Source organism: Salvia miltiorrhiza, chromosome 1 (assembly GCF_028751815.1).
Source record: "Salvia miltiorrhiza cultivar Shanhuang (shh) chromosome 1, IMPLAD_Smil_shh, whole genome shotgun sequence".
Taxonomy (NCBI): domain Eukaryota; kingdom Viridiplantae; phylum Streptophyta; class Magnoliopsida; order Lamiales; family Lamiaceae; genus Salvia; species Salvia miltiorrhiza.
The window spans coordinates 18,377,497-18,449,100 of NC_080387.1; the positions used below are offsets into that span (position 1 = coordinate 18,377,497).

The 71,604-nt window shown below is 38.5% G+C and overlaps 5 protein-coding genes and 2 long non-coding RNA genes across 9 annotated transcripts; 4 read left to right on the forward strand and 3 right to left on the reverse strand.

The window, feature by feature from the left end:
• Positions 1 to 406: 406 nt before the first annotated feature.
• Positions 407 to 1,964, forward strand: LOC131006836 (uncharacterized). Its single transcript, XM_057933999.1, has 2 exons — positions 407 to 1,275; positions 1,589 to 1,964. The coding sequence occupies exons 1-2, from the start codon at positions 1,099 to 1,101 to the stop codon at positions 1,766 to 1,768; spliced, it is 357 nt and encodes a 118-aa protein (XP_057789982.1). The 5' UTR covers positions 407 to 1,098; the 3' UTR covers positions 1,769 to 1,964.
• A 3,279-nt stretch (positions 1,965 to 5,243) lies between these two features.
• Positions 5,244 to 8,867, reverse strand: LOC131006835 (E3 ubiquitin-protein ligase DIS1-like). Of its 2 annotated transcripts, none has more exons than XM_057933998.1 (4): positions 8,505 to 8,867; positions 6,947 to 7,177; positions 5,992 to 6,378; positions 5,244 to 5,831 (listed from the first exon to the last, which is right to left on the reverse strand). In XM_057933998.1, exons 2-4 carry the CDS (start codon positions 7,163 to 7,165, stop codon positions 5,511 to 5,513), a joined length of 927 nt encoding a protein of 308 aa, XP_057789981.1. In that variant the 5' UTR covers positions 7,166 to 7,177; positions 8,505 to 8,867; the 3' UTR covers positions 5,244 to 5,510. The 2 variants fall into 2 exon arrangements, with proteins under 2 accessions (XP_057789981.1, XP_057789980.1); XM_057933997.1 differs by lacking the exon at positions 8,505 to 8,867 and adding an exon at positions 7,647 to 8,433.
• Positions 8,868 to 31,308: 22,441 nt separating this feature from the next.
• Positions 31,309 to 34,650, forward strand: LOC131006838 (F-box protein SKIP5-like). The gene is made up of 5 exons (XM_057934001.1): positions 31,309 to 31,611; positions 32,329 to 32,473; positions 32,561 to 32,639; positions 33,545 to 33,603; positions 34,001 to 34,650. The coding sequence occupies exons 1-5, from the start codon at positions 31,485 to 31,487 to the stop codon at positions 34,350 to 34,352; spliced, it is 762 nt and encodes a 253-aa protein (XP_057789984.1). The 5' UTR covers positions 31,309 to 31,484; the 3' UTR covers positions 34,353 to 34,650.
• Positions 34,651 to 35,060: 410 nt separating this feature from the next.
• Positions 35,061 to 36,631, reverse strand: LOC131006837 (aspartyl protease AED3-like). Its single transcript, XM_057934000.1, has one exon. It carries the CDS (start codon positions 36,478 to 36,480, stop codon positions 35,161 to 35,163), a length of 1,320 nt encoding a protein of 439 aa, XP_057789983.1. The 5' UTR covers positions 36,481 to 36,631; the 3' UTR covers positions 35,061 to 35,160.
• Positions 36,632 to 38,419: 1,788 nt separating this feature from the next.
• LOC131006839 (uncharacterized) lies at positions 38,420 to 41,568 on the forward strand. Of its 2 annotated transcripts, none has more exons than XR_009095781.1 (3): positions 38,420 to 39,091; positions 40,896 to 40,964; positions 41,398 to 41,568. It is a non-coding gene; the product is annotated as an uncharacterized LOC131006839 (long non-coding RNA). The 2 variants fall into 2 exon arrangements; XR_009095780.1 differs by lacking the exon at positions 38,420 to 39,091 and adding an exon at positions 39,948 to 40,518.
• An 8,814-nt stretch (positions 41,569 to 50,382) lies between these two features.
• On the forward strand, positions 50,383 to 51,618 carry LOC131006840 (uncharacterized). The gene is made up of 2 exons (XM_057934002.1): positions 50,383 to 51,301; positions 51,437 to 51,618. The coding sequence occupies exons 1-2, from the start codon at positions 50,711 to 50,713 to the stop codon at positions 51,614 to 51,616; spliced, it is 771 nt and encodes a 256-aa protein (XP_057789985.1). The 5' UTR covers positions 50,383 to 50,710; the 3' UTR covers positions 51,617 to 51,618.
• Positions 51,619 to 69,394: 17,776 nt separating this feature from the next.
• Positions 69,395 to 70,289, reverse strand: LOC131006841 (uncharacterized). The gene is made up of 2 exons (XR_009095782.1): positions 70,174 to 70,289; positions 69,395 to 69,607 (listed from the first exon to the last, which is right to left on the reverse strand). It is a non-coding gene; the product is annotated as an uncharacterized LOC131006841 (long non-coding RNA).
• Positions 70,290 to 71,604: the final 1,315 nt, after the last annotated feature.

Here is a 71,604-nt window from a genome sequence, read left to right on the forward strand (position 1 = left end):
TAATCTATTTGCAGACTTGTGCATTAAGTGATGCGAATGGGTGGTTGTTTGAAATGCTTCTACATTTTCTTCACTTATTGTGATTTTCATAATCTTTTAAGATAATCACTAACAAATAATGATGGTGAATTAATCAGATTTCAGAATTTTGGCTTTTGAATTCTAAAAAGAACTAGCTGCCACAATGTGCAAAGACATTGGTTGGAAATTCTATTTTAATTGACTAATAAAAGCAATATCATCGATTCATCAAGAAAAGAAAAGATTATTGAGAATGAGATAAAAAGATTGTACTTAGAAACAATGTTTGCTGATCATCAGAATAGCTTGTGACAAATCATTTTTTGGGTCACCTATACAATTTCTCAAACAAAGAAAGGTAATTGGAGGGCAGAAGAAAGGAAAAATGTAAGCAAACTAGATCTTTTTTCAGAAGAAGAGCAGCACGAGTTCATTATAATGAACTGCTAAATGTGTAAACGAAACATAAAAATCATTAGAAGGAAAACTGAGAAGTCAATTATTACATATTTACAGCATAATGTCATCTGTGATTAACAGCAACATATCAAAGGACCAGCCAACAAACGTGCACTACACATTAATACTAGGAACTATAGAAATACACTCATAAAGCAATGCACCGCGCCAAACCGCTGCCTCAAGAATGTAGAATTCTCTTACAGAACTTTTGTCGAGCAGTTGGCGTTGATTAAAGAAACGAAATAGATGCAGCAGCGAACAGAGCAATAAATTTGATACAGAATGGAGTGGTGGCTGTGGGAAGAACGAAGGGGATAGAGGGAGGATATCCATCGGAAAGTTTCCTTCTTAAGAGATCTTCTTCAAGAAAAAAGATTTGATTTTTGGATTGAAGCCAAGCCGAGAAGCCGTGAATTGATTAACTCTAATTTATGTATTAAGTTAGAATACTATCAAAACTACGTAGTTTTAACAGTGGGACACCATTTGTGGGACAGAGGATCCGAACCGTTAAATAAAATGAATAATATTTGCCTTTTTACATGAAAAGCCTTTTTACGGACAACCCATTTTTATCCATTTATATTCTCTCTCTTATCTTTTTGACTAAAATCAATGGCAATGGCAGCATCTCAGACAAGATATCGCTCATCATTGCTGCCAAACAATGCCTTAGTGCCCAGAATTGGAGCTCACCTTCACCTTAAAACGGCGTCGTTGAGGGTATTACCGCTAGTCTTTGCGTCTTCCAAGCGCCAGAGCGCCGACGACAAGCCACCGGTTGTTTCGCAGGTATGCTATCAGAACAAAGCATGTAGAAATATAAAACACATTCTCTGGGGGAATTACTTTTAAAATTAGCTCAAATAGATAATATAAATTGAAATAACACATAAGAGAGCATAATATATGCTAATTTTTTGCTTATTACGATAAATTGAAATTTTAGTGATAAAAAAAATTATTTGAGCTAATTTGACTTGAAGATTGGAGAAATGTTAGTAATCGTGTATTTTATTTTACTAATCATGAAAAGTAACACAAATGGAGTAATATTTATGTTAATGTAGAATAGATTTCTAAGTAGCAAAGAGTATTTGAATAGGAAGACGTGAAGTATTTGGTGCAATTAGGAGGCGCGTCGGTGGCAGGTGCAGCGGCCATAAAATATGGAAGCATTATATTTCCGGAAATGACTCAACCCAATCTTGCACAGGCCTTGTTCATGATCTTCGCTCCTCTTGCTGTTGTTGTCTTCCTACTTTTCAAACAAAGCCGTGTTTAGCTTTGGGATGTTACCTCAACATTGTAATCTCAGATGAATTGAGTCAGTTTTTGATATTTCTTTTTTGACTCTCGGAGAGGAAGACCCACACCAAACATGCAAGAGCCAAAAAATTCATGTTTATGTGTGATGTATGCCGATCTATGTATGCAACTGATGAAACTAGTTTTATGGGAAGATTGAGAAAAATTGACCACAACACTTGAAACAAAACCAATAGAATCAAGGGTTAAATGCAAGTAATATCACGAATTTTACCTGAAATTCACTTTGCCCACAATCTTTAAAAAATTCATGTTTTATTACAAACTTTGACATTTATTCAATTTTTCCACCGTTTTGATTTCTGGCCATCGTAAATTGACAAATACTCCCTCAGTCCCATTACTTTCGGGCACATAAATTAAGAAATGCGTAATTAATAGATAAATTGGATTGGTGGAAACTATTTAAATATTAGATATAGAAAGAGAATATGTTACTAAAAAGAAATAAAACATTTATAATGGGAGAGGGGGAGTATTTAATATGACGTGAAAAAGTCATAATAAATTGAATATTAAATATGATTAAATATTGAATCATAAAATCATTAAGTTTGTTTCATGAAATAATATTCAATATGATTGATAGTTAAATCAAAAATTACGAAAAGGTCTTTAATTCGATGTAAAAATTATAAAAAATAAAATTAAAACGAATAAATTATGATCATTTAAAGTGCAAAATAATTTGTGTCTTTCATTTATCTTTAATGTTGAACATTACTATTTTTTAATTTTATTTTCATTTGTTGGTGAAAAAATAAGTAGATGTCATTTTTTTTATCATTTCAAAGAAATTTACATGATTGTTTAATTATAATTATTTTAAATTTAAATATTTTAAATTATGCTAGCTATTAATGCAATTAGGGAAAATAAAATTTGTATTCAATTTGTAATAAAAAAAATAATTATATCTTTAAAAAATAGAATTTAAAATATTATACTCCCTCCGTCCCACCGAGCTTAAGTCGTATTCATTTTCGAGCTGTCCCACCGAAATTGAGTCATTTTCTTTTTTGGCAAAAATTAGGCAACTAATTGCACCCCTTATTTTTCCTTAATCACTTCATTATTACCTTCTCTCTCATACTTTATCACTTTATTACATCATCTCTCCTACTTTATCACTTTATTAACTTCTCTCTCCTATTTTATCACTTTTATACTAAACACTTAAAATATTAATCTACAACTTCTCAATTCTCGTGCCCAACCTCAAGCTCGGCGGGACGGAGGGAGTAGTATATATTTATTTAATAAATTGTAAGAATTATTTGTTTATTTATATAAACATACTCGTTGTAATATTTTCTTTTTTATATTATTCGTATTTTTTTCTTGATTTTTAATTTTGAGCTGCTTAAATATGAACTTTTAATAATAATAATAATAATAATAATAATAATAATAATAATAATAATAATAATAATAATTTGGACTTTTAAGAGCCAACTTGTTATATTAAATGACGGCTATTAATTTTCTTATATTAATGGTTTAGCGTTATTTGCTCAAATGGCATTAACTTAAATTATTTGCTTTACAATTTATAAATTTAATTATTATATACATGTTTAATTATCATTAGACAATACTCATTAAATTTAATATTATGTTTATTAAGTTAATACTCTATTCGTCTCATTAGTAATGTCTTGGGAACAGTGTGGTTGCTCTGGGAAAGCAGGAATGGTAGTCGTTTTCAGGACAAGGCTTGGGATATTGATAGACTTGTCTTACAGATTAAGGGGAGACTTTGGAGTTGGAACGAGACTTACAAAATTGTGGAGTTAGGAATTCCTTTTACTTCTTGGTGTTCCAAAGACTTCAAACTTGTTTTGTTGTTTTGAGTGGCATTCCTGATGCCTTGATCCCTTTTCTTTCAATAAAAGTTTACTTTACTGATAAAAAAAAAAAGTAATGTCTACGTCCCACTAATAATATTTCATATATTTTTAGTAAAAATTAACCATTTAAAATATTGTTAGAGTATTGTATACTTTATTCTATATTTGTCATTTATATAGATTTGTTCGTTGATACCAAACGAGCTACTAGAAGTGATACCAAGTCTGTTGACGAATTTTCTTTGGATAAGCTCATATCTTGAGATTTTATTTCCTATTTTTGGGTGATTTTCGGAGGAAATCTTTGTGTATCTTTTGGATTGGCTTGCAAGTCTTTATAGAAGAGTTCTTATCATAGAAGGAAACTTTGGATTTCTCTCATATATAAATCGAAAGTTTCCTGGAGCTAGGGCTGGGGAATTTTCATGCATTCTTTCAAGCTATTATTGAGCGCTGCACTTTCAGTGAAAGAACGTTGTTGATCTCCTTCATAATTCAAGGTTCAGTTGTTTTGGCATTCATTCAAGTAGTTGGAGTGTGCTGCGTGGTTTTTGTGAATAAGAACATTATAGGTTGTTTTATGTTCTTGTTCCTTTTTACCTTACTTTTACGATTATTGCTAGCAAGGTATTTTCGATAATCTCCTTTGTGAGTTGGTGTTTGAGTTGTAAGGGAGTAAGTGCGTTCGTCGGGGTTCACACTTAGGAAGTTAGTGTTATCGAGCTTTCAACGTTTTACTAGTGTTGAGGTTTTGGGAAATTATAGAGGCATAGAAGGTTGAGTCGTTGTAAGTCCTGTTGTAATTTAATCTCTCATAGTGAATCGTTTTCCCTGGGCGAGGCCCCCCAGACGTAGGTGTTCTATCACCGAACTGGGTTTACCAATTTCGCGTGTCCATGATTATTACAGTTTCTGTTACTTGTTGAGTTACGGTATCACGCTTGGTTTTAACGTTGGTATCTGCAAGATATTATATGTGTATTTAGATAGGTGGTTGGTATTTTCAAATATTATTATCAATGGGTTGAGCTCACTTTATACACCAACTGACTAAAATAATTGTTAAATATCTTCCATCAACTCACTTTATATACTAACTACACTATTATTAATCTTTGTGCCTAAAAGTAGTGAGATATTACTAATGAGACTTAAAATAATTGTTAAATATCTTTCACTCATTAGACTAATGGAGTAATATTGTTATGATATAGTACTATTCTAAATCAAACACTAATATTTAAATTAATATATTTTTTTATTACCAATTAATTTAACTAATAAATATGATACTTTGATATTTTTATATAATTTAAAATCTTAAAAATAATATTCCCTCCGTCCCACTAAAATAACTTGTATTCCATTTTGATTTGTTCCAGTAAGTGGCCTATTTTCATAAATGAAATTTTTAACATTTAAATAAGAGTTGAGTCAATTTACATTTTCCTTAATGTTCGTGCTAAAAAATTAAGTCACTTCTAATGAAACGAATGTAGTAAAATATATCATGACCCATACATCGCACGACAAATAGTACTAGTTTGAAAAAATAGATAAGTTGTAGGGAACAATGTAAGATAGCAAAAAGGCGGGATAGTAAATTACTTAAAAGCCCATGTTTCCTTGCAGCAATGTTTTCCAAGCACAAAGATACAACATGAACAGCAGCAGCAGATTCATACAATCACTAATCAAGATCCTAACACATAACAGTGGATAACTAACCAGGATTCTTCAGCATGTAATTGATGCAAGGAGAGTTTGCCACCCAAAACACATGAACTGAAGATTCCGTTGTGCTAAACCTAATTCTACAACTACAAGCAGCGGTGAGCAAGGATCGCGTTACTGCTCCTTCCAGATCCTACCAGTGACCCGCAGCTTCAGTTCTTTCCTGTCTCCACCGGAGAAAAAGAGTGCCATGTTGCGTTGGATGATGAGCCCATCAAAACTATCACGAACCTTTCGGTGGCTGTCCCTGATGCTCCTAGGCACTCCCTGCCATATCATCTTCCTTCCATTGCCTCCAACTTCTAGACTATAGCTATAGTTTTTTGCCTCGTTGTCATCCCCCATGAACCGCAAAAATGCTATATAAACCGGCGCCATTCCAAGCTGAAACGCTTCAAAATGCAGACAGAAATACTGCCCAAAGCAACTGAAAACCTGAAAAATCAATAAAAGCAAACACATGAATTGCAGTAGTAAATTTTTCTTCCAAACAAGGCAAAGAAAGGAAGCATGTTCTGTGCTTTTTGCAGTTGGCTGACAAAGAACCATCACAAGTTGAGATATCAAAAGTACAGAGAGAGAAAATAGACTCTACCGTAAGCATCCATGTTGCATTCTCAACTTCATGTGGATTTGATTTGACATAGCGATGGTTGAAAGTACTACCGCTATGCATGTCTACTTTGTGATCATCTTTCAAATGGCTCACAAGAAATGGAATATCACCAATGACCGAGCACTCTGATCCGGCATAAGGACAATTGTAAGGTCTATAAGTGCACTGAGATTCGTGTTTAAGCTTGCTGTAGTAAGGATAGATGCCTATGCACCCAAAACTTTGATATTTACACGGAAGCTCGAGGGATGCAGCTACCTTCTCCAATGCCAAACAGCGGATATTACCAAGTTCATGCCTGCAAGTTGGACATCGGTTGTGCACCCTGGGTTTACAACCAGAACATAACGTGTGACCGTTGGAGCACTGTAGTGATAAAGACAAATGAATCAGATTTTAGTAGGAAAGAACCAAAGAAAGCAGAAAAGGGGCAAAGTAACAATTAAAAGTAAAAAGAAGCAGTGAAAAAATTCTTATAGTAGGCCACAACAGTACCATACAAAAACTCATTTCACACTAAAATATGGGACTGATATTATTCATAAAATATAAACCTCATGCATCAAAGCATAATACTTTCAGTAAATTCCTGTGTAGATAAGTTATTTTTTGAGAAGTAGTTCTCCGATTCCTCAAAGCCGTGTATTCCCATAAAACTTTTGTTACAGCCAATAATGAAATCTCAAATATTATGTGAAACAAAAATAAAATTCAGCCCCAATTAACTAAAACTAAACTTTACAGTCAAGCTCCCAAGATCTGGAGGAGAAAATCAATCCTTCAAAAAAATAATAAGCATGTAGCTCATGCTTCTGCATTGAAAACAGAAATAACCGACCCATTCGGACTAAACGAAAAGAAATTCCTATATGATATAAGAATAACCAGTTGAAGACTGCCCAACCTTGTAGTTTGCAAAACAAAATATTTGTACCTGACTAATTGGAGGGTACATAGCATTCAAGCAAACAGGACACTCCAGCAGGTCACGGACATTTGTCGAAATAGCCACATTAGGCTTTGAAGCACTTTCTGAGGTGTCATTGACATGCTCACCAATGTCCAATGTGTCTTCATTTTCAGGTGGATCAATGACCTCAGGTTTCATTCGCAAGTCATCATAGTAGGAATTTCCACTTGACATCGGAAGCATGTATGGTGGGCCCTGTTGCACATGAGACTTAAAGTTAACTAAACCAAAACATATAAATGGTTTGTAACAGACTACATAAGTGATAAGACGATGATATGAAGCAAACAAGAAAACAGAATGCAGTTCAACCTCAGAGCAACAACAAGCCTATTTTGCAACAAGAATCGGACACAACTGGATCAGAAATTTCTTCGATTAATTTCACTCACTATAAACAGGCTAAGCACAAACATAACATTACCATAAATTGCACTTTATTGCCATCTTAATAGATCACAGAGTTGGTCACAGATACAGCATAAAAACAAGAATAAAACATACATATTCCATCCAGCAAATAAAATGATGCATCGCATTAGTTTTAGGGTATGAACATAAAATTGCAGCAAAAAAATTCAGCAACTGCACAATATCATCTCTAAAAGGGTGGTAATCGCTGATTCAGAAAAGATGTCAAAACTTTTAAGGTTGACGCACTCACATCACATGCGTGAAGCATATGTACTAGATATTGTAATGCTCACAGAAACAATGTACACCACCCAGAAAACTCCATTATACAACTTTATAACACAGCTCAATTTATAGATGTCAGCAGCATTAACAAGATTAGAAATCTAGTAGACCTTCACGTTCCTTCAACACAAACCTGAAACTTAAAATAGAATCATGTTATAACCTTTGTGTTTGAATTAAGATGCTTATCCAATAATGGAAAATAATATATACACCAATTCACAACTCTTGTGATGTTGCTATAAATGACTATTTGGACTGACAGCAGAAAACTGGCAACAAAATCTTCTATTTGGAATCATAAAGTTTAGCACAATCCATGTCATTAGCTATTAATCTTACATTAAAAATAATTAATTGTTTTCCAATACTTTAACTTGAAATTCATCTTCCCCACAGGTAACCCAAGTACAGCAAAAAAATCATAACAATACTAGTTAACAGTAATAATAGATAACCAGTTATTTTTTTTTTCAACAATTTAAAGAGTTCGAATCAGACTAAATTTTGTACATTCAACAAAAACATAATCTTGAAATCTTTCTTTATAAAATTTAACATGGACGACATTAATATCTCAGAAATTTTACTCAGTAGCATGCAAAGATGAATCATCCAACACCAAATCACGCAGACTACAAAAGCAAAAGTAAATTGCAGATACAGAATATTCCACCACACTCGCCCTTTGCCAAAAAGGGGCGAATAAGGAAAAAGAAAAGGAAAATAAGACACTTAAAGACCCAGAATAAAAAGATCGAAACCCGTATGAAAGAAAGCTTGAGACTAAGATGTAAATACAAAAATTAAGACTATAAGTTACCTGGAGAAAACAATGGCGAGAACCTTGCAAATCAGAAAACCGTATGAAGAAAAGGGAGAGAAGAAGAAGAAAAAACCCTAGCAAGGGTACTGATTTATTCGGATTAGTAACTTATAATCCGGCAAAGTCAACCAACGATAATTTTTTGTGAGAATTCGACGAAATTGGTGAATATATCGAGAGAGGGAGAGGGAGAGAGAGGTGTGTAAGAGAAGTCTCTTGTCTTGGTCTAGTGCACGGAATGGATAGTGAAGCAATCAAGCAACAAATAAATTTGTAACCATAAAAAAAATGGAAACGAAAAGGAGAAGTAGAGAGAGAAACTGCAATTCAAATTAAAGCCGCGGAGAGAGAAAGAGGGGAGCGTGTGAGCAGACGGAAGCTGTCATAGAAAATGTTGGAAAGGGCTTTTTTTGTGCAAATTCTAAATGTGCAATAAGTCCTACTTGTCTTATTGGTGAAATTCAATACTTCAAAAGTTGAAAGTAAACATATCCTTCAATTTTCAGTGTTTTTCTCTTTCAGAAAAAATCGAATTTCGCTAGATTTTTTTACAATAAAAGGATTTCCCTTTTGACACAATTAATAAAAGAGTTGGTTATTCATCCGTCACGCGAAATTTGAGCAATATTCATCTTCCAATTCACAAATTATTACATGCGATCCATTGCATGATATGCGATGGGTTTAATCCGATTTGACCCGAATTCACGTTAGTATGTTATATAAAACAATTTTTAACAAATAAATACAAAAATAAAATTTGGTGTAATGGCAACAGTTAGCCACTATCCTTATTCCATGAGGTGGTACCTACATTTTTTTGCGATTTTGTTCTTTTTTATCTTTTTATTCTTTTTTTTTTCTTTTTTGCATTTTTTCGATTTTATTCTTTTTTTTGTTTTTACGTTTTTTTTCTTTTTATGTTTTTTAGTTTTTTTTTGTTTTTTTGCATATATATATATATATATATGTATATATATATATAGGGGTGGTCTAGAATAAAAACATTCTTAAGTGTATAAAATATAAACGATTCTTAACGTACGAATTTTATGTAGAACACGTATAAATTTATCCAACAGAGTTACGAATTGCGAAAAATAAATTTTTGTTACCTTTGGGATTCGAACTTAGGACCACGAATTCATTCAACATGGTTACGAATCAACTGTAGATCTTGATGATCTAAGGGGTGAAAATCATTTATATTTTATACACTTAAAAGTGTTTTTTTTTTAGCCCTCCCCTATATATATACTTAAAAGTGTTTTTACTGTAGTCCTCCCCTATATATATATATATATATATATATATATATATATATATATATATATATATATATATATATATATTTCTTTTCATTATTATTTTTTTTATCATTTCTTTTTACTGCTTTTCTGTTGCATTTTTTTTTATTCTACTATTTTTCTTTAGCATTTTTTTATATATTTCTCAATTTTTTTACTATTTTTTTGTATTTATCTTTTAATTTTTATTTTTTTAATATCTATTCTTTTTTTACTTTTTTATATTTATCTATTTATTTATGAGTTATTTCAAAGTAAATATTGTTATGATGAAAAGTAATTATCTTAATGAAGAAATTGATTTGGTGATTTGCTCGATGAAAATTAAATTGTGGAATTTTTATCAATTCTTTATTCAGTTTTACTGCTTCTTCTTTAATTTATTTGGTCAAGTCTTTTTTTTTAGGAAATATTTGGTCAAGTAATTATTATCATAATAAAAAGTATTATTGATTTGAACAAATGTAATGTTTTACACTTATCACATTTGTTATGATAATTGTTACTTTTATTTATGAGAACTTATACTTTTATTTATTTGGTCAAATAATTATTATTGTAATAAAAAGTAATTATTGTTGTCGTAAAAAGTAACCATTGATATGATGAAAGGTAATGTTTAGAAAATATTACATTTCTTCACTATAATGTTTATTTTTATTCATAAGAACATTTACTTTTAGTTATTTGTTCAAGTAATTATTTTTATAAGCAAAAGTAATTATTGATATAAAGAAAAGTAAAGTTATTTTTATGGGCTGGAACTTTTCTTAGCTATCTGGTTAAGTAATTATTGTCGTTGTAAAAAGTAGTTATTGTTATAAAGAAATGTAATGTTTTGAAACATTACATTTGTGGGAACAAATATATACCTTATCCTAATCAAAAGTAAATATTCTAATTAGGATTCATGATTTAGTATTCAGGGTCTAGTGTTCAGGTTTTTAGGGTTTAGTGTTCATGGTTTAGGGTTTAGTTTTTAGGGTTTAGAGTTTAGAAAATATAATACTTTATATTGAATGAAAGCTAAATATTATATTAACATAAGTATACATTTGTGCTAACACAAATGTATATTTTATACTTATTAAAAGTAAATATTCCTATTAAAATTTAGGATTTAGTGTTTAGGGTTTAGGGTTTAGGGTTTATAAATATTTTATATTGAATGAACGTAAATACTTATATTAACATAAGTCTACATTTGTGCTAACAAATGTATATTTTATACTTATATTAACATAAGTATACATTTGTGCGAACAAATGTATATCTTTTGCTTATTAAAAGTAAATATTCCTATTACGGTTCAAGAATTAATGTTCGGGGTTTAGGGTTTAATTTTCAAGTTTTAGGATTTAGTTTATATAATACTACTTTATATTGAATGAAGGTAAATACATAAGTATATATTTGTGCTAACAAATGTACATTTTATACTTATTAAATGTAACTATAATCTTAATAAAGAAAATAATTATTCATATGAAGAAATGTAATAGTTCAAAATTATTATTTTTTTCACGAAAATTGTTATTTTTACTCACGAAAACTTATAATTTTAATTATTTGGTTAAGTAATTATAGTTGTAAGAAAAAATAACCTTTGACATGGAAAAAAGGTAATATTAAGAAAGAATAAAAAAAGTAGAAAAAAGTTTTTTTAAAAAAAGTGTTGAAAATAATAATTAAACAAAAAAGAGAAGAAAATAAAGGAGCTAACAAAAAGAAAAAAAAAGTAAAAAAAAAAAACAAAAAAATTGAAACAAAAAAAACTAAAAACAAGCAACAAAAAGAAAAAACAAAAAAGCAAAGAAAAAAAGGAACAAAAAATAAGCATAACAAAACGTAAAAGGAAAAAAAAAAGTGGGCAAAGGAAGTTTTGAACTTTGACCTTTGAGATAAAGAAGGCACACCTCAAACCATTGCACCACACAATATTTTTGATTTTATTTGGCAAAATTTGTAATATAAATGTTTTATGCGGATCGGGTTGGATCCGACCCGTCGCATACTATGTGTTGGTCGCACACAAGACCAACTGTTTCGAATTATCACGCAAAGCTTGAGCACTTTCCTTATATGGCAAAAAAAAATCCCTTTTTTTTTCAGCTTTCTACTTTTTCACCTACTATACTTAATTTATAAAATATTGCTCATTGAGCACTACTGTTGATCTTGCACCATGTCAATGCTCACAAACTCACATTGGTTTCTGGTTTGGTTTCCCATGCCGATTTTCAAATTAATAATACCACCAATATTTTTTTTAGAAACCACCTTTTTACAGTATTCCTGTTTTTATGAAAGGCACCTAGTACCTAGAATACCTACTCCCTAGAAAAGTTATTGCTGTGTTTTTATCTTCTTCGGCACTCTTTGTCTTGAATTTGAAATTCTGTAATATCTTCACCATCGCTAGTAGCCGGTTTATAAATTCTAGCACTTTTTGTGTTGATTTTCATATTGCGTCATTTGTTGACCATCGACATTTCCCAGTTCATATGCGGCATTTTGGTTGTTGAGATTACTTGAAGAGACCAAGGTAAGTTTAAACTAGCGGAATGATTTTTTGTGATTTTGAAAAGCCATTTTGGATATCATTATTATGTAAGTTCATCCCATTTTGTGGTTTTTTTTTCTTTTAAATATGTTCTAGATTACTTTCTGTACAATGTAAGATGATGCACTGGCAAAATTTGTATAGTGGTTCATAGTAAAATTTGTAATGAAATTTTTTTGTTGTTGTACTTATTTTAATGAAAAAGGTTACGCATTCATGCATTCATATAATCAGAATACGAGAACATACTAACACAAATAGCATATTAGTTATTTAATAATTAACGATAGCTAGAAAATGAAGAGCTATTTTTGATAGATTAGTCGATTTATAGAGGAAGAAGTTTAATTTTTATGTGGAACATGTATATTTAAGTGGGCGTCAGAATAAATATTAAACTGAGTTTATGATTGAGGTACCATATTTTTTTGACAATTACAATTTTTCCGTTGTTTACATGCCCAAAAGTGTTGTGATTATTTTTTTGTAATGTAACTTTATTTTTTGATTTGATTGCAGAAAATTTGTTCGGTGAATGTTGGGGAGATGGAATTTGACTTGAATTTATCCCATGAAAGTGATGATTGTGCCGATACATTTAGTGGCAATGAAAATGTTGGTGATTTTGGTCATATGTATTCTAGAGCTGATGTTAGGTCCAGAGGGTCTCGAATAGGTGTATGGGGGGGGGGGGAAATACACCTATGGGCTATTTTCTTCTCCTCTAAAAATAGAGGGATCTCAAAATAGAGATCAAAACGAAACTTTACACGCAAACTATGACACCTGTTGACTGAAAACAGTTTTGACCGAACAGGATTGACGACTGATACTGAAAACTCTTCAGTAAGGAGTTATCAGTTAAGTTGCTAGAACTTAACTGATGCACGTAAGGGCTTCAGTCGAGTTTGCTAAAACAGAGATGATATAAATCTTCCTGACTATCAGATGATAGATCAGTCAGACTGATATCACACGCAGCGGAAATAACTTTGTTTCGTAATAGCCTCGGTTGAGCACGTTGTTAGTCTTAGGTTTCTCTTTGCAGTTATTCAGTATTCAGTTTATCAAAGATAAGAACACAAGTAAGTATGTAAAGACTGAAAACTGTAAATAACACAAAGACTTTTACATGGTTCGGAAAACACTTTCCTACATTCACGGTCGGTTGATCAGACCAACAATCCACTCCGCAAGTGCTTAACTGGTGCACTGCAAATCGAACCGTGTGCTTGCCGGGTGCATACAACCGTTTCACTGAAGAGTCCACTCTTCAGTACCCACACTTCACTCGTGTCGGATTTCTCACTCCTAGCACGACCTTGCACTAGGATCTCACAGAGTCAGAGTACCTTCCTGAACTCCTTTTTCACTCAAACACTCGATTTCTTTCTCTCGAAAGGAGGTTTGATAAACTTTCCAACTAGACTTCAAAGAACAAGTTCTTTGGAGCAAGTTTTGACCTGGGCTTCTGGGTAAACAGATATATGCCTAAGGTCTAAGAGAATGTGTGTAATCAGCAGTGACTGATTTTGGCTTTGGAATTCTCTTCTTCGATTCAAGCTTTGGGTAGTTTAAGCTTTGGGCTGAGTAGCAATTTTGGCAGAGCTTCAGCTTATGTTGTTGAATCGGTGAAGATTGAAGTTGATCCTCGAGCGCTACTTATAGCAGAGATCCTGAATAGATCCGTTGGCGAAGAACGTCTTCAAGATTTCTTTCGTTGGAGAGCTTTTTAAATTTGGGCTTAGGCTTCAATCTTCGAGGTTCCTTGTTTGGTGGGAACGGCTATCTTGATGAACGGGAGATGCGACATCTCTGATAAAGTAGCCACCAAATAGGAATGACCTCTGCAGAGAGGGATGATCCTGAGATCTCTGCATTTTTAATGCGGCTGTACTATGTGAGCACGTGGCTTCCTTTGAACGTTGGAAGTTCAGTCCGAGGAAGAATGTTTAACTGATACTTGACTTTAGTATCAGTCCGCTGAGTCCACGGAGCACGCATTAGGTAATCAATTCCAAACTGATTCTTCAACTGATACTTCAGTTGGTAACTTCAGTCTTCAGTCCTTCGCTCTTCAGTCTTCAGAACCGCAACCTAAACTAGAAACGAACTCTAACACTTGAGTTCAAAACAGTTCTAGTCTATTACAAATAAAACCTAAGGATTTTGGTATCATCAAAACAAGACATGATATTCCATGGGGTTCCGAACAATTTTCCTTTTTTTGATGATGCCAAAACCTTACAACAGTTCTAAGCAAAACCAAGACTGAACTCATAGCACAAGTTCTAAAACAGGGTGAATACAGTTCCCCCTTAACAATATAACCTAATAACTTGTACTTAAAGTTAAGAACGAAACAGTCCTAAAACAGAACAAGGAGAAAACATGAAAACATTAATCAGATCCTGGACAAAAAGTTATTGTCATCAGGTTGAGATCAATAGAAGTTCTTTTTATTTAAAAACGTAAGACTGATAAGCCGTCAGTCGAATTTACAGAGCAAAAAGAAACCTTCTTAAGAAAACAAATGACTATGGTCTCTGTCCGTACAGGTTGAAAACAGCATTCTTGATCTTTTTGAGAGCCTCTGAATGAACATGAGTAGGTACCTTCCAGATTTTGCAGATGCTTTCGACTTCTCTTTTGATGCAATCTCTGTTCACGCCGTTTCTGGTTCTTGGAGGGCAGACAGTCCTCAACAACGTATTTGCAGTTGAAATCTTAGCAATTCTCTGAGCATTCTGCATTCTCTCAACCATTGCTCTTTCAAGCAGATTAACAAGGAAGTATTTCCAGGCTTCTATTTGAAATTCTCTGCTCCTGTCGAGGTTTGCGAAGACAACCCATTTGGTGTAGCGTTCCTTCAGCTTTTCCCACTATTCATTCATCTGGATGGGTATCCAACTGTCTTGTCGTTCACATCTATCCAGGTGAGATGTCAAGAGGCCTTCACTGATGTATTGTGTAATCCTTTGTTGATCTTGCAGCCTATCTTAAAAGGGTTGTTTGATTTCTTCGCCCATGGAGAGAGCTTTCTTGGCCTTCGGCTCTGAGGATGAGCTTTCTTCTCTTGATCGCTTCCTGTTGACGTCTCGTTTGGCAGAGAGGGCCTGTGAAGCACCGGAGAAAATGGCTTGAGCTCTGGCAAAGTCTTGTGCCAGTTCTTTAGGTAAGAAAGATTCCAAATACTCTTCCCCCTTTTTGGCATCATTAGGAGGGAGTCGGTTTTTGAGCTCTTGAAGATCGTCAAACATCTTCTGAAGGAGGGCAGAGTCAGGGGACTCTCGGGGACGTTGAAGTTGTTGTTCAACTGCGGCAAGGCGACCCAGAACAGGACGCATCTCTTCTGCCACAAGCATCTTGGCGTCAGTTGAAAGCACGAAATCCTTCAGAAATTTAAGCCGCAGTTTGTCGAATTGAGTTTGGAACGACTGAAGTTGCAGCTTTGTCTTGATCTCTGTTTCAAGTAAATAAGTATGCAGGTCATTATGATCCTTCCTGATTTTGGGAAGGCCTTTGGTCGGATCAATCATCTCCTTCTTAAAATTGATAAGATCTATTTCATCATTCTTTAAAGCAATCTTAAGATCATTGATCAATTTGGCATGATGAATCATGTCATCAGTCACCTGTTTTTCAACATCTTGGAGCTTCTTCACAAACTTGGCTCCGTAGATATTCTGACGATCGAGTTCATGCTGGAGCGACTCGATTTCATACTGTTGGTTGGAGATATGCTCGAGCAGGATAGGAACTGGATCTGTTGTACCTTTAGGAATCAGAAACTGAGTCTTAAGCAGTCTTTTGCTGTTCCAGACTGTGAGGAGCTCATCAGTTTCTTCGTCAAAATCAAATAGAACAGGTCCAGTTGGTCGTGGAAGTTCAACATGTTCTATCGGAGTTTCTGAATCGGCAGGAGCTTGCTGATCGGTAAAGGGAGTTTCTGAGGTGGAGGCCTCGGCAATGTTCAGAGGAGCAGAACACTTAGCTTGTTCTTCAGTAGGCAGTTGAGTGCTTTCCCGTTCTTGACTGACATTGAGGCTCTCTAAAGGAGTGGGCTCATCAGTGTTGAAGAGGGGTGGTGAAGATGGTTGAGGAGTCTCTGTAATGTCCTCGACCTGACCTTCAGGGGAAGATAGATCAGCGTTGCTAGCTGATTTCATCTCTACTGTAGGCGATGAGCAGAAAGGTGCATCTACGTCAATGACACCAATTTGGTTATCTTCAACTGTGGTTCGCAGAATAGTTGAGGTCTCAAAATCCACCTGACCGATTGGATCAGTCATCAGTTGTTCAGAAGAAGCAAAGTCAGCTGCAAATTTCGCTTGAGGAGCAGTCTTCTATGCAGGTGCTTCTTGGGGAAGGATCTCAGGAGAGGGATCCTGACGATGTGGCGATGTTATGAGTAAATCAGCTACAGTTTCAGTGATTGTAGGCTCTTCAGAACCTTTGGATGTGCCAGCATCGTTGTTGAATGAAGTTGGATGCCTGGAATGATCGAAGGAGTCCAGATAATCCATGGCAAATCTATCAAATCCATAGATTACATCCCATACTCTCGTGATTTGAAAGAGGCTGACCAATGATGCCTCTTCAATTTCAAACGAGTTCTCAGCCTCTGAGTTTTGAAGGCTGTTGACCTGAGGGCAGGGTGCCGTTTTCAGGAAAGTATAAGTGAGAAGTCTATGAAGATTTTGATAGACTTCTAGAGATGCATCAAAATCACCAAAGAGATGTTGGAGGTGATTTGTTGCGTCTTGTTGAGCTTCGGACTGCAGTTCAGTGAGTGCTTGAGTTTTCTCAGACAAACCAGTAGGAGCTGGTTCAGGGAGAACTTCTAAGACCGCTTTGCCTTTGGATTTCGGAGAAATAGGCTTTCTGGAGGCAATTTTTGGCTTTGATTTGGAGATTTTCTTGGATGTCTTTTGGGGGCGGGTGGAACGGGAACGACGGGGCACATTTGTGTGTATAGAGGGATTTGAAGTGGGAGATTCAGGGACATCTGATGCAGAAGACTGAGGGGAGGAGATAAGGATTACCTTTGATTTAGGAGTAGGTTTGGGTCCTCCTTTTGCAACTTTGAAAAGTCGCAGACTGTCCGTGAATGTAATCATCTCCGGCCAGTACAATTTGTTGTGATGTTGTGTTCAATGAATGATGATCTGGGACACCTTGTTCCCTTGTCGAACCATCGTTGCTGGCCTTGTGTTGTGTGCCTCGTTGTAGAGAAGGTTCAGATAAGCTTCTTCCCAGTTGATGGCTTCATCCTTCAGAAGGGCTGCCATCACATTCTTTTGTGGTTGCGATGCTTTGTCAGGGGTTCCTGTTGCCCCTATCCAACATTTCTGGATGATTTTGCCCAGCATCGCGAATTCGGGCTTGAGGTGAGAGAGAGTGAGAGTTCCCTCTGATGTTTCAGTCTGTGTCTTTAATGCACACTTAAGAACTTCATTTGTTGCTCCATCTGACAGGCTTGAAAAGGAAATTCCACTGTTCGGTAGCACGAACAGTTTTCTGACAATTTCAGAGACGTTAAGAGCCTCTTTCTGTCCCGTGGTGAAGTCTGGTGTGTTGAACACGCTGATTTTGGAGATGAGTTCTCCGGCACTGTTGAATTTGAGATTTTGATAGAATTCTCTGACTGCATCTGAGAGAAGGTATTTCGCCTCCTTGGTGACGAATTCCGTCCATTGGTGTCGATTAAGGATTTGTGAAACTCTAGCATATTCTGGCTTCCTTTTGAATGAGTCGATGTCCACCGATTGTTCGTATCTAATCTCTTTCTTTATTGGGGCTTCCTCCTTGTTGTTGTTCTTCTTTGTGTTGGTTCTAGCCATTTCTGATGCGTGAACTGAAAAGAAAAAAAGTTTGTGCAGAGCAATCTCACAGTAGGATGCTGTGGATTCAGGAGTTAGAAGAATGCAGCAGATATGGTGAAAGTGATGAAGGAGATAATGAAGAACGTGAGTAGTGGAGACAGTGTGCAGAACGTGATGCAGTGTGATCGTGGATGATGGACTGTTACTAGGGCAACTGAAAAGACATGGGCGGTTTGAATTCTGCGCGCCAAGTTGAATTTAATGAAATTTGACGTCCGTAATAAATGCTCGTCAGAGGAGAACCTCAAAAAGAGATTCAAAATAATGAGGAATATTTGATGCAATCTCTTATTGAAAATAGGCGGCGTACCCCGGATATGCACTGATTTGAAAAGAAAAGTCCAAAAAGAGTTTTCAGAAATAAAAGTCCTAAAAGTAAAATTCAGTCACCAGTCAATCATTCTTACGCACAGGCCCTATTATCTTTATCAGCCAAGGTAAAAGCCAATTTATGCAAGTTCCCTACAATCAGTTAGGAAAACAGTCAATAGCTGATAATCACTCAAACAGAGTTCCCCCTAAATTTGATAATCCATTATCAACAAAGCAGTAAAGCCAAAAAAAAAAATTGAGTATAAGCAAAAATCAGACAGTTTGGAATTCATCAACAGTTGCAAAATGCATGGAAATACAGAGCAGGAGGAATTTGACAGAACTGTCTAGGAACATCATTTAGATAAGAAGTTTAAATCAGTTGACATTCATTGACCTTCCTTTGTCACTAGTTGATGCGGAGCTTCTTGCTTTGTCTCTTCGGAGAACTTTCAGTTGGTCCTTCAACTTGTTTCCCTTTTCCCTTCCTGTCTTCTTCTTGCTTGTCTTTGTGATGAGATTCAGGTACAGCGCTGGACTCGGTTTGAATTCCCAGCTGCTGTTGAAGATGCGTGACAGTTGATTCGAGGAAGGCCAGTTTGACTTTGAGCTCATACGTCGCCTCTTCCTGAATGATCAGCCTTTCATATAACATTTCAATTTCTTCTTCAGTGAAAGGCCTTGTAGATCTTTGATCTTTGTCAGTTGAGTCGTCATTTCTTGCGTCGGAGGGAGCAGTCTGTTGCGGTGGAGACTCATGGTGGGTTTCAGTACCCTCAATGTCATCTTCTTTGAGAAGACCTTTGAAAATCAGGTACTGTTTGAAATTGGGCGACCAGTCGTGGATTGCATCCCAGAGATTAGTGACTTTGAATTTCTCTAAGACACTGCTCTCTAGAGCATCCATTTTCTCATTATTGAGAACTCTATCAATCTCCTGAAATTGAGACTTGGGCATCGTCTTGACAAAGATGAGGAAGAAGTAATTGATGAGGTCCTGAAACTCTTCAGGATTCTGGGTTGCCATGAGTGCGAAAAATGTGGTTGTGACACAATGTTGAACCAGAAGTGTCACGTAGTTACTGAGAAGAGCGATAGGAGTTACAGAGGATGAGGATGCAACATTGATATCAGCAGTCTCTGCGAACTTCACTTTCTTGTTGAACCCTTCAATACAGTATTGGAAGAATCCTTTGAGATGAGGAACATTTTCCTCTGAATGATCTCTATTCTTGTTGGCTGCTTGTAACTCTTTTGACTGTCATTCCTCTTGGCGTTGTGGAGGAACAAAAGATGGCTGTTGTTGAGGAGTTTCAGCGTCTGAAAACTGCACAAAGCTGCACTTCCTCTGAGGCTTTTTGTGCAGTTTCTTCAGGATCCTCATTAAGAGACTTTTTAGGAGAGTCAAGCAAGATCTTGACTGGAGATGAAGAACTGTCAAGGTTCTTCTTGATTGAACCTCAAGTTCTGTAGTGTGGCTCAACAGTGGAGAAAGGGGTTTCACTCATCAGACTGGTTGTCCATTTGGTTGAGCTCTTTTGTCCTTCAAAAAGATATATGGTAGAAGACACTTGAGTGGTGTTCTTCCAGAAGCATCGAATTCCTTTCACACTGTGAAGGATCAGAGATGAAACTCTCGTTCCTTGATTAAGATGCTTGGTAGAATGAGATTCCTTCTTTTCTTCATCAAGAATTTGAAGATAGGCCATTTTCCAGTTGAATGGGTCTTCTTGCAGCAAAGCAATCAACACCAGTTTGTGTGGTCTTGAGAGATGACCAGGGGATCCAAGAATTCCAAACCAGCATCTCTTGATCATTTTGGCGATTGGTCTGAGATGAGGATGTAGTCTAGACATGCTCAAGACATTTATGATATTGAGGTCGACAGGTGCGTCACTTATCAATGTATCTCTCTTGAGATTGGTGGCTTCATTATCGACAAAGACTGGAGCTGGACCTTCCGTAGGAAGATTGAACAGTTCTCTTGCCGCTTGAGAAACGTTGATGGAGACCTTTGTCGATTCTGAGAAATCTTCGTTGGTGAAGACATGAATTTCTGTCGTGAAGTCACCAGTCGGCTTATCAGTTTCGATATTATCGTAGAATTCTCTGATGATTGGCTTGTCGAGAAGGAACTCTGGTGCGCTTTGAAGGAAATTGGTCCATCCATGACGTTCCAAGATTTCGTTGATCTTGTCAAACTCAGCAAGATTCTGTAGCATCTCAGATGTTACTAAGGACTCGTAACATACTGTTTGTTGAGAGACGGATTTTGTGGTTTTCGCCATTTGGAAATTTTAGAGAAGAGTTTCTGCAAGAATCTTGAAGAAAATCTCACAGAGATTGAACTGTGGATTAAGTGGTGAGAAATCGAGAGGAAACACAATTGTGAAATGAAGTGAATGATTTCTCTGAGATTGAGCAAATCTTATGCAGAAGATGAAACGATGTTGAAGAGAATTTTGGAGGAACGTGCAAGAGGCGGTTTCAATAAACTTTTGAAATCCGAGCAAATGAAAACGTGGCACATGGATCAATCCGCTTGTTAGTAAAAAGGGAGGAACGTGTGATCGTGTGACAACCACAATTAAATGGAATTTCTTTGTGTCTTTTAACAAGAAATGGAGAAAGTATATTTAATGACACATCAGCCTATGACAAATACATCAGTCGAAATAAGTAAGAAAACTCAGTCATTATCTCAAGTAAGTTTGTTTGAGAGAAGCTTACACAGTGACTAGCACTAGATTAGTCATTGACTGTAGTGGAAGTTCCTCCTTAAATGGATGACTGATTCTCCTTCAGTTGTACACCTGTCGACTGTTGTTGCACGTTCTTCTCCAGTTTCGTCATTCTTTTGATCTGATGTGTTTCTTCATGAATCACTTCTTCAAATACTTCTGACGTCCTTTTGAATTCTGTCTCTGTTTCTTCAAGACGTGCCAGAAGTTCTTGTCTCTGAGACTGAAGCAGTTTCAGCCTGTTGATCAGTCTGCGCTCTTGAACATTCCTTCTATCAGCTTCGTCTTCGTCTGATATGTAACGCATGATGATCCTTCGAGCGTCTAGCACATGATCGATCTATCTGATGATCTGTCTGTGCTCCCTAAGGAGATTTTCAAATCTCATTCTTAGGTTTTGATACTCTTGTCGAAGTTGATCATATCTGTTCGTTCATTCTGACTGTGAGTGGGTTGGACTCTGATTTTCTTCTGGGAAGATGAGTTTAACGTCGTGGTCAGAATCCAATGTCCCAATCTCAAGTCCGTTGACTCCTCGAAAGTATGTATGGACATAATCGCTGGAGGAGTCTTTCTTGATCCTGTTCATGAAAAGAGAAGGAGAAATACACAGGGAACAAGAAGGAAACACCGAACATGCAGTCTCAAGATGAATCTTGAGAGAAGATTTTGATCAAAGACAAATTACCCTCAGTAGGATCTAGTTCAGTTAGAACCTAGTCAGAAATAGATTGTTCTTGCGAACAACCTGCTCTTATACCAATTGTTAGGTCCGGAGGGTCTCGAATAGGTGTATGGGGGGGGGAAATACACCTATGGGCTATTTTCTTCTCCTCTAAAAACAGAGGGATCTCAAGATAGAGATCAAAATGAAACTTTACACGCAAACTATGACACCTGTTGACTGAAAATAGTTTTGACCGAACAAGATTGACGACTGATACTGAAAACTCTTCAGTAAGGAGTTATCAGTTAAGTTGCTAGAACTTAATTGATGCATGTAAGGGCTTCAGTCGAGTTTGCTAAAACAGAGATGATATAAATCTTTCTGACTATCAGAGGATAGATCAGTCAGACTGATATCACACGCAGCGAAAATAACTTTGTTTCCTAATAGCCTCGGTTGAGCACGTTGTTAGTCTTAGGTTTCTCTTTGCAGTTATTCAGTATTCAGTTTATCAAAGATAAGAACACAAGTAAGTATGTAAAGACTGAAAGCTGTAAATAACACAAAGACTTTTACGTGGTTCGGAAAATACTTTCCTACATCCACGGTCGGTTGATCAGATCAACAATCCACTCCGCAAGTGCTTAACTGGTGCACTGCAAACTGAACCGTGTGCTTACCGGGTGCACACAACCGTTTCACTGAAGAGTCCACTATTCAATACCCACACTTCACTCGTGTCGGATTTCTCACTCCTAGCACGACCTTGCACTAGGATCTCACGGAGTCAGAGTACCTTCCTGAACTCCTTTTTCACTCAAACACTCGATTTCTTTCTCTCGAAAGGAGGTTTGAAAAACTTGCCAACTAGACTTCAAAGAACAAGTTCTTTGGAGCAAGTTTTGACCTGGGCTTCTGGGTAAACAGATATATGCCTAAGGTCTAAGAGAATGTGTGTAATCAGTAGTGACTGATTTTGGCTTTGGAATTCTCTTCTGCGATTCAAGCTTTGGGGAGTTTAAGCTTTGGACTGAGTAGCAATTTTGGCAGAGCTTCAGCTTATGTTGTTGAATCGGTGAAGATTGAAGTTGATCCTCGAGCGCTACTTATAGCAGAGATCTTGAATAGGTCCGTTGGCGGAGAACGTCTTCAAGATTTCTTTCGTTTGAGAGCTTTTTGAATTTGGGCTGAGACTTCAATCTTCGAGGTTCCTTGTTTGGTGGGAACGACTATCTTGATGAACTGGAGATGCGACGTCTCTGATAAAGTAGCCACCAAATAGGAATGACCTCTGCAGAGATGGATGATATTGAGATCTCTGCATTTTTAATGCGGTTGTACTATGTGAGCACGTGGCTTTCTTTGAACGTCAGGAATAATGTTTAACTGATACTTGACTTTAGTATCAGTCCGCTGAGTCCACGGAGTACGCATTAAGTAATCAGTTCCAAACTGATTCTTCAGTTGGTAACTTCAGTCTTCAGTCTTCAGTCCTTCGTTCTTCAGTCTTCAGTCTTCAGAACCGCAACCTAAACTAGAAACGAACTCTAACACTTGAGTTCAAAACAGTTCTAGTCTATTACAAATAAAACCTAAGGGGTATCATCAAAACAAGACATGATATTCCATGGGGTTTCCAACAGCTGAGACTGAGGAATCCACTGTTAGAAATTTCGAAGAAAGTGTAGAATGGGATAGTAGTATCAATGGCAACGGAGATGAAGCTATTGGTGAAGATGTTGGGGCAGTTAGTTGTAAGGAGAACATAGTGACATTACTTGAAGTGGAAGCTAAGATTAATGTTGGATGTGCTATTGACACCTTAGAGGAAGTATTTGTGTTATATTCGACATATGCACGGATGATTGGTTTTTCTGTTAGGATTGGAATGCAAGGCTATTTCAATGACCAAAAGAACGTATCTTCGAAGGTTTATCATTGTTCGTGCGAAGGACGATCTGATAACAAGGCCTCAAATGGTAGATTAGACGCATTCAAAAAGCACAGTTACAGGTGCAACTGCAAAGCCAAGCTATGTGTTAGCCGGACAGATGTTGAATCTCCATGGGTGGTTACTTTGTTCTCGAAAGAGCACAACCATGAACTTGTCCATCCGATGTTGAATCTCCATGGGTGGCTTCAAAACCTCTTATTTAGGGATAGTAGATGCCTCGTTGATTATCAACACTTTGGTGACGTGATTTCTGTGGATGCTACATATAAAACTAATAAGTATGACTTGATTTATGTCCCTATAGTTTGAATAAATCATCATCAGACGAATGTGATGTTCGCAATTACTTTTTTGTCCAATGAAAAAACCGAGTCGTACGAGTGGTTGTTTGCTACCTTTCTATAGTCCATGTACCATAAAGATCATTCCATAATTTTCTTCGATCAAGATCAAGCTCTTATGAATGGTGTCGACATTACTTTTCGTGATGCGGAACACAAACTTTGTCAATATCATATAAACAAAAACGCCGAGAAGGAGTTTGGCAGGCTTAACCACGATAAATATTTTAAAACTTTGTGGTACTGGTGCATGAATGGATGTGAGAACGATGAAGAGTGTGAATCCACTTGGGCAAGTATGATGGAAGAGTTCAAATTGTTGGGCAATAGGTGGTTTAGTAGCATGTACAAGTTAAGAAAGCGATGGTCGTCCACTTTCACCCGAGATAGATTTACCGGTGGATTGCATGCAACGCCTTAGAGTGAAGTGACGAACAGGATTCTTAAAGAGTTGTGCCGATCGACTTCTAGTATCCACGAATTTGTAATAGGTTTTGAGAGAATGCAGAGAAATTGGCGTAGGCAAGAGTTCGATGAGGATGCTCTCTGTCGAGGTATGCCCGGTATGTTCATACAATCTATTGAAATTCTCTTGCAAATTGGGGAAGTTTGTACCCGAAATATATTAAAGTCACTCGAGTACGAAGCTTTGAATTATGTATTGGCCAAAGTGACTCAAGAACCTCTAGATTTGAACGATGAGTTTCTGGAGTTCAAGGTTTTTTCGAAAACGGCGTGTAAAGGTTACTGTGTTATTAAGTTCACCAGGCAATGAAAATAGGTTCATGTTCATGCCATATGTGGGAGACAGAAGGTGTGATTTGCCGTCACCTATTTAGAATTTATTTTAATATGAAGTTGGATAGGGTGTCGGATGAAATGTTGCTAAGTAGGTGGCAGAGAGTGTCAAAGGACCGTATACCTTTGAGTCAGCGTTCTATTGATTGTTCAGGACCAAACAAGTTCATTCATATGATTTTTGTGAACCACAACATACATCGTGTTTATGATTTGTTGACAGAGTTCAAGGAGGACGAGATTTGTCAGAATACAATCAATGAACGTATTACCAGTTTGATGGAAGAAGTTAAAATGTTGAGAAAAGGGTTCAAAAATTAATCCCAATGCAAGACCGTCTTGTAAACTTTTAAATAGCCATTGCATTGGTCGATAAACAATCTCATTTCAAGCAAAAAAAACGTTTGTATTGGAAGATGATGTTTAGCAAACATTGGGATGTCAATGGTGAGTCACTACCTTGTTTAGTTTCATTATTTCCAGATTTTATTATTTAACCTTTCGGTTTCTTTGGGTTTTGTAGATTTTGAGGAGTCTCAAAACATGCCGAACTTTGTCAACATCCAATATAGTTAGCCATAATGTTCATGGCACGTCTGATCGATTTTCTATTGATTAAACTTCAATGGCGTCAGTAATGGTAAAGGTAACGATTTTGTGACATTATTTACGTAATTTATGTTCGTTTGGATTTTTTCTTTTGTCTTTCTTCGATAGCACTTTATGTGTTTTGAGCTGGGAACTCCTTTATCATGTTGTTTGTATGTGGACATATTTTTCAGTTATGGTTACATAGTTTGTTTAAAGTTGTTTCATTTCTTACTTTATTTCGTGTCTGGTTATTTTGATATAGTATCCTAGTTGGTTGATTTATTTGAATTGGGACTTCTAAATTTGTGTGAAATTACGTGCGTTATACATGATCAGTATTCTGTTTATGAGAAATGGAAGACGTGATCATCTTCAATTTGGATAGAGTTGTTAAAATAGTGATGTGAATATCATTTTCGATTTAGTTAGTGAGAGTTGTCATTTTGGTATTCGTCTTCAAATGTCTTAGCAATACAAATATGTAAATGTTGATTCATGTGAAATGAAGTAGACTCCGTAAGACATCATTCATGTTTCAGATAAAGGGCGTAAGATTAGTACATATAAAATTATAAGATTCACATCAATACATGATTCATTAAATTTAGAGAAGGGGCATGTTAAGACGAAAGATGAGACAACCAAAATATACAGAATACTACCCCACAGAATTATACGACATATGAAATACCCTACTACACATTCTTAATACCCCCAGGCATATATTGTCGTCAACATACTCAGTCGATGATTATTGGTTTGGTTTTTGTCGTCAAATAGGGGAAGTGTGGACTGAATAGCGAAATTTATTTGTGTAGTTGATCTTATTTAATGACAAGGTTGCATGATATTGAGAATCATTTAGATTAAGTAATATGAAAGGGAATATAATACATTGTTAATTGTAAATAACTTTCAAATCCACGTTTAGCCCTTAATTGATGTTTATTTACGATTTGAATGGGCCTATGGTTAGTACAAATTTAATTGTTCTATTGAGTCCTCCATATTATTTTTCTTTATTATATTTGGGCCAACATAAAACATACATATTGGGCAGTATGTTTGTTAATATTTCCTTTTCAAATTAGTCGCTCCATATAAAACCCCCTTAAAGTAACTACACAATTTAATCGCATGACCACCAATTGCTAAATAACCAATCATCATTGAATAAATATTGTATACTACGTTAGCACGACAATTGACAATAAATTTCAAATCAATTAACAAGCATACAATATCAATAACTTTCAGATCAATTAACAAGCATATAATACCAATAAATTTCAGATCAATTAAGAAGCATATAATACGAATAACTTTCAGGATAATATGACTTAACTTCATAATCATGTTTGCAGCCAATAATATTACAAAAAATAGAGGTTCCATGACTCATGAAAGATTTGTAGTTGGATGTTAAGAGACAGATTCCCATGAAATCTAGACATATGTAGTAAATTCCCATGAAATCTAGGTACGATAGACATAAAAAGATTCACCGAAAATCTGAATATACATAATTGATTAGCATAGCCTCCTGAGATGCTTCGCAACACGATTAATTCCTGCAATGAAACAAATGATTAGGTTATTATGACATATAAAGCTCAACTGATGTACATCTGTTGTGACTAAGGAGGTTGAAAAGGTTACCCCCAAAAAAATTTCCTTGCCCACTAAAAGGTGTGGCAAATTCCCCGCTCAGCTTTCAGTTGGTCACCAGTTCGCTGAACACACTCCAACAACAGGTCTATGAGCTAAAAATCCAAAAAATGAGGTAACATTAGTGTAAACACCATACTATAGTTATACCTATGACAGGAGAATATACAGGTGCTTTCGGAGTAAAAATTAATTCCAGTAAACGAATAAAACCTCCTGGCTGCTTTTGAGGTCTTGGAGATACTCCCTCTTCATTTTGTCCACCCCGTTTACCTTTGTCGGTGCATCCTCAATCTGGAAATAAGGAGGAAATAAATTATTTTTTTAAATTTGTTCATAATTTTTTTATATATAAGGGTTGAAATAGTTACAAATAATTAAGTACTGGGACTTACAACATCATTTCTTGTAGATGAACCATGCAGTTTGATCATCTCACTTACATTTGAGAATTTTTTGCAAATAGGACACTGCACATATATGAAACACTCATAAGAAATTTGTTCATACGTGCAGATGTTTATGCTATAATATATACCAAATATGCATTTGAAAGTTGTTTCGTCACTTACAATAGATGGTGTCCTCTCTTCCAGCTATGATTTTATGCATATTTTTCCATAGATGTGCCCACATCTTAGTGAACTGCAATATGCGAATCATAAATATGTTATGGCATAGGGTTTTTAGTAATTTTATACATGGTGTAACATATACTTACTTCGACATTTAATGTACATGCAAATATTGTGGTTGGTATACAAGAAATGGCTACGTCGTCTTTTTTAAATGAGAATAACACGTGCATGCTTATGATAAGGGTAAATCCATGAAATGTGGTTTCATGCCATACGAAAAATACAGATGAGATTCATACACATTACAAAACTCAGAAATTTAACACAACGGAAGCCGTTTGTACCGAATAAATTTAACCACAATAAAGGATCACGTACATATTACTATCTACGAAAAATAGATTATTAAACTTACTGAGGATAGTGGCTTTTGCCATCAGATGTGGGGGAGAAACAGATTCCACATTTCAGGAGTATCTCAAGAAAACCTTGGCCACTGTCTTTTCGTCCATTTTAGCTTTTTTTTTCCCCTTCTTGCAAGACTTGCACGGGGTAGACGGTAGCCCTTGGGTCATGGACATCCTCGCCATCACTTGAGTCATGAACATCGACCACCGGAACAAGAGGGGAGTTATCTTGTTGGAGCATTTAAGTTTCCATGCGCATCGATTTAACCGAAGAAGTGTCGTCAACGTACTCGTCGATAAGAGTGAAGATGCTTCGTGGTTTTTCAGTCTGCAAATGGTGTGACGAATGCGCATCGTCGGAATCGAAGATGTTGGTAGGGTGGCGACTCCGGCGCGGTATTTGCGACATGGTTATGCTTGTAGAGAGTTGGAGAAAAAAGGTTTCGCTAAGGTAACTTGCTCCTCTTACTTTGATTTGTTTACAAATATCATGAAGACTATTTCGGCGCCAAAGTATTGATGAAACCGCTGGTTTTTTTTTATTACCCTCTGGTCCGGACGTGAGGTTTGGTTTATATTTGTGGCGATCACAGATTTATCGTTTCTGTGGAAGTGTCCTCGTTCCTTGGTGTTATCCTATGTGTTAAAATGAAATCAACTAAAAACATGATCATTTTAAATGTAAGACTATTTTGTTAATATATTTTTCATCAAACTTAAGGAATGTGAGAATAATATGAAAACATTTGTTATGATTAGTTTTTTAACTATCGTTATTTCTGGTTTATTAACAAATATTCTATATGTACCTTAATTTTAAGTTTGTAACAAGATATTCCGAAGGGCCTAATATCATGAAAAATGTGATTTTAATTTGAATAGGTTATTAAAATTTGTAAAAAATTATGTTTTCTTTTTGTCTAGATTTAACTACTTCATCGAGAGAACGAGAATATGGAAATTACTAGCCATTGATCCAACTTGATTTTGAAAATTCGTAATTGATTTCACACTAATCATCTTTGAATTTGCGAATCTCAATAATTACATCTAATTTGTATATTTCAAGTAATATTAATTAGCTTTTCAAGGCAATATTTTATTGAAGAGAAAATTATTTTGTCTTCGAATTGGTTTAACTGGGAGAAGCCAATCTTTGTGAAACTGTTCAACATGATATGAGGAAAAGGATTGAAAATTTCAATTTGTTGTAAGCATTATTAGTACACGTACATACGTGGCCCCTGCATTTAATATAACTTTTACATGCCAAAAAATCACGTAGGCTCAGTCATTATAAAGGTAATTGAAGAGCATAACCAATATAAAATATACCGACCAAATTGATTACTTATAACATGATCATGCATTCATATTAAAACAAATCCATAAACTACTAGTATTGCAGATGAACTACATAACAAACCCTCCATTGGTTAACACATTATGGAAACTACCCTCCAAAAGGATTACTCAATCACCTTGCAACATACGGGCCTACATTTTTCCAACATCGTTTTCGAATGCAGAAGGAGTTGGTCTTGCGCATCGTCGATGCTGTGCAAGGTGAAGATACTTACTTCCAGATGAGCCATGATGCACGAGGTCGGGACTTTCTCACGCCTTTGCAGAAATGCACGGAGCCACCGGCATCAGTGCGGATACTTTTGACGAGTATCTCAAGGTCGCCGACACGACGGGGCGTCTATACCTCAATAAATTCTGCAAGGCTGTCATCCGGGCTTACGCAGCCGAGTATCTTCAACGTCCTACGGCGGCGGACATCCAACACCTTCTTCAGATGCACGAGGCGCGACACGAATTTTTCGGGATGCTCGAAAGTCTTGATTGTATGCATTAGGTGTGGAAGAATTGCCCAAAGACGTGGCACGACGCATATACACGCGGTGATCAAGGGGATCCGCCCACCTTGATCTTGGAGGCCGTTGGATCCCACGATTTGTGGATTTGGCATGCCTTCGCGTCGCCGGTTCGAACAACGACATCAACGTTCTGAACCAATCGCCTCTGTGTCTCCGATGTGTTGGATGGAACGGCGGCACCGGTGATCTTTGAGGCCAACCGGCGCTACTACCAGATGGGCTACTACTTGTGCGACAACATATATCCAGAGTGGTGCTGCTTCGTCAAGAGTCCGCCGATGGCGACCAATTCAAAAGAGGAGATGTTCAAGAAGATGCAAGAATCGGCACGGAAGGATGTCGAACGTGCCTTTGGAGTGCTTCAAGCTCGATGGGGAATCATTCGAAGTCCAGCGCGGGGTTGGTACGTCGAACATCCGGACATCATGATGTGTTGCATCATTCTCCGCAATATGATTATGGAGAACGAAGGTGAAAGAGCTACCCATTTGAGAGATGACGACACAGGTCACGGGGCGTCTAGCAGTGACTCGATGGAGAGTGTTCGAGTAACTCCGGTTTGTTTTGAGCAATATGTGCATAGAGATGCACTTCTCCAAGATAGGCATATGCATGCTCAATTCCAAAATGATTTGATCGAGCACGTTTCGAACCTCTAGGGCCGGAATAGTTATTTTAGAATATATTTTTAAATTTTTAAGATTTATATAATTTTTAGGATTTTCAAATTAATGCAATTTAAATTTGAAATAATTGTGTTATTTAAATTTATGCAATTAAATTTAAATGAAAAATACAAAAATCAAAACTTAAAATATCAAGTCAGCTATCAAGTCACCCCACTATGACCTCCTTACTCAATGTGGTACCCTTTCTGTCAGGTCAGCTATCAAGTCTATATAATTAGGTATTTTAATTTGGAAGCTAAATTTATAAAACAATAATAAATTTACAATTATTATTTAGATAAGGACTACAAAAAAAGGTAATTTTTGAACAAATGTCCAATTGTAAGTCAATACTGAGTTGGGCTGCGAACAAATGTCTGTTGCGCACCTTCGTTGACAGCCCAATTGATAATAGTTAATACAGGTATTCTATTAGATACAAATACAATATCCCCTTTTGTCAAAAAAAAGAAAAAGATATTTATTTAATGTATTTTATGCAAAAGAAAAGGATATTTAAAATCCCCTTTCTCTAGCGCTTGAAAGAAACAATTTTGTTTCATACCTAAAAATCCCTAATTTTTTTTTCATTTCTCGGTGAAAGCTTGATTTAGATGGAGGCAGGGCAGCCGAAGCTCAAGAAATTAGCAAAGCGCGGCAAGAATGCATACAATTGTCAAATAAATAATCTTGACGATGGCTGTCTCATGCTAATTTTCAGCTTCCTCTGCCCCATTCCAGGTATGGATTTATTGTTCCTATGATATTTAAGCTATTTATTATTGGTTGAATTACTGATTTTGTGAGTCAATTGTTTCTTTGAATCCGTATTATGAATATCTTTAGTTATGTTTGAAGTCGTTTCGAACGTTAATTTGGTTTATTATGCGGCAATTTGATGAGAAATTCGAGTTATATAGTGTAACTGCCGAAACAGATGTGTTTTTTGTTTATTATAGTTGGATTGTTGAAGTTAAAGTAGTGTAATTGTTACAAGCTTGCTTCTTTTTTTTTTTTTTGCTGATTGAACGCCAATATTCTTTTTTGTACTTAAATTTAATTGGCTTTTGGTAACAAGGTGTGTATATCGATTTTAATTATAGTAAAGATTCTTCATTTGCACTTCTTGATTTTTGGTGAGGTATTCATGTATAAAAGTTTCAACTTTGTGAGTAGATAATCGTTTGTATCCGTTATATCCCTATTCAAGTTTCGAAGTTTTTGTTAATTTCACACGTATTTAACTCATTTTTCATTCGGTAGACTTAAAAAGTTCGTATATGGATATGGTAAATTCATGGGGGTACTTTTGCAATAATCGAGTGTGAGTAGCGGTCTCTGCGACTTTGTCCATCCTTAGGCCATGCCTAATGGGATTCTAAATCTCTCTATCATCCTAGATGTGCATACATTTCAATTATGGTAGTATTCTGTCATGATTTTTTGTTGAGATTGCAGATCGGTATAACACCGCCCTCGTTTGCCGCAGATGGCGTTTCCTAGCATGCCACCCTCGGCTTTGGTTGCGAGTTGATAGGTCTGTCAATGATTTATCTGAGCCTGGAGTTTACCCCAATATTGAGACAGCCGTCTCTGCGGCAAGGTCAGTGAAGCTTCATATGTTGATGTTGAGTGTTGGGGAACGAATCTACTAGGGAAAGGAAAAACTCTTCAGCTTAATGATTTGCAGGCCTGGGGACACTATATTGATTGCAGCTGGAGGGATTCACCGCACGTCCAATATTCAGATCAAAAAGCCTCTTTGTCTGGTAATTTATGAGCCCTTTGCCGTATATTTGGAGTTTATTCCATAATCTCCTGTCATTTGTCTCATCTTTGTTTCCATTTCTGGTATGTCTGAGAAAGGTGGAGTTTGCCTTAGACATATCTGTTTGTATGTTGAGCTTAGAACAGTGTGTGTGTCGTGCTGTTATCTTCGTTTCTATCTTTTGTTCTGGATAAGGAGCAGTGTACGATCATCAAAGGCGATCATCAATATGAAATACAGAAATGTGGTTGAAGAAAATCACTTGCATTGGTACCAAAAGTTGCAAAAAATATATGCTTCCACCACAGCACCAATTTCTGTATTTAGGAGCATTACACGCAAGTGTGCCGAACATAATTGATCGATGTGATAAGATAAGGTTCTGTAAGAGGGGGAGAGGAAAAGTACAATGAATATTTGGTAGGTAATAGGTATACAAATTTAGCCTTGCAGCCAACTTCTTTATTCTATTATGACATGCCTAAAATTCATACTCAAAGTTTGGACTTTTCTGTTTAGTTGCAGAGATGACGATTGCTAAAGTTATTATTATTGTCCAAAAAGAATGCCGTTATAAAACTTTAAAATAGACAGAAATCATTATTCCCCTTATTGCTCGATTACCTATTGGTAACTCCTAGTTAATTTTGTTGGTTTGTTATTATTGTTCACATTCATATTCCTTTGTTGAATTTCTTTAAATATGTTTAGGTGGTCATCCTTTATACTGTCATCCTCGCTCTTTTTACCTTACTTTCATCTGAGAGTCTGATAATGGGTGATTGATTATATGTGGGGTTCGGTTTCAGGATGTCTTTATGTTTGTGATTTATGTTGTTTAACCTTTTCAATTGACTCATACCATATAATACAGAAAAGTGCCTTATCTCCACCTTTTAATCTCAGATCGGTGCCGGTGAACTTCCTGATGATACAACACTCATCTGCTCCCGTGGTTCTGAGAGGTTTGCTGCATTTGGAGTTTCCTTTCTTAAGTTTATAAAGAGTTTTGTGCTGGATATGACATATACTTGTATTACATGCTAATAATCACAACAGCAATGTCTGATATACATCATATACTTGCATTACATGCTGCACTACGATTGTCTTTCCATGCATTCTATGGGTTCCCACTTCACAGTTGAGATTCACACCACTAAGCCATAAGGGGGAAATATGACGATGATCGAGTTCAATAGTTAATACTCCAGTGACCAGTCATGTGTTTTCAGTGGTCATATTTTTGTGGTTGTTTAGAAATTAATCAGTTGGTGTCGAGCATTCTATGGGTTAGTAAATTGAATGAACCTTACCAGTTTGAACAATTTTAGAAAATGTAGTTTCGTTGTGATTCTACAGTGCCCTGGAGTTCTTGGCTACTTGTAAACTGGCTAATCTGACTGTGAGAGCAGAGCTCGGTTGCTGCCTTCTGCACAGGAGCGGGAGGCTAACGATTGATGGCTGTATTCTCCAATGCGAGACGAATCCCTTAGACCATCTCTCTCATGCCATTGTGACCACTGCAAGCCCTCCCAATGGAGTTCCAGCTGCACTAAAGAACAATGGTGATTGTGTTACTGTAATGCGAACAAGGATCGAGGGAGGCGCAAAGGCTGTCTTGACAAGCGGAACACTCTCCCTGCAGCGAGTACGAGTCATATATACTCGCACTTCCCTGTTTTTCTGGTTCAGTGTTGAGCTTTCAGACTGATTCGTGTCGCCATCCAAGCTGTAGGTGGACCTTTTTCTTAATATTCATTCTTTTCCCCCCTTTGGAAAGAAAAAAGAAAAGAAAAATCTTATGCATTTCTCTCTCTAAAGTGGAATCTTATCTGCAGTGTTGTCTGAAATAGTTCGTAGTTGTAATTGTAGTTGTTCCTAGGTTGTATATAAATGTTCCAGCCACTTGTTGGTACGGAATCTGTAACAGTAGGCCTTATAATTTGATTGCCGACTAATGTTTAATTTATGGGAATATCTGACAGAATGCAGTGATTACTTTTTACCTATCTTCTCATTGCAATGGTCGCTCTACCCTAATTTCCAATTCAACTCAAGACAAGGGGCTGGTCTCGATCTCGATCTCGCTTGGTGGTAGCATTTACTTTGAAGGATTAACTTTGATATATAAAAATAGTAAGACTAATTTTTTATTTACCTAAATAGATTGAGACTTTTGAATATTTCAAGGCTCTTGATTATTTATATTATTTAGGTTAATTTTGCTTGATTTTTATCTCAATGAAAGCGTGAGATTGGTGAAATTCTACTCTTGTAAATAAAAATATTCAATCATGCATTTTATGTGTCATGCAAAATAAACTCCCCTAAATATTGAATTTTGTTGGTGATATGCAAAATCAGAACTTGATGGAAGCTATTATTTCAACTTTGAATGTCAGATATTAAGAGAGATTAATTGGCAAACAGCAGCTGCTCTGTTTCTGGTGAGAAATATATAGAAATTCAATTCAATACAAAGTTGAGGCAACATGGAACAAACCGAAGGAAAACAGAGGCTAATTACAGAGTTCACGAGCAATCCCAAGGCGAGAATTGACAGTGTCGAACAAAATCCTGAGATTCTGCTGCTGCAAATTGGCTATCACATTGAGCACCGAGTTCACATTGTTTGGCGCCGCAGCCATCGCCAAGCACGCCAACGACCCCGAGCTACTGTGGATCAACACGTTCTCCATCGGCAGCTTCAAATCCAGTCCCGTAAAATGAAACGTGACTGCAGGCGCTATCTCTTCGTTTGTCGCTGCGAAGCATGTGTCGAACGCCCCCAACGAGCTTATCGCCCCCGTGATCTGCTTCCTGAATTCGTCACGGATGCTGTTGTATACGGGTTGGACGAACCGGGTTATCACCGTACCCGAATCGATTATGGTACCCGCCCCGGTGCTCGGGTCGAACGCTAGGAGCTCCGGTGCTATTGCCACGTTGACCCGTCCCACGCTGACTCCGGTCAGGTTCACGTAGTATAACGATGGGCGGTGCGGGTTCTTGAGGAGCGGGGTGGTCCGGATGTTCTTGGGTTGGCCCACCGGTCCGAGCTTGAGTGAGCCCGAGAAGTAGTACGACTTGAAGCTGGGCAGGCAGTACGAGAATACGCCCGAGTAGACCGACCCGGTTTGCGAGAGCAGAGACATTGATCCGCGGCCCAGACCCAATAGCCCTTGGGGCGGGATCGACCCGCCCGAGACCGCGTGGATGCACCCGAAAGCGTAGTTGGGAATGGCGTCATTGCCTAATGTGAGGGTGTCGCGTGATAGCGTGGCCGAGAGGGTCGACCCAGAGCCGTAGGATCGGTTAAAGAGGCACGAACCCGACCCGACCGTCGGGCACGAGACCCCGCTGACTTGGGTGCATTCGGGTACGGAGCAGTCCAACGAGGCGTAGGTGGAGGACGCGTTGGAGGCGAAGAGGGTGGACGAGCACCCGGTGCAACCGCTGCATGGGAACCATGCAGCGTCGTTGCTGGTGTCCAAGACCACGAAGAAGAGCTGGCCCGGAGTCCCGATCTTGACCCGGACGACGTAGTTACCCGTGTTTATAACCTGGCCCGGGGCGATAGGGGCGGAGGCGGGTTTCGGCGAGACGAGGCTCGACAAGTAGGAAACCCTTTTCGGGTCGCTGGAGGCCATGGTGAGGATGGTGTCAACCCATGAAGTGGCGGGTTTGGGCGACACCAACGGTGAGCATTTACCGTAAATGTGGATCACGGATAGATCCGATTCGGGAGAAGAACATGGGTCAAAAACCGCACCATTGCAAGCTGTGGAGAGACAAATGAAGAAGATTAATGTTGCAAGAATATTGGAAGAGTGTTCCATTAGATTGTTTGATGAGGATAAGGGCGATGGTTGCTACAAGATATTGTAAGAGGATTTTATAGATAAAAGTAGAGAGATGGTGGGAGCACCAAAAAAAGTTGTAGAGAATTGAAAATATTAATATATTAGCGTTCAATAAATTTTTATTTTTTATATTAATTTTAAAATTTATACTATTAATTATTATTATTATTATTATTATTATTATTATTATTATTATTATTATTATTATGCATACTCGTACCATTGAGTGTAAAATTAATCTCAACAGAAAAATATATAGTAACTAAAAACGGAAAATAACACGAGAATTTACGTGGTTCGATTATGAAGATCTACATTCACAGAGGTTGCTCGAGTTTTCATTATATATCGGAGTTATTACATTTATTACAATATAATTTTGTATAGAGAGAGTCCCCCAAATTTAATAATGAAAGTCCTATTTATAAGCATCAAAATAAACCTAACACTTGAGCTCATTAACTCAAGCAATTAGGCCCAAGCCTTGGTACACTGCTCTTCGTCTTGAAATTGAGTTGTCAGAGATGGTGTTTGACATGGCTGGAATATTAGGACCGAGGCAGAACTGAGCTTGCCAAGGTGAGAGTCGGGTTAAGTCAGGCATGTCAAGTCAGCGCTGCACCAAATATTAAAAATAGCAATAATAATAATACGAATAAAGATAAATATGTCAGTCGTCTTATGCACAGTGCTGGTGCGTATTTCACTCATCATCACATACATCTTCAGGCCAAAATTTATACTGAAACGACATTATTTCTATCCAATATACATTACGAGGTCGGTTCTATTTTGTTTTCATGTAGTCATCTTTATAACTCATTAGTATATTTATGCCAATTAAACATACTTATGTCATGTCACTACGTCGGATAATATACGAATATGCAAAATGAGAAAAAAATTAATAGTTGAATATTTTAAATACAATTTTAAAAGTGTATGTGCAAAATAAGAATTTGTAGAAAATTCTATAATTTATGTGCAATTAACTAGGTCCATGATGGAGACAAAGAAATACAACTCAATTGATAAGATATTTTTTCTCAAATTAATAAATCGGGGGTTTGAGTCCCCACGTGTAAAAAAAATCTGGTCCGTGATGAATTATTAGAAGCTTCCCAATTATTAATAATAATGTTATGTACGTATAGCTAAGGTTGAAGGGCCTGTGAAGTCGGAACCCATATTTGCAGGATGTTTTGTTTGATATGAGAAAAATGAGATGCGAGACAAATTTATAGTGCATTAATAAGATTGTCCTTTTTTATATTTTACCTATCATGCATGTGGACCATCTATAGGTATTTTTGTAACCTAAATTGCGGGTATTAAATTAAGTCAAGTTGATATATATTCTTTAATTAATCATATATATATATGCTCTTTCTTTTGCATGAAAGTTGGGTCGATGCAATCATACATCCTAGCTACATGTTTGTTAGGCAGGAATGGATCACGAGGCCGAAGGGTTCATATTTTTAAATACTCTTTGTCTGAGGTACAGAATAACAAAACTGCAATCGAATTGTTTAGTGTTTTCTAAATATGCTAATCGCTTATTGGTTAGTACCGAATCGAATCGTTATTTAAATCAGATACAATTATCCAATTTTTTTGGGATTATCGATTCAATCTCGATTAATATTTTGAAAAATAATTCAATTGCTGGTTAAATCGAAAAATCAATATGATTAATCGATTTACTGAATTTATAACATAATATTATATATAAGTGTGGAGAAAAGGGTCACTTTGCTCGACAATGCCCAGGAACACCACTGGGAGGCCCTCAGCATCAAAATCAAAACCAAGGAAGAAACCGAGGCAAAAGACCACTTCAAATGGCCAGAGCTTATGCCCTTAACCAGCAACATACAGCTCAGGCAACTGAAGACTTGGAAGGTACGATCATATAATTGACGTACTAGATAGTAAAGTTCGCAGTCATAGAAAGTATTTATCCTTTGGGATGACATTCAGAATTAGAAAAGCAAGCATATTGTTCTAGTAGAATCACTACGAACCACAAGGAGTATATGATAGCTATAAGCTGAGAATGACACCCGGAAGTTCGAAATTTCGAGGACGAAATTTTTTTAAGGAGGAAGGGTTGTAAAACCCCGAATTTTCCTTAATATGATTTTAGAAGAATGATTGAGTTTAGAAATACATCGATTCGCACCCCGGAGAAAAATTGTTTTAATTCCAACAATTATTGGTTGAAGTTTAAAGCAAATTGAGCTTAATTATATAGATTGTTTTTTTTTAATCATTTGAAATAGCATATTGATCCATTTTGAATTTTTTTAGCTTGAGCCCAATAGCTGATAGCCCAGTATAATTAATTGTAATTGATTCCCGGTGGTGATTTCTGCTTCAGCCACGCTTCTTCATTTCATCAGCCACACATTGGTGATTTCTGCTTCAGCCACGCTTCTTCATTTCATCAGCCACACATTTATGCTTCGTATTAACCCAGTATATATATATCTCATCTACTTCACTGCATTTACCCAACAAATCCAACAAAAATTCAGTCTTTTATAATTCATCCTGGTTCTTCCAATTGCAGAAATCTCAATCGGTAATTTTAGTTATTTTGTAAAGCTTTATTCACAATTTTCTTCATTATCTTCATATCTGCATCAAAAACCAAAAACTCCCACAAATTCTGTTTCTTTTCTTTACACTGCATAAATGAATCAATTCATAAGAAATTGGAATAGAATGCATATTCACTGATTTTTACAAGAAAGAAACTCAGATTTAGAAATCTAGATGGACAAAAGGAAATTGATGAAGTTTGGGTGAGGGATTGCTCGTCGGAGCAACGACGCCGCTGCGTGTGCAGGGGCGGCGGCGGAGAGAAGCAGAGGCGGCGGCGGCGCTATCGTGTTGACTGCTGCTGTGAGTTTCCGGTCGCGACAGAAGGAGGAGATGACTGGGCTGCAGGGACGGATCCAGAAATTTTTTGGTACGGGGGCACAAAAAATATATATATATATATATATATATATATATATATATATAATATGTTAAAAAAATTACTACTATTAAAATTGGAACCTACGAGTTTCCATTGACTGAAATATTTGCATAATTGACTCATTATCAACATTATCAAAAATTTCTTTCTCAATATATACAATCAAACTATCATTCATCTATTGATCTCTCATCCGATTGTGTAGACGGTTCTTTATGACATTTATTGCAAAAAATACTCTTTCAACTATAACAGTGGCAACCGAAAGAATAAGAGCTAGTGTTATAAGCAAATAAACCAATTAATATAACTCGTGCTTTTCGTTTCTACCATTTTTTTTAAGGTAGCTGCACCACTAATTGAAAAGTTGGGTTGTAGCTATTGACTGCCATGCAAACCTAATACCCTATTGAGTTCCTTTATTTATATGCATATTAAATTAATAAAGTTACAATTAAAGTTACAATTAAAAAGTGGGGGCACCGAGTTAGTTTGGAATTAGAATTGGTAATTGAGATATTTGTAAAAATATACATATGTAACTAAAAAGAGGAATAAGTTGTGGGGGCACGTGCCCCCATACTAAACAACGTGCGTCCGTCTCTGCTGGGCTGCGCTGCTGTCGACGCGAGGGCGGCGATGGTGGTGCTGCCATCGGCCAGGAGAGAGAAGGAAGGTGAGGGTGACGCCGGGCAGGAGATGGTGGCGGCGAGGGTCGCCGGGAAAGGGGGCGCGGCCGCGGCTTGGCGCGGCGAGGAGAGGGGTAGAAGGGAGGCAACAGTTGAGGGAAGAGGGAGAGAAGTTGAGGAGAAGAGAGAGAGGAGGCCAGAGCCGCCGGCCACCGGCGACTGGCTGCCGTCCGGTGGTGGCGGCAGGAGGAGACCGAGAGAAAGTGAGCGGCTGAGAGGGAGTGAGTGTGTGGCGTGAGTTTTGTGTGTGAGATAGGGTGTGGGAGTTAAATTAGGGTGAAGGCATAAGTGAAATGGGCTTGGGCCCTTAGCTTATTTTAACTCAATGGACTCAAGGTATTATTTTAATTGGGCTCATAGTTTGGGCCGTTTTTTTTTATAAAATAGGGTGCATTTTTATAACTTGGGCTATTAATTATATTTTTGGGCTGCATGTTTATTTGTTTGGTTATATGTTTTAATTATAAGTTAAAGTCTTACAAATGTTTGTAAGCAAAATATTTTTAAGTTGATTTTATACTCGAGATGAGTTTTTAAAGCAAAAGCCGAGCAAGGGTATTATTGAAACCCTTAGCCAAGAAAAATGATTTTTAAGTTTTATGTTGAATTTATGAAAACTCGGGTGTTGCGAATCTAGTTAGAAATGATGACAAGTCATGAAGGTTAAGCTTGATTTTAGGACTATGAGTTTAAGTTGAGAACTTATCTTGTAGGTCCTACAGACGAGGATATTTAGGCTCTTGATCAGCTGAGTTATAGTGTTTGGATTTTCTCCAAATCAGGTGAGGCTTTATTTACGAAATGTATGTTTGAGCTAATAAGCTCGATTTTTATAAAATGTTAAAGTTGATAGTTCATGCTTAAAATGTTTTTGCTCTCTATTGGTTATTGCTTCTACCAGAACATTGTTGGCTCCGCCAACCAGAACATTGTTAGCTCTGCTAACCAGAATTGTGTACGTACACCAGAACCTGTTGTCTCGAGAGATCGGTGACAACCAGTTGTAGATAGCATGCCCAATAGATGGCCAGGAAAATATGAGCTCAGATTATTTTAGTATGCATGGAGTGACTCATCTTTAAAAACATTATGTGTTATACTGTTTAATGCATGAATTATCTTTTTCAGTAAATGACATTTAAATGTTTTTAAATGGCTCAACCCACTGAGTACACTAGTACTCAGCCCTGCAATTGTTTTCAAAACCTTTTGCAGATTGAGCAGCTGGTGGTGACGTGCGAGGCTGAGGAAGGGTTATTGCTATGGATTTTGAAGAAATGCTATGTTTACTTCCGCTGAAATAAATTCACTTAGTGAATATTATCTGATGCCTAACTATATTAATACTTTTATTCATATTTCTAATATGAATTTCATTCTCCATCACTTTTCTAGCGATTATTTTCCGCATCTATTATATTCTTAGTATGAGACGTTGTCTTGGTCTCAGACCTTCGAACTTCCGATCCTGATAGGGAGAATAATTATGTTATAATGCCGTACTTGTTTTCATTTAAATACGGCATAATGTCCAACCCTCAGGGCATATTACCTATTTTATTCAATTAAAGCTTATTAGTCCTGTCACATAGCCCATTTCTTATTCTCCCGGGAAATCAGGGCTGTCACAATAATTAATTTACAAATATACTGTCTAGTGTTTATTTAGGGTCATTCAATTTGGTGTCTAGTGTTTATATGCCATGCTTGAGGGCCAGACTCTGATCATTTCTATAGATATACAAAATGAAATACTATAAATTTTGTTCACTTGTTTTGGATTTCGTAATGTGGACCTATTTTACTATAATAGTTTGACTTGTCCTGTTAACAATTCTTTTAGTGAACAATCTTTATAATTAATTTACAAATATACTGTGAAATAATTTCTACGTCTTTTTTTCTTATAAGATGAAGCAAAATTTGTGGATAGTGTTGCATCACGCTTGTTTCTTCGTTTTTCTGGTACGTCTTTTCTCTTTATTTCCAGTTCCATGCCACCTCTGTAAACCTATGCTATGCTTTTTTTTTCTTTGTTTGGTTCTTGAGACATGCTTCGTAACAATGTAAATATTTATATTTGTTATACAATTTATTTACTAAAGGTGGCGTTTCATAAAATGATTGTCTCATTTTCGAGTTTAGTTTGATGTGTTTGTCTCAGAATCAAAACTTCAATAATAATTTTAATCTTTAATGTCTACAAAACAATTTTCTCGACACACACCTCAAAACCATTTCGTTCAACGCAGACCATGGATTCGCCGCTGCAAACTCGCCGATCCTGGCATAGGCTCCGCCAAAACGATCATGGATTCACCGTCAGACACAATCGTCCGCAAAATCCAATATTTTCTGACGATGTTTTCCCTGATAAATCCCGTCGGAGCAATGCAGATTCGCCGCCAAAACACAATATTTTCCGACGATGCTCCTCTGGCATGAAATCTGTTACAGTATATTTAACGGATTGTCATTGTTTTCATTATTTAGGAAAGATTTACAATTACAATTAAAGAAAAATTATCTTTTAATTAGGAAAGATGAAAACTTCCTTGTCATTCATCTAGGAATGTGTTTCCTTCCTAATATGTGTAATTTTTTTGCTATAAAATCATTACAAGAGACATCATAAACTCTCATTCCAAGTGTAAGGCTTTTCTGAATACTACAGTTCTGAAATTCGTCGTAAGAGGAATTCAAAGTGCCTCCCAAACCAGTGCCTTCATCACTAACGGTATATGTGATAGTTGTTTCATTCTAGTTGTGTTTTCTTTTTTCAAAACATTAATAATTCAAAACTTTAATTTACCGTAAAATTAAGAATCCATTGTATTAGAGTGGCGTCGTTCAAGCATGTCCAGGGGACCAATCTTGTGTAGATATATATCATATATTGAATTGATAGGATTTTCAAAATATTTTTGAGAAAATTATCTACTGTGAATAGTAATTCATAGACTTTTTGAAATATTCTTTAGAAAATTATATTTTACTTTTCTATTTACACTTTTTTTTTTCTTTTTGTGAGAAGATGAAACCGACTACTTGTAGGAGATCGAAGGAGTATTACTATCAAATATTGGATTTGAAGTATAAATAAGATATCAATCTCATTTATACTGTATTTATTGAATACTTTAAATTTTCAACTTATTTAACTTGTGTATGTATCTACAGTTGAATGCTGTGATGTACTATTTGATGTTTTTGCTTGACTTCTTCCTAACTTTTTTCTGTTTTGTTTTGACCTTTGTGCAGGTCATAATGTAATGCTCAAATTGGATTGGATGATTGTAAGCTGTAACCATTCTTTTGCTAGTTTGGTTTGCTTTTCTGCTTTTCTTAGAGAAGTTCATGAATAACAGGACCATAAGAACTATCTTATCCAAGTTCATCATTGTGCTTAATTACTTATGCACTGCTCTATAAGTTTCAAATTGTTGAATTACACATTCTATATAATTCTGTTAGTAGATAGATACTTGTGGGAGAACTGTAAGGTTCCACATTAATGATATTGATTTCTATAGATATACAAAATGAAATACTATAAATTTATTATTTAGGGTCATTCAATTTGGTGTCTAGTGTTTATATGCCATGCTTGAGGGCCAGACTCTGATCATTTCTATAGATATACAAAATGAAATACTATAAATTTTGTTATTAAATTTTGAAAATTTTGTTCACTTGTTTTGGATTTCGTAATGTAGACCTATTTTACTATAATAGTTTGACTTGTCATGTTAACAATTCTTTTAGTGAACAATCTTTATAATTAATTTACAAATATACTGTGAAATAATTTCTACGTCTTTTTTTCTTATAAGACGAAGCAAAATTTGTGGATAGTGTTGCATCACGCTTGTTTCTTCGTTTTTCTGGTACGTCTTTTCTCTTTATTTCCAGTTCCATGCCACCTCTGTAAACCTATGCTATGCTTTTTTTTCTTTGTTTGGTTCTTGAGACATGCTTCGTAACAATGTAAATATTTATATTTGTTATACAATTTATTTACTAAAGGTGGCGTTTAATAAAATGATTGTCTCATTTTCGAGTTTAGTTTGATGTGTTTGTCTCAGAATCCAAACTTCAATAATAATTTTAATCTTTAATGTCTACAAAACAATTTTCTCGACACACACCTCAAAACCATTTCGTTCAACGCAGACCATGGATTCGCCGCTGCAAACTCGCCGATCCTGGCATAGGCTCCGCCAAAACGATCATGGATTCACCGTCAGACACAATCGTCCGCGAAATCCAATATTTTCTGACGATGTTTTCCCTGATAAATCCCGTCGGAGCAATGAAGATTCGCCGCCAAAACACAATATTTTCCGACGATGCTCCTCTGGCATGAAATCTGTTACAGTATATTTAACGGATTGTCATTGTTTTCATTATTTAGGAAAGATTTACAATTACAATTAAAGAAAAATTATCTTTTAATTAGGAAAGATGAAAACTTCCTTGTCATTCATCTAGGAATGTGTTTCCTTCCTAATATATGTAATTTTTTTGCTATAAAATCAGTACAAAAGGCATCATAAACTCTCATTCCAAGTGTAAGGCTTTTCTGAATACTACAGTTCTGAAATTCGTCGTAAGAGGAATTCAAAGTGCCTCCCAAACCAGTGCCTTCATCACTAACGGTATATGTGATAGTTGTTTCATTCTAGTTGTGTTTTCTTTTTTCAAAACATTAATAATTCAAAACTTTAATTTACCGTAAAATTAAGAATCCATTGTATTAGAGTGGCGTCGTTCAAGCATGTCCAGGGGACCAATCTTGTGTAGATATATATCATATATTGAATTGATAGGATTTTCAAAATATTTTTGAGAAAATTATCTACTGTGAATAGTAATTCATAGACTTTTTGAAATATTCTTTAGAAAATTATATTTTACTTTTCTATTTACACTTTTTTTTTTCTTTTTGTGAGAAGATGAAACCGACTACTTGTAGGAGATCGAAGGAGTATTACTATCAAATATTGGATTTGAAGTATAAATAAGATATCAATCTCATTTAAACTGTATTTATTGAATACTTTAAATTTTCAACTTATTTAACTTGTGTATGTATCTACAGTTGAATGTTGTGATGTACTATTTGATGTTTTTGCTTGACTTCTTCCTAACTTTTTTCTGTTTTGTTTTGACCTTTGTGCAGGTCATAATGTAATGCTCAAATTGGATTGGATGATTGTAAGCTGTAACCATTCTTTTGCTAGTTTGGTTTGCTTTTCTGCTTTTCTTAGAGAAGTTCATGAATAACAGGACCATAAGAACTATCTTATCCAAGTTCATCATTGTGCTTAATTACTTATGCACTGCTCTATAAGTTTCAAATTGTTGAATTACACATTCTATATAATTCTGTTAGTAGATAGATACTTGTGGGAGAACTGTAAGGTTCCACATTAATGATATTGATTTCTATAGATATACAAAATGAAATACTATAAATTTATTATTTAGGGTCATTCAATTTGGTGTCTAGTGTTTATATGCCATGCTTGAGGGCCAGACTCTGATCATTTCTATAGATATACAAAATGAAATACTATAAATTTTGTTATTAAATTTTGAAAATTTTGTTCACTTGTTTTGGATTTCGTAATGTAGACCTATTTTACTATAATAGTTTGACTTGTCCTGTTAACAATTCTTTTAGTGAACAATCTTTATAATTAATTTACAAATATACTGTGAAATAATTTCTACGTCTTTTTTTCTTATAAGATGAAGCAAAATTTGTGGATAGTGTTGCATCACGCTTGTTTCTTCGTTTTTCTGGTACGTCTTTTCTCTTTATTTCCAGTTCCATGCCACCTCTGTAAACCTGTGCTATGCTTTTTTTTCTTTGTTTGGTTCTTGAGACATGCTTCGTAACAATGTAAATATTTATATTTGTTATACAATTTATTTACTAAAGGTGGCGTTTAATAAAATGATTGTCTCATTTTCGAGTTTAGTTTGATGTGTTTGTCTCAGAATCCAAACTTCAATAATAATTTTAATCTTTAATGTCTACAAAACAATTTTCTCGACACACACCTCAAAACCATTTCGTTCAACGCAGACCATGGATTCGCCGCTGCAAACTCGCCGATCCTGGCATAGGCTCCGCCAAAACGATCATGGATTCACCGTCAGACACAATCGTCCGCAAAATCCAATATTTTCTGACGATGTTTTCCCTGATAAATCTCGTCGGAGCAATGCAGATTCGCCGCCAAAACACAATATTTTCCGACGATGCTCCTCTGGCATGAAATCTGTTACAGTATATTTAACGGATTGTCATTGTTTTCATTATTTAGGAAAGATTTACAATTACAATTAAAGAAAAATTATCTTTTAATTAGGAAAGATGAAAACTTCGTTGTCATTCATCTAGGAATGTGTTTCCTTCCTAATATATGTAAATTTTTTGCTATAAAATCATTACAAGAGGCATCATAAACTCTCATTCCAAGTGTAAGGCTTTTCTGAATACTACAGTTCTGAAATTCGTCGTAAGAGGAATTCAAAGTGCCTCCCAAACCAGTGCCTTCATCACTAACGGTATATGTGATAGTTGTTTCATTCTAGTTGTGTTTTCTTTTTTCAAAACATTAATAATTCAAAACTTTAATTTACCGTAAAATTAAGAATCCATTGTATTAGAGTGGAGTCGTTCAAGCATGTTCAGGGGACCAATCTTGTGTAGATATATATCATACTAGTATTATACCCGTGCTTCGCACGGTCCGATTATTCATGCGTATTATAAAAATTTATAAATGTATTTAAGTGATACAAAAAAAAATATAGAGTAATCAAATCAAATTGAAAATTTAATAAAATATATAATATAAACGAATGAATCTAATATATTATATTATGACAAAAAATTAAACATAAATATTAAGTGAAAATATTTAATTTCGTGTATGTATTGTATGTGGACATATATATATATATATATATATATAGAGAGAGAGAGAGAGAGAGAGAGAGAGAGAGAGAGAGAGAGAAGATTAAATGAGATTGGACAAATGTGGTGAGAATGATTGCATAATCCAATATATGTGTTGCATAAAATGTTTGTAACGATTGCATAACAAAATTCAATTAATTATATAAAATTTTCGCAACCTCCAGGATTCGAATTCAGATAAAAATTTTATGTGGTATTATTTTGCAGCTTATGTAACACTATTACTGGCTTATAGTGTTGCCATGAGCTAATCAGAACTGGCGGTTCCGGCCTGAAACCGACCCGAGATCAATGGTTTCGGCCCGGACTGTTGACCACGGGTTGGTTACAGTTTCAAAAGTCTCGATTGTTTTACTATAATTTTCGGAATAATATGTAACCCGATAGGGCTAGCTCGAAACCTTTATATGTAACCCAATTGTACCTGTGCTACGCACGGTCCAATAATTCTTACGTATTTACAATTTACAATAACCCTTCATCACTGTAAAAAAGTCCTATACTAATAACACAATTAACAAAATTTTCTAAAACACAACAATTTACAATTACTTTGTTCTATAATTCAATAAAAAAATTTATAAATAATATCTTCAATATTTTTATACTAATTCTTATCAAAACAATAGGCTAAAAATCATGAAAACCCTTGAAGTATACCCATTTTATTAAAAATACCTTGAAACTTTCGAAATGTTGTCTAAACCCTCAAACTATCTGGTTTTTATCAAATATATCCCAAATTTATTTTTCGGTCACCAAAAACATGATGTAGCTCGCCGAATGCCACAATGTAATTTATATTCTATTTTTTTTTAAATGACATGGAAAAAACAACTTCATTTCGTACCATATTACACCATGTTTATCCCTCATTCTAAGTAATTAGCATGAATTTCAAACACAATAGAAGTCAATTTTAAATTTCAGAGTGAATTTTTTTAAATGATATTGTACGAATGACGTCGTTTTTGCCATTGCATTTTTTAAAATGATATTGTATGATAAAGCGGGTATACTTCAAGGGTTTTTATGATATTTACCCAAAACAATAATATTGCATATAGAACTATACTATCACAATTTAACGGATATCTAACTACTACTATTACCTCTTTGTAAAATATTTATTATACCATTAAAAATATTTTTCCCATATTTTGTAAAAATAATTAAAAAGTAACTACCATGTTTGAAAAGTATATCATTAACAATAAAAAATGTGCTATCTCATACCAATACTTTTATAACTATTATTATTTAAAGGGTTAATAGCCGGAAAATACACGAACTATTTTCAAATTTGCATATTGCACACCACCTTTAAAATTAGCTCCACAATACATCACCTTTTAATTTTGTTGCAAATTGCACACGGCGAAAGTTCCGACAACTCTTAAGTTTGACCGGCGATGACGTGGATGGTATTTAACATTACATGACATTACTCGTGGCCTTTTTTACACGTTGACAAGCCACGTAGGCAAAACGACGTCGTTTTGCCCAGAAATTAAATTTCCTTAAAAAAAAAAATGCCTCCCCGGTCGTCTCCCTCTTCCCTAAGCCCTACATCTACCGGCGACGACGAAAGTATCGCCGCCACCTCCCTCTGTCAACCGGCGACCGCAGCGAGCCAGCCGCCGCCTGCTTCTCCGGTGAGGAACTCCTCTCCGACATCAACACGGCAGCTCAACCGCCGCCTCCACCACCCAGATCTGGAACCGCTGCCTCCCCTCTTTCACCTCCACCACCCAGATCTGGAACCGCCGCCTCCACCACCCAGATCTGGAACCGCCGCCGCGACTTCCTCTCCTGACCACTGAGCATCCGAGGCTACCGAAGCAACCCCGCTCTGACGCCCCGCCACCGCGACTTCCTCATCGACGCCGCTAACTCCCGCCGCCTCACCTACTTCGTCTTCCTCCTCCAAGTCGACGCTGCTGCACTCGCTCCGCGGCTCCTCTCGTCTCCCTCACAATCGATGTTGGTTTTCTATCTCTCTCTTTATCCCGCTCCCTCTCCCTCAACCTCTCTTGATACCTGCAACTCCGATCATCTAGGGCTTTAAAAGGTGATGGTCAACGCGTGTGCAATTTGCAACAAAATTAAAAGGTGATGTATTGTGGAGCTAATTTTAAAGGTGGTGTGCAATATGCAAATTTGAAAATAGTTCGTGTATTTTCCGGCTATTAACCCTTATTTAAATACATATTGTAATAATATAATTAATTTAATCAATATCAGAACTTTTTTTTTAATTCAATCAATATCATTATTAATTACCAACTACTTCAAAACTCATTTGACCACCTATTATTACACTTCCACCACTTTTAACAAAATAAACTCTTTACCTCAACGATAAAAGAGAGGGAATATTAGTAGACATTAATTAAAAGCACCTACTAAGTGGAAGATCAAAAGATTTCTTCATCAGAAAAGGAAGTATCTGCGAAAACTTTCTCAGCTCCTCCTTCTTGAAAGTTCGAAAATATCAACAAATCCTCTTTAAGTTGCAAAGATCAGCACAACTTCAAAAATTTAAGAACAATCGGTAAGCTTATTTATCTCTACAATCATTTCTATTTACTATGACAATCAACGTTTATCTTGTGTTCTGGTTAATACATTTGATGATACATTTCTTCTAATAACAGTTTCAGAAAAAAATGTTTACAACTTAAACCTCCGCATTCATATCATTTGCCCCACTGTGAAGTAAGTGAAATTGCATGTGCAAAAAATGGATTTTTTTTATTAGTTTTTGTGATCATCACATGAACTCTATTCTCTTTATCATAGAAAAATTAGATTTTCTTGATTATACCCTGCAGTTACTTACATTCTTTGCCTAGTTTTGTTTAAAGTGTATAATTTTGAACAGTATAGGTTATAAGGTTAAATTCTTTACTTACTTTATAATATTTTGCTTAAGGGTTTTTACTCGTAATATAAGCTATTGCACATGTTAAAATTACTCACCTTTTAAGTAGTTTTTCCTCATAATGTAAGCTCTGTTTGATTCATCATACATAAAATGGATTTTGTCAACTATAAATGATTTTTCCTCAATTTAGTTAAAATGTTTGCGGGATTTTATTTATAATGTATAATTTTCAACACTGGGAGGTCCTTGAATAGCTTAAGTTTTTTACAAAATTCCATTCCTCATTTACTGAGCATTTCACATTATTACTGAGCTTAATTATCGATTCCTTATTTTGGTATATGTTGCTACATCTGCTATCCATTTCATTTTCGCGATCCATTTCAGTTTATCAGAATATACATGATGGATATCATATAAACTGTGAGTTAATTATGTTGCTCTCCTTTCCTTATGTCTTACAAAACATATGCATTCTTGTTTGATATGTGAGCATTCATAATGTTCTCACGTATTATACATTATTTGTAGTACAATATACAATGGATGGACCACAATTTACAGTACCTTTGAGAACTGGCTATCGTTCACAGTACATACAAGAGTACTTGGTGAATCTTAACCACTATTAATTGAGTTCCAACTTTATGTTATTGGAGTTGCAATGCAAAGAATTAAATACTTTAAATTTTCTGCAGTTGATTCCACAACCATTCCATCAAGACTGGGAAGTATTCTTCAAGCATTCAATGGAATTTAGATTGGATGGCGAGATAATCCTACGAATGAATGTTGAACAAATTCACTTTGCAAACACCAGCATGCCCATTTGGGCATTAACAAATGGGGTTGCAGACTTGATAAGAGAATTCAGGCTGGATAACAGAGATGAACTCACTTTCACTCTTGACTTGGAACATGAAATATTTCATGTGACATTGCGTGACTACAAACAGAACCCAAGAAGATTCAACCGTGGTACACCAATTCCTCCACCAGTTGCTCCACCATTTGCTGCACCAGTTGCTCCACCAATTGCTGAACCAGTTGTACCACCACCAGTTGCTCTGGCCATACTTGATCCACCTGTTGCTCCGGCACCACCTGCTCCACCTGTTGCTCCAGCACTACTACCTCCACCACCAGAACCACCACTTCCACCACAACCACCACTTCCAACGGAACAAAACATCCCAAGATTTGAGTTCATCTACAATCGGAACACATATTACAAAGTGGTTTGTTGACACAATTCTACAATTTCCTATTTGCTCTACTATATATTTGATATTATTTTGCTATAACTACTGCAGACAGTGTCAAGGCCATTCTACAATAATTACTTGATTGGTTTAAACGAAGTGAACGTTCAGTTCGTAGGTGCAATGGCAATGTTACCTGTACAAATACACATAAGGCGCCTAATCTCTCCAATAGTTGAACTCATGAAAGGCTGGAAAGAAATCACACAGTGCATCAATTTAGTTCATGGGAGAAGGTACAAAGCTTTCTTTGATGCACAAAGAACAGCCATTCTGTTTAGAGAGATATGATCAAAACAGGTACTGATGAGGAGTGATATGTGCAGAATAGGGAAATGATGTAAATCAGAGGAATCGACCCCACCAGTGGAATAAATATGTCAGAGGAAGTGCACTCGTCAGAGGAAATCATCCTCGCCAGAGGGATCTTATTCACTAAAGGCATCTTACACACCAGAGAAGTCATCCTCGACAGAAAAGTCATCCTCGACAGAGAAGTCATCTTCGCCAGAGAGGTCGCCTTCGCCAGAGAAATCGCCTTCGCCAGAGAAGTCACCTTCGCCAGAGAAGTCACCTTCGCCAGAGAAGCAGCCTTCGCTAGAGAAACTATCTTCATCAGCGAGATCGCCAGAAATGCGGGAGAGTTCCCGCGTGAAGACAAAATTACCATCCTACCCTTCGACCACGCAAGACGCATGCACCATAGATGAATTTACTGTTTTACCCTCCGTTTGTAATCTATAAATAGAACCTGAGCTCGTGCATTGTATTTACGCTATCTCTTGTTTTCAAATATAACAGCTACTTTTCTCTCTTGTGCTAAGTTCTCCGATCGTTTACTTTGCTCTCTCCGATCATCCACATTAGGTATAGTTTACGATTTCCGCTTTGTAGTTTAGGTGTTGGTTCCGTGAAACACCAACTGGCGCCGTCTGTGGGAAGCTACTGAGTTAGGACGTGAGTTTATGGTCGCCGGCGTACGCAGATCTAAAATTCCGATCGGGTTTGCGTGCGCCGGTACCGTGTGAGCCGATAATTCAGGCACCTAGACGATTTCAATCCGTTTATTATGTTTTTCGGGCTAGTATGCTGTTAGTCTTCTGCGATTTGTGTTTATTTACGTTTTTGGTGCATGGGGAAAGGTGGTGAAGATCGTAAATCACGAATTGGGGGAATATGTGTGTAGTTATCGATTGATCGGTTTAATTGTGGGTGAATGCAAGGTTTCTTCGTAGAATTGAGGTTTTACTTATAGATCTGACGTTTATACCGGTGAATGGTGGAGTATTGCTATGTTTTTGCCTATATTGGGTTTTTGCTGATGATTTGCGGGTTTTGCATCGGTAGAATATTGGTTAACACTCCGTTTTGGTGGTAATTGAGCTCGTGATGTTGATTTGTGGGTGTTTTTCGTTTACGTATGATGCTTATCGGTGTTTTCCATGTTTTTTATGGTTAATCTTCGTTTTCTATTGGTGGATCGGGGGGTGATACTCTGTTTTTGTTGTGATGGGGTTGAGGCTGTTGATTTGTGGGTGTTTTGCGTTTAAGGGGGACACTTATCAATGTTTTCCATGTTTTTTATGGTTAATCTTCGGTGGATCGTGGCGGGGTGTTCTATTCCTGTTATTTTGGGTTTTTTGTTGCAGACTTATGGGTTTTGCATCGATAATATGTTGATCAGTACCTTGTTTCTGTTATCCTGGTTTGTTGTTGCTGTTGATGTATGGGTTTTACACCGGTAATATGCTGATTAGCATTCTGTTTTGTTATTCTGGGCTTGTGCTGGGGCTTTATGGTCGTTTGTTGTTTAAAGGTGATGATTGTTGGTGGTTACCATGTTTCCATGGCTTAATCTTCGTGTTATGCCTTGCTTAATACGGCGGCGTACTAATAATCCGGCTGATTGCTGTGATAACTTTGTGGTTTTTGGGTTTTATTGCTATTTTAGCGCTTGATCGTGGTAATTTTGGGCTATGATGTTCGTTATTCCTACATAATTCTTTTTTGACATCATGTTTAACGAATTGCACTAACAAGTTTTTTTTTATGGTTGATCTGTCTACGTCTATCTTTGGGTCTCTTACTTTGGTTCTCTGGATACTCTGTTTCTTTTGCTGGATTTTAATGCGGATTTACAGGGGAAACTTCTGTTATGCGGGCTCTGTTTTCTCAATCTATGCCCTGGGTTTATTTCCCAGTGTATAGAATTACTTTGAGGGGAACTTTTTAACGGTCTCTGTATCGGTGTTCGGGATTTCTTATTGGATTTCTTATGTCGGGATTTCAATCAGTAACGGAGGATGTAATCATTCATCGTTTGGATTTTTTCTCACTCTGTTTACATGCAGGTACCATGGGATCTTCTGATGCTCACTGCACCTTGGAAAAGGAGTTCGACTCTGTTGCTCTCACTACTGAGGTGCCTACCTCACTGTTCAACAACCTACAAGGCAACACAACCTTCACTGCACCACCAGGCTTTCCGGTTATCCCAGCCACTCCGCTGACAGGGTTGAATGGTAATCTCCAGAGGTCTGTTCTGGTGACACCAGGTTCAGAGATGTCGGGCTTGACCCCTACATCTGGTGGGGGATCGATTAACTTCGGGCTGGCAGAGCAAATGATGGCTTTACTCAGCTATGCTAATATGCGTCAGGCACTGGGAACTCCCATGCTATCCACTATTCCCACTGCGGCTCCACTGGTAGGAGCGGCTACTCTGCAGGGCACTGAGGCCCCACCTCCCGCTGCGCAGGAGGCAAACAATCCGGCAATCAACAAACAGACTGTGGCACTTGGGGAAATGCAGAAGTTACCTACTGAGAGGGTACAGGAGGGAAGGCCACAGGGGAGTCAGGTTCGGCTCAATAGCGTTATCATGAAGGAGAGAGTTGACGAGTCTGATAGTCAGTCCATCTCCCCTGTGTACGAGGAGGAGAGACCAAAGAAAAAAGCGCGGCTGAAAGACCAGGTGTCGCAACTGAAGCATCAACTCAAAGATCTGGAGGAATCATTGAGGGAGAAATCCCGGAGGGAAGACAGAGGACAAGGATCAGGGAAATCACATAGAATGGAGCGATCACATCGGGCAGAGAAGTCCCATCGATCAGAGAGATCGCGCTATACAGAAAGGTCAGAGGAACGGGAGCTGGAGTATTCCTCTGGTAGGCCCGGGCATAGGGTTCACAAGCGTCATGCTCGTGACGCGCCAAAGGACAGAAGGGAGCAGGGGAGACACAAGGAGGATAAAAGGGCCAAGACTTCAAGATTCTATCCCATCAGCAATCGTAGTCCGTTCTCTGATGATATTCTGGCAGACATTTTACCCAGAAGCTACAAGCCCATCTCGCTAGACTATGATGGCACTACCGATCCGGAGGTACACCTCAATCGGTTTGAGGGGTTGGTCACACTGCACATGTATACTGAGGGCATCAAATGCCGTATCTTCTCGACTACTTTGACCGGACCAGCTCAGTTATGGTTCGGGACACTTGCCCCAAATTCTATTCATTCTTTCGAAGATTTGCAGACTCGCTTCCTACGTCAGTTTGCGAGCTCACGAAGGGTAGGGAAATCAGCTCTATCGCTGATGGACATCAAACAGGATCAGGGTGAGTCATTGCGGGAGTACACAGCTAGGTTTAATCTTGCTGCTCTGGAGGTGCCAGAAGCAGAGTCACAAATCAAGAACTGCGCCTATGTCAGAGGGCTCAGGCCAGGGATCTTCTTTGACGAGCTACAAATCCGACCGGCAAAAGACTTCGACGATATTATGGCAAGGTTGCCAGGGTACTTACAGTTGGAGGACGCCAGGATGGCGAGGAAGGCCGAAAATGATAAGCACAAAGCCAGACGAGCTGAGGAAGCACCCGAAAGACAGAGACACCAGGACAGGGCACCATTAAGAGGGTTGCCTCCAAGGGTACTACCACCGCAGGGAGAGATGCCACCTCGGCAGCAGCGTACTGTGAATGAGGTCTCACGATTCACTGAGTACACACCTCTGAACAAATCGCAGGAGAAAATTTTCCACCTTATAAAGAATCAGCCAATCTTCCGGGCACCTGGAACTTACCGGGATGGGCCGCCACAGGAGGGTCCCAACAACAAACTTTGTGAATACCACAACGTCTATGGGCACTTCACCAAATATTGTGGACACCTTAAGCACCAGTTGGAGCTGCTAGTACGCCAGGGAAATCTTGATCAGTTCATTGACAGGGGAGCCGAGGGCCAGAGACGGAATCAAGGGAACGATCAGAGGAATCAGAGAGATCAGAGGGATCATCGAGATCAGAGGGATCAGAGAAATAACCGCGACCAAAGGCAGGATGATAACCGTGATAATCGGAGGGAGCCAGCGCAGATGCGGGAGCCTCCTTTCCAGCATAGAAGGGAAGTGCATATGATTTGTGGAGAAAATGGGACGCCCACGTCCAATAGGGCCAAGAAGCAAGTGGTTAGAGCGGTCAAATCAGGATATTACCCTAAACGGGTTATGGAAATTACAAGCGCAGCCGAGGAGCCGGACATTACCTTTGGGGCAGAGGATCTGCGCACACTGATGTACCCACACGATGACGCTCTAGTTATCATGGCAGACATAGCGGGCTGCATTGTGCACCGAATTTTTGTGGACTCGGGCAGCGCAGTGAACATCTTATATTTGGAGTGCCTTCAAAACATGGGAGTGGAAGCGCACATTGAGCCAACGAATGCCCCTTTGTTTGGGTTCGGGGGAGAGATGGTCATGCCATTAGGTTATGTGGAGTTGCCGCTAATTCTCGGCAATACCGCTGCTAACAGTAAGACTCGGATGGTACGGTTCTTGGTCGTGGATATGCCAAAACCCTCGTACAATGTGATACTCGGCCGGCCGGCCCTGATGGCATTTAGGGCGGTAATCTCTATGTTCCACCTAAAGATGAAATTCCCCATCGGAGGGGGAAGAGTGGGAGAAGCCTGCGGCGACCAAATAGCATCGAAAGCATGCCATGTGCGAATGCTCACACATTCCTCATGGCAGAAGAGAGAAAGGTTGGTAGAAGAACCGGATGCCGGAAAGAAGGGAAAAGTGGGTGACGTCATTGCCCCGCCAGAGGAGAGAAGGGAGTTGTTAGAAGTATTAAATGATCGGGATGGGGCAGAGAAATCCGCCTTGATATCTACAAGCGATGTCTGCAACATGATAGAATTGTTTCCAGGGAAGGAGGGCTTCCAGACCAAAATCGGGTCTTCCATGAGCGATCAAATCAGAGAGGAACTCGTCAGCTGCCTACGCTGAAATGCGGATGTGTTCGCCTTTAGCACCGCCGACCTCAAGGGAATAGACAGAGGGTTAGCAGAGCATTGCCTCAATGTGGATCCTAGAGTTAAGCCAGTGAAACAGCGCACAAGGAATTTCGGGGCTGAGAAGGATGCTGCAATCAGAGAGCAGGTCCAAGGGCTGTTGGAAGCAGGGCACATTGTGGAAGTACAATATCCGGAATGGATCTCGAATGCGGTGATGGTACCCAAGAAAACAAATATGTGGAGGATGTGCGTGGACTTCAGAGACTTGAACGCTGCTTGCCCAAAGGATCACTATCCTTTACCGAGGATTGATCAGCTGGTGGATTCCACCTCGGGATGTGCTTTATTATCCATGATGGATGCATATCAGGGATATCATCAGGTCAAGATGAACAAGGGAGACATTGCCAAAACGGCTTTTGCCGTCTGTTGTGGTGTGTATGGATGGAGAAGTATGCCATTTGGCTTGAAAAATGCAGAATATGATGTAGAATGCGAGGCATGCCAGAGACACGCGGGTCGAATCAATGTTCCAGGGGAAACTATGGGAGTCATGTACGCTGCATGCCCATTTGACAAGTGGGGCATAGACATCGTGGGGAAGTTGCCCACGGCACCAGGGGGGAAATGTTTCCTCATAGTGGCGGTGGACTACTTTTCCAAGTGGGTTGAAGCTGAAGCAGTGGCCAAGATTGACGAGGTGACAGTGGAACGATTTTGTCACAGCCCGCCCTAACTAGGGATAGTTAGGCCGAGTGATCCACGACTAGGGATGGGGTTAAAGAAGAAGGGGAAGAAAAGGGGCGTCATTTATAGCCGTAAAACTTACTCATCTTAATAAAACTCGTCATTTTTATTCATTAATACTCAATTGAAAACAGTCTATGAAAGACAACATAAAACTTAATTAATATCATTAATCAAGTTATACATCGTATGAAACCATTCTCTTAAGACTCAAAGTATGACATAACATACTATAACATCAACAACATCTTGCAGCGGAAAGTAGCTAGACATATGTATGAAGACATATTCTAGACAGGTTAACTATTTATTAACAACCCTGGAGACTCCGCTCATTGCAGCACCATCATCACATCAGCTCAACCTGCACATTTAGAAAACATATGCAGGGCTGAGTACAAAAGCACTCAGTGGGCACGTATGCCTAGGTATAAAAATACATGCTTCAAAACTATAAATTGTCATGCCATCATAATCAGTACAGCAAGGGAGTTTTTCGCTAAAAAGGCCCAAGCTTACTAAGTTCATTTGTGATTCTTAAAGTTCGTCTGATCAGACTAAGTTCTTTTGTAATCTATCATATCTGAAACTGTGTGCCGGAGAGGTGGCCACCTCTCACGGTCACTTGACCGGCCAACCCGCTAGATGACTCACGGTCACTGGTGTACACTAGCCCTGGCAGGATAGCTATCAACTGCTCAGGACCCGAATTCGATTGCATCATTGGCAAAGCCAAAGCAGATAGATATCATACTAAAATTTAAACATTTTATGGCAAGACAACAGTTGTAATATTTTCCAGTTCAAAGATTTGTAACGAAATAACTTGTTCAAAGATAGCATTAAACTCGTTTGATAGATATATAAAACTGAAATTAACAGTTAAATCATCTCATGCATTCATTCGTATAAGAGGCCTACGACACGCAGGGGATCTCTATATACGTATAGTAAAAGTAATGCCCACCTCGTTGTGTCTCTGTATCAATGAGTAACGTCACTCTCTCCCTCAAGTCGTTACTTCCCAAAAGGACCTTCATCGTTATGAAGAATTGGTGAGAAGTTATAAAAGAAACCTCGATTAATAATCTAATCTCTTTTATGAAACATTAGTATCTCTAATGTTCATCTCTCTTGATTGTTAATCAATATAACAATTATTATCTCTCGTCATTACTCATTAATTATAACATCCTTATGTTATAATTAGCAGCGCTTCAATTAAAAGAAATATTTAACACATCGAAAAGTCCACTTTCTTAGCAGATCTATTCGCTCTCATCTCGTCTAATTAACCGATTAGAAAGTTAAACTTTCCATTAGGCATGTATTTGAGTCACGGGTCAACAAGAATTGACTATGCTCAAATTCTAATTTCACTAAAAATTTCGGCATGACCTATTCATATATAATGTCAGCCACGAGATTTCAACGCGTGAATCTCACTACGTGAACTCGTCTCTCGACTCAAAACTTAACATCTTGACATCTTTTCAACGCAAACCAAACAATTCAAAATCATCAAAACTCTTTATCAGTAAACTATCATTTATACTCGACACCAATTGTTCGAGTGTCAGATACCAACATTTATGCGCGTTAATCATAACTCTCACAACTCACACCATTTAGTCATATCGTATCATCCATCAAAACAAATATAATCAAGTTGTTTTCTAGAAAGTTTTGCTGTTTTTGTGTCATCTTTAAAAATTCATAACAACCAACTCAATCATCATAAACTCTCATACCAATTGATCTCAAAAACTTCATGAAGTGTAGTTCACTCTAAAAATGGTAGTTAACCAAAAAGGTTAAAGATTTTTGGAGATATTGCTCTTTTAGTGCAGGCTGTCAAAGATTGACAGTTTCTGCCAATTTTGTTTAGGCCATTAGAAACCAAGGCAAACCTTAATAAAATTCCATCAAATTTAATCATCCAAAACTAAAGGTATCCTTGAAGATTTGGTTAAAATTTCACAAGAGAAAACGTTCATATGATCTGCCAAATAAACAATGAAACTCATACACTTTTACTGTTGGACAAATATGACAGCAGAACAGGGCATTTTTGAAATAATAAACTGCTCTATTTCAGAGGTCATAAAAATCGAAATCTTATGTTTTTAGAAAAGTATTGAAGTCTAGTTTCGTTTAAAAAAAAACGGTGATGCAAAATCATTCATGGATTAATAGATATAAACGTTTTTGTGAAGTCTACCAATAGTTGACAGATTCTGTCAAGGATTTTTCAAAATATCTTTAAAATAGCAAACATCATCCAAAAGACATGAAATTTTGCAGCAACGAAATACACATATCATAGATAAACATACTAAAATTTCAGAGCCATCAAGCAATGAAAACTCATCGAAACATAAGCTTGAAACTGCTGTAAAATTTTGACAGAATTCCAGTTTTAATTTCGTTCAACAATTATCATCCATAAATTGTAAATCAATTAGCATGCTCATGTGATATCGTAGAACACATATACGCAATAATATACATTATGCAACGTCTCAAACTTCACGAATTTAAATAATCATACTCTAAAAATTTATACAATTTTCGTGCTTGGAAAAATACGAATTTAATATATATCGATTCTAGCATACCCCTAAGCACAAATATCAAGTCAAAACGATCAAACAAAAATCGAAAGACAAGCTAATATGTGAAAAACGGGGCTGCCCTCATGGGTTTCATAGCTACGGTTCGTTCCGTTCTTACTCCCTTCATTAAACATGCTCAACATTTACCCAAGAACAACATACTAAAATTTCACGACGATCCGACGTCGTTTCAAAATAAAGTCGAGAATCGACGTTTTTCGACGTCGACGAAAATCGAAAATAAAACCATCAAAACGTAGGTAAAGATCTTACCTACTTAGATACGTGATCGAAAAGATGATCGGCGCTCGTCTCGGTGCTCAAATCGGAGGTCAAAAGCTCCGTCCAAGCTTAAATGGAAAATGGCGTGTGTAGTGTGTGTTTTAGGTGTTGTGTGTGTGAATATGTGAGTTGTGTGTGTGGTGTGGGCTGATATAGCGTGAGTTAGTGAGGGGAAAGGGGTTTTGGGAGGTTTGGGGGTGGTTAGGGGTAGGGTAGGTTAGATATTTAGGATATTAACCCGTTAGTCGTTAAATATCTCGTCTCGTCTCGTTTTAACAACTAACAACCCATACTCTTTGTTACTCGCCCTCTCAACCTCTACTCACTTTCATTGCACTCGTAATTCTATATAAATATAGAAAACGCAAGCTCGTTCTCAAAATTCTGATAAACGAGCTCGGTTCGTTTATCGAGAAATCCCGATTTACTATTCACTCGTCGTCCAAAAATAAAAACTTTCATTATTGGACTTGTATCGAAAAACTAAGAATATTTCTCGACGACGTGCACGTAAGATTTTGAAAGTCGACAAAAAGACGAAATAGCAGTATTTTACTATTCATCATCAAAAAGTCAAAATTTTCAAAAACGTCTTAACGGACTCAGATCTCACTTCCGAGTTCACCGTTCTCATTCAAATAATTATCTCGAATTATTCAAATACTCAAACTCAATTACGGATATAAAATCACACATCATCCTCACATCATCAAAAGAACATCTCAACATCTTAAAAAAAATAACAAGAAAACTTCATATAACTCCTCATCTATTTACAAAGTAAATCAAACAAGGGATCTAAACCCTAATTACTCAAACTCAAGCAATTAAACACGTCATCAAAAGCCCGGGTATTACAGATTTATCTGGCGGAATATATGTTGCCGATATGGGGTCCCCAGGATTATTGTTTCAGACAACGAAACTCAGTTCACCGGGCAACGGATTGCGAATTTCTGTGACAGGATGGACATCACCCAACGGTTTGTTTCGGTGGCTCACCCACAAGCCAATGGGCAAGTAGAATTGGCTAACAGAACAATATGCGAAGGGATTAAAAAGAGGTTGAATCAGAGCAGAGGCAAATGGGTCGAGGAACTGGATACCGTACTTTGGGCCTACCGCACTAGCCCAAAGACAGCCACGGGCGAAGCACCGTTCACTCTGGTATATGGATCTAACGCGGTGATACCAGCAGAGGCAAGATTGGAGTCATACCGAATAACAACTTATGACACTGAGCATAACGCCGAACTCCGCAGAACAGAGCTCGATCTGGTGGAGGCACAGCGGGAAGAAGCTCAAATCAGAGCAGCAAAGTACAAGAGTATCATCAAAGCAGGGTACGATAAGAGGGTTAGAGAGCGGAAGCTGGCCAAGGGTGACTTAGTCCTTAAAAGAGCTGACGCATTGAAGCCGGTGGGCAAGTTCGAACCTAATTGGGAGGGCCCGTTCATCATCACAGAGGTTTTGGGCGGTGGCGCGTACATATTGTCGGATTCAGACGGCAGAGCTCTCCCCAGACCGTGGAATATTAATACTCTTAAAAAGTTTTATGTATAACTGCTCATCAGCAGGACCGATGCAAATGTAGACCGGATACTCTTTTTCCCCACAGGGGTTTTAACGAGGTCCGGGGCCATAATATCAATAAAATAGATATGTGGTTCTAGGGAATTCTCTGGCGTTGTCTTGTTTACTTTTCATTATCGTTTTTTATAATTACATATGCTACTTAACATGTTCATGCAGAGCATTGCACATGTCACCAGAGGGGGGAGTAGGGTGTATACCCATAACCCACAATTTACAAATTCAAAATACAAACTGCTTCTTAGCAGGACAAGGGAAAACAAATACAAAAACTGCTGCTCAGCAGATCAAAGGGAAAGTAAACATCAGGGACGTCTAACTTCTCTTCTGTGCGCTAACACTTCGAGTCCTTACTCTCCGCCAGAACATTTCCACTCTTCCGAGTCACCACTTCGGCTTCTCTGTTCTACACTGGAACACCTGCAGAATACCAAGAAAAGCAACAAGTCAAAGTGCCAAAAGGAAATAATACAGAGGAATAATCCAACCAACATCCAGATCTACGGGAAGTCCGCTCCTTACAACCACAAAACTAGAGATCTGCACTGGGAGCACAAAGGAAAAGGCGGAGCCTTCAAGGATGTGAGTGCTTTGAGGGGAACTTCCCGTACTTGAGTGCCTTATAACTAAGCTAGGGGTGAATTAGAGAGGACATTCTTGCAAGCTGGGGATAATGTTCTCAATTACGGGAAGCCTGCCCCCTGCAACCACAAAACCGGAGATCTACACCAGAATCACAGAAAGAAGGGTGGAGCCTCCAAGGATGTGAGTGCCTTGAACAGAACTTCCCGCAATTGAGTACTTTATAACCAAGCTAAGGATGAGGCAGAAAGACCATTGGAAAGGAGAACGGAGCACGGAGAGTAGAGGTGAGCAACGGGAGGACCTTCTTCAGGGCTCAGGTGACAAAATTCTCAAGTGGGGAAGAAGTCCTGTCTGATCAGCCACAACACCGCAAGATCAGAACTTCCAATATTGTGTACTTCCAAACAGAACTTCTTTCCCCACTCAAGTGCTTTACAACCAAGATAGGAAGGGGCATGAAAGGCAAAGAATCGGGAGATCTGGGATTTGAGAGGAAATCAGATCAGGGCGGCGGAAAAGAAAGAAGAGAATCCTGAATTAGGGCATGAAGGGTTGGGGAGTATATAAAGAGATGGGCTAGAGCTTAAGAGATAATGGGCCTACACGAACTTATGGGCCGAAGTCAGAATAAACAGTATTGGGCCAACATGTTCATGCGGAGCATTGCACATGTCACCAGAGGGGGGAGTAGGGTGTATACCCCTAACCCACAATTTACAAATTCAAAAGCGCTACCAGAGCAGAAGGATCGCGCTATCGCCAGAGCAGAGGGATCGCGCTGTCACCAGAGCAGAGGAATCACGCTGTCACCAGAGCAGAGGGATCACGCTGTCGCCAGAGCAGAGGGATCATGCAACCAGCTGCGCAGAGGGTGTTCTTTTAACCGTAAGCCACGAAAGTTGGTCGTGCCATCCGGGCCTTCCATGCTCCGTGCAGGGTGTTCTTTTAACCGTAAGCCACGAAAGTTGGTCGTGCCATCCGGGCCTTCCATGCTCCGTGCAGGGTGTTCTTTTAACCGTAAGCCACGAAAGTTGATCGTGCCATCCGGGCCTTCCATGCTCCGTGCAGGGTGTTCTCTTAACCGTAAGCCACGAAAGTTGGTCGTGCCATCCGGGCCTTCCATGCTCCGTGCAGGGTGTTCTTTTAACCGTAAGCCGCGAAAGTTGGTCGTGCCATCCGGGCCTTCCATGCTCCGTGCAGGGTGTTCTTTTAACCGTAAGCCGCGAAAGTTGGTCGTGCCATCCGGGCCTTCCATGCTCCATGCAGGGTGTTCTCTTAACCGTAAGCCACGAAAGTTGGTCGTGCCATCCGGACCTTCCATGCTCCGTGCAGGGTGTTCATTTAATCGTAACCCGCGAAAGTTGGTTGTGCCGGCCAGGCCTTCCATGCTCCGCGCAGAGGGTTACTATTTAATCGTAAGCCGCGAAAGTTGGTTGCACCCCCCGGGTCTTCCATGCTCCGCGCAGAGGGTTACTATTTAATTGTAAGCCGCGAAAGTTGCTTGTGCCGGCCAGGCCTTCCATGCTCCGCGCAGAGGGTTACTATTTAATCGTAAGCCGCGAAAGTTGGTTGCACCCCCCGGGTCATCCATGCTCCGCGCAGAGGGTTACTATTTAATCGTAAGCCGCGAAAGTTGGTTGTGCCATCCGGGCCCTCCATGCTCCGCGCAGAGTATTCAAGCTTGGATGGGAAGTAGCTAAGGAGTGCTTGGATGGGAAGCAGCTAAGGAGTGCCTGGATGGGAAGCAGCTAAGGAATGCTTGGATGGGAAGCAGCAGCGAAATCCTCGGCAGAGGAATCAACAAAAACTCTCGGCAGAGGAATCAGCAAAACCCTCGCCAGAGAAATCAACAAAAACTCTCGGCAGAGGAATCGGCAAAGTCCTCGCCATAGGAATCACCAAAGTCCTCGCCAGAGGAATCAGTGAAGTCCTCGCCAGAGGAGCCATCAAAATCCTCGCCAGAGGAGCCACCAAAATCCTCGCCAGAGGAACCAGCAAAATCCTTGCCAGAGGAATCACCAGAATCCTTGCCAGAGGAATCAGCGGAACCCCCGAAGCAGAAATCAAAGAAGCCTCAAAGGAAAAGATCAGAGAAACGCTTGAAGATAGTACGAAGGGCTAAATTAAAGAAGTGCCTAGCAAAAGAGCCACTCAAATTTCAACAAAGCCAGAAATCAACATCAATAACAGAAAGATACACCACAGTTGGAGATCCGGGAATGTAAACTCAACATCAATGGACAACAAAAATAACACAAGGTATGAGGATAAAAAGAAGCACAAGCAGAGAAGAAACTTCATTTAAACATGCCAAAGAGGCAGAGCTGTACACCAAAAACCGGAAGCAAGTATTGAGTTTGTACAAACTAAAGGATTACAAAAATTTTCATCAAGTCAAGCAGGAGGAATGGAAGCATCTTGAGCAGGAGTAGACGACGCGGGGGCAGAGGTAGAGGAAACCAGAAAAGGGACATCACTCGCAGAGATCTGGCCAGAAGCGGCTCCCTCTGTGAACACCGAAAACATGCCAGTTTCCTTCATCTTCGGGAGATGGGACTCCATGTCAAGCAGCTTCACAGCTTCTTGTACATATGTTTTTTCATCTCTATATAGGGTAAGAAGCTGATCTACTGCGGAGGAGGAGGAAGCAGAGTCTTCGAAAGCTGAGGCCGTCAAATCAGAGGGCAAAGGAGGCGCCATGCTGTATTGAGAAAATGTTCGGGCGCTCTTGCCAGTGGGATCCCGCAGCCGGTTTACGAAGCCCACCAGGGAGGCAGAGAAAGCGGGCATATACATGGGAGCAGAGGGCAACGAGTCAAACCCGACCCCAAAGGCAAAATAAGGAAGGGCCTTCTCCAACACTGGATACCACCACCCCGGCTTCTTCGGGGAATTCTCAGGGATCCCCATCAGCTTGTTGATATCCTCATCCTTGAGGTTCTCCATCAAGGCTCGCAGATCCAGGGTAGCGAGCTGCTCTGGGGTCGCCCCCGCCATCTCTAACGCCTTGGAGGCAGATTGCTTTATCACATAAGCAAAGAGGGGTCCAAAGCTCTCCAAATAGTCCGGAGTTCGTTTGAAGGCCTCCAAGGTCTCCTCCAACATCACCCCCAGGAAGTGTTGGCCTTGTGGAGATAGAAAATACTCCAGACGTTGGTCCCATGCCCCCAGGACATAGGCACGATCCTGAGCCTCCGTATAGGTTCTCTTCCAGATGCGCCGAGCCTCCTGATATTCCTCCTCATACCTTGCCTTGAACTTGGCAAGGCATAGGTGGCTTTCTTTCGTTACCCTAGCCAGCTCAGAGTCTAGGGACGACTTCTCCACCTCTACTCGGGCCAGCTGAGCCTTCAGCTCAGCAATCTCCGCTTCAGCCTTACTGAGACGCTTTACCACCCCGGCGACATCATCATCACGCTTGGCGACGTCTGCCTGCTCCTTTTCTCTCTCTTTCTCTAGTACATCATAATCATGGATGCATTTGACAGCTCCTCAGAGTCGAGACTCCACCTGCAAGAAAATGAAATGGGTTCCGACAGAACAATCAAAAGGGTAGTAACTTAAATTTTCTACAATAAAAACACCAGATGCAGAATACCTGAAGAGCCAACTGGCATAGATGAATAGCCAGATTCCCTCGGGTCAATTTCTCCACTTTCTCCTTGTCCTTCGAGTGAACACGAGACGACAAGGCATCAACAAACCCCTGCCCTGACAAACTTGAAATCGGGCCAGGAATGGTGTCCTCTGACTCATCGGCAGGGGGGACCGCAACTTTGCCCTTGCCCTTTCCCCCAGCAGAATGAAGGACCTTCGAATCACCAGCAGACTTCTTTGCCGGATCCGCGGACTTCCTGGCCTTCTTCAGGCTCTCTTGTTTCTCCTTTTCACTCACAGAGATCAGGGAGCCCCTTTTTCCTCTTTTTTGTGGACCCAGGAGTGGCAACCTCGGGGACGGAGTCGGGAGAGGCAGCCTCATCAGTAATGTCCACAACTGGGACATCTTTCTCACCAGCACCGGAGGTGTCATCAGTACGGGGGCGTCTGCGCTTGGGAACAAGGCTGCCTGCATCAACTTCCTCAGCATCAAATGCGCGTAAGGCTTCCACGTTTCTCTCTGGGACCTCGATCACTGGGAGAAAAGTGTCCCCCTCGGGCCCAGTTGATTGTTCTGAGGGACCCATTCTGGGAACAGAGCCCCCCGAGCCGTGTTCCTCGCTGCGAGTGAGAGAGGGAGGGGCAGCTAGGTTAAGCCCACACGTGGTCCTCCAAGACATGTCTGCAAACAGAACACTACACATTGTCAGAAACAGGGTAATAACAATCAATATGTCTTCTAACATATACTTTTACCTATGGACTCTTTTGGAAACAGGGGGAACAAGCCATTGGCTGCCAAAGCCGAGTCATCCTCGGCAAGAAATCTACAGGGTAAAGTTTGGGCATGATTCATGGCATTAAGTTGGAGTATAATTGCCAGATCAGATTTGGAGGGGGGATCCAAAGAGGCTGGTTTGTAAGTGGTCCGAGGGCTCTGCCATTCCACCTCCCGGATACCATAATCAAACCAAGAACCGACAAGTGTGCGCACATAACAATATTTATACAGAAAGTCCTTATCAAAGGAATTCAGCGAAGAGAGGAAGGTGGTAGGGTGTGCCGGAATCCCTGCAAAGCTATACAAGGAACTACCTTGCATACGAAGGGATTGGGTTTGGAAAAATAACATGGCGGTATCTGCAACACCATAGCCTCGACAGAAGATGTGGAAAGCATATAATCGTCGAATAGCGGAAGGGGTGAGTTGGTAAAAAGGGATCTGATAATGATTGCAAACTCGAACGAGGAAATGGGGGGGAGGAAGTCTCAGGCCGGCATCTATTTGGGCTTTCCAAATAACCACCTTTTTGTGGTCACGAAGTTTCTCTGGGGGATTCGAAGCCTTAGACCAGGACTCAAATTTCAGGTTCGTAGGGCGAAGGCATTTATCCCTTAACTGTTTTACCGCCTCAACAGTAAGACGGGACTCAGGAATAGGCTTGGGAGGATTCCTCTCTTTTTTGGATTTAGGGCGAGGGGTACTAGAGGGGCTCGGGGTGTCTTGAAGTTCAGGCGTAGCGGAAGGGGAAGGAAGGTCTACACGGTCATGGGGTCGGGAGGAAGACGAGGGGGAAGCTTGGGAAGAGGGAGAGGTAGGAAGTGGGGGGGAACCGATGAGGAAGAGGCCATGACTGGAAAGCTGCAATTAAAACCTAGGGTTTCTACCACGCTCAATCAGAGCACCAACAATTATTTCACTACGTTGAAACTAATCACAGATATCGGGAGAAGATGATATACGAGTTACCTAGGTTAAAGAAAGATCGACTGTAAATACCGGAACGGAAGGGTCGCAGGAAATATGCCGAAACGGAAGGGTCGCGGGAAAGTACGCCGGAACAAGGAGAGAATCGCCGAAAATCGCAGATGAAGGAGTTAGGGAAAAAGTGGAGAAGATGAATAGTGGGAAGCAAAATTTCGAAACTGACTAAGTAACGTACGCGGGCAACTACCACCATACGGGATGAATGACGCGTGGCATACAGAAATTAATCAAGGGCTAAGAATTTCTACGGAGAGACGAAAAGACGCAAAGGTTAAAAAGTAACCTCGGGGTACGGAAAAAGCACTGTAGAAGGGACGGGCATTTAATGCTGGTGACATCATCCACACAGGCGAATCCTCTGACTAGTTGCACCGTTCCGGAGCGAACTAGTCAAACCGGAGGGGAGAGTAACAAAAATGCCAAGAGAACCATTTACAGGGCTTACCTTTATTTTCTTACAATATTAAGAATTCTCGTGTCATCATGATTTGCAGGGACCAAAGAGAACAGCACAGCGCTGGCTTTAACAATACTTCGCTGGTTGAACACGAAGAATACCCGGTTCAACCAGACTAGAGGGGGGAGTAGTTGATGAGGAGTGATATGTGCAGAATAGGGAAATGATGTAAATCAGAGGAATCGACCCCACCAGTGGAATAAATATGTCAGAGGAAGTGCACTCGTCAGAGGAAATCATCCTCGCCAGAGGGATCTTATTCACTAAAGGCATCTTACACACCAGAGAAGTCATCCTCGACAGAAAAGTCATCCTCGACAGAGAAGTCATCTTCGCCAGAGAGGTCGCCTTCGCCAGAGAAATCACCTTCGCCAGAGAAGTCACCTTCGCCAGAGAAGCAGCCTTCGCTAGAGAAACTATCTTCATCAGCGGGATCGCCAGAAATGCGGGAGAGTTCCCGCGTGAAGACAAAATTACCATCCTACCCTTCGACCACGCAAGACGCATGCACCATAGATGAATTTACTGTTTTACCCTCCGTTTGTAATCTATAAATAGAACCTGAGCTCGTGCATTGTATTTACGCTATCTCTTGTTTTCAAATATAACAGCTACTTTTCTCTCTTGTGCTAAGTTCTCCGATCGTTTACTTTGCTCTCTCCGATCATCCACATTAGGTATAGTTTACGATTTCCGCTTTGTAGTTTAGGTGTTGGTTCCGTGAAACACCAGGTACAATTCGAAATTGTACATATGAATATTTGATAGGACATGCTTTAATATAAAGACATTGTCAACTAATACAAAACTATTTCACAGGCTATGACATCAAAGAAAGGCATCTGCACAACTCTCGCTGAAATGAAGATAAAACTTCCATCTTCATTTATCTTAAACAATCATGATTCTAATATTTTTGTAACATTTTGTTGTCTATTTTGAACAAAACTTGTTAGTTTAGAAACTTATCTAACAACTTTGGTTACTCTTTTGCAAATATGATCTTATTTGTCGATGCAATATTATATAGTTGTAACAGCCCGACTTTTGAAAAATAATAATTATGATAATAATAAAAGAAACTCATTTAGATGAAAGAGATTGATAATAAAATAAGGATAGTAGCATTATGAAAATCCCAATGAATTTAGAAGGTTTAGTTTCGCGGCTCCAATACATAACGTTAAACGTAAACCGCGGATTAGATTAAGTGAGTCTAGGCTCATCAGAGATAGACAATTCATCAACTAGGAATACAGGATAGAATAACTAGGAAACAGATGGTAGGTTGAATCAGGAATCACTCCCCAGCTTAGTACCGTGCACGCCAACCGCCTATCCTGAAAATATTTGAAAAGAATTTGGGCTGAGTACTAGTGTACTCAGTGAACAAGAGTTTACAAGATATTTTATGAAATAATTAAATAGAGCAGTTTATCTAATATCATAATCATAACTCAGAAGGTTTTAAAACAGAAATCCACTTCTAAGCATGACAAAACATTATATACGTTGAGGGTCCCATGTAACGTTCGATTGTTACTCGCTGCTTATGATCCCGGGTCTTTAACCACCGTCGGATCGCTTACCGCCGCTTAAGTGAACCCGGGATGCTACCCAGACGGAACACATCATCATCTGTGCTTGGAACGTGTCCAGGAGCACCCTTATAACGCCTGCTTAGCTTCGTTAGTGCCCAAATGGCGATCAACCCATTGAGCAACTAACCTTGTGTACACAATCCTCATCTAAAGTGTTAGGTCAAATGAGAATCTCGATCGATGCTTATGCGAGCATTAAACAATTACAGAACGCACATAAAAACATTTATATTGGATAAACAAGTATTTCATGAAATATCAGAGCTTATATAACTCAAGATACATTTATGTAAAATAAAGCCCACCTCAAAGTGGAGATTCGATACTTGGTTCGCTTGAAGCTTCACTGCCCTTGGTCACTCGAACCTACAAGAAGTCTATTCTTAAATAGGTCTCGATGTTTAATTCTAATTTCTAGGTAAAGGGAATTATTAAATATTGATACACTTGTGCAGATTAAGGAAATAAATATAATTAATCAATAATAATAATAATAATAATAATAATAAATCCAGAAATAAATAACATATATATAATATGAAATTAATTAGAGTACAAGATTAGTCCAACAATTAATAAGAATAGTTGGATCCCTTGAAAATAATTGAGCCTTAGCATTCAAATCAAAATAACCCCCCTTCAAAACAATATAAATCAGCCCAAAGTCTCCAAAGATTTTCGGCCCAACAGATTTAAAACCCATTTATAGTGCCCAATTTGAAAGAAAACCCTAAAATAATTAAACAAAATCAATTTAAAAACAAGAGTGAGGAACTTCTCTCTCTTCCTTCCAAACTCATCGGCTCTCATTCTCTCTCACTTCTCACACTCGCTCTCTCTCTCTCTCCTTCTCAATCGGCGCCTTCCTCCCTTCGTCGTCCCGTCTTCCATCGCGGCAGGCGGCCATCGAGGACCGCCGCCACTGTTGCTTCGTTCTCGGCTGTGAGCGGCAGCGCTTGGCCTTCGGCCGCGCCGCCCGGGCTCCTCTCTCCCCCTTCGCGATTCCAGTCAGCAACAGTAGCCTAGGAGGGCCGCTACCCCTGCTGCTTCGGCGCCTGTGCTGCTTGCGCCACCTCCGTCGTTCAGTCCGTCCCGCCGTCGTTCAGCCACCGATCGCTGCCGCCTTGTACCGCCGTCTTCCCCGGTCGGACATGCAGCCCCAGAAACAAAACGGACTCTCTCATCGACTCGACCCCAAACAAGATAAGTTAAAAGGATTTCAGAAAAAAAAAATGAATCTTGAGTTGATTTCGAATTTCATAGAAACGTGAGTTTTGGGTGAATCTGTTCTCATGGTTTATTTTGTCTCTCGAATTGTGAAGAGTCCGATTATGTATGCCAAGAATGATTTTGGTTAAGAGTTTACAGCTTTATGAGAATTGTCCATGTGAGTCCTAAGTTGTGAGTCCTTCTAGCTCCTGCTGTGGTTGTTTATGCATAAGAAAAAAAATAAAGAAGTTGAATCGACCTTATATGGATGATTCTTGGTGATATGGGTACTGATTGGGTATGACTTGCTGCAAGAGAATAGGCGAGTCAATATGTCTTCTTGCAGTGGCGGAGCCTGGATTTATTTTGGGGGCTGAATCGTTACGGGGGTACCGCCCCCGGAAAATTTTTTTGGGGACATTTTAGACATTTTAGACATTTTTTACTAAAATACAAATATAATAATAATAATAATAATAATAACGACATTTTCATAGATAATATAGTTCTAATACATTCCAAATAAC

Bases quoted from the DNA above. Each gene is read 5' to 3' on its own strand.
- LOC131006836 (XM_057933999.1), top strand. From the start codon at position 1,099: ATGGCAATGGCAGCATCTCAGACAAGATATCGCTCATCATTGCTGCCA. The intron at 1,276-1,588 runs GTATGCTATCAG...GTATTTGAATAG, and splicing joins AGCCACCGGTTGTTTCGCAG to GAAGACGTGAAGTATTTGGT.
- LOC131006835 (XM_057933997.1), bottom strand. The intron at 6,379-6,946 runs GTACAAATATTT...TTATCACTACAG, and splicing joins TGTACCCTCCAATTAGTCAG to TGCTCCAACGGTCACACGTT. The intron at 5,832-5,991 runs GTAGAGTCTATT...TTGATTTTTCAG, and splicing joins ATGCAACATGGATGCTTACG to GTTTTCAGTTGCTTTGGGCA.
- LOC131006838 (XM_057934001.1), top strand. From the start codon at position 31,485: ATGGAGGCAGGGCAGCCGAAGCTCAAGAAATTAGCAAAGCGCGGCAAG. The intron at 31,612-32,328 runs GTATGGATTTAT...TTGAGATTGCAG, and splicing joins CTTCCTCTGCCCCATTCCAG to ATCGGTATAACACCGCCCTC. The intron at 32,640-33,544 runs GTAATTTATGAG...TTTTAATCTCAG, and splicing joins TCAAAAAGCCTCTTTGTCTG to ATCGGTGCCGGTGAACTTCC.
- LOC131006837 (XM_057934000.1), bottom strand. From the start codon at position 36,480: ATGGAACACTCTTCCAATATTCTTGCAACATTAATCTTCTTCATTTGT.
- LOC131006840 (XM_057934002.1), top strand. From the start codon at position 50,711: ATGTTATTGGAGTTGCAATGCAAAGAATTAAATACTTTAAATTTTCTG. The intron at 51,302-51,436 runs GTTTGTTGACAC...GTGAACGTTCAG, and splicing joins GGAACACATATTACAAAGTG to TTCGTAGGTGCAATGGCAAT.